General features: G+C 35.9%; 1 protein-coding gene across 1 annotated transcript; it reads right to left on the bottom strand.

The window, feature by feature from the left end:
* Nucleotides 1–17,563: 17,563 nt before the first annotated feature.
* Nucleotides 17,564–44,191, bottom strand: LOC139892830 (uncharacterized protein At5g43822-like). Its single transcript, XM_071875960.1, has 6 exons — nucleotides 44,060–44,191; nucleotides 43,859–43,977; nucleotides 43,167–43,346; nucleotides 18,101–18,157; nucleotides 17,861–17,925; nucleotides 17,564–17,737 (listed from the first exon to the last, which is right to left on the bottom strand). Exons 1-6 carry the CDS (start codon nucleotides 44,189–44,191, stop codon nucleotides 17,694–17,696), a joined length of 597 nt encoding a protein of 198 aa, XP_071732061.1. The 3' UTR covers nucleotides 17,564–17,693.
* Nucleotides 44,192–72,089: the final 27,898 nt, after the last annotated feature.

Raw genomic sequence — 72,089 nt, 5'->3', positions numbered from 1 at the left:
CACGAATAAAACCGGAGCGCCTCATGGCGAAGCACTCGGTCGAATGAAACCCTTTTCAAGCAACTCTTGGGTTTGATTTAACAACTCTTGCATTTCCATTGGTGCTAAACGATAAGGGGTTTTGGCAATGGGGGTAGCCCCCGGAACCAACTCAATGCGAAATTCAACTTGTCTTTCCGTCGGAACACCCGGTAACTCATCCGAAAAAACGTCTTCAAACTCATTTACCACCAGAATTTCACGAATAGGTGATGGCTCTTCACGAGTATCAACAACATGGGCAAGAAAAGCCATGCCCCCACTAACAAGGAAACGACGTGCCCGTACAAAAGTGCATATCGGCACAAGTCTTCTACGCTTATCACCATGAATAATTAACTCTCCCCCACTTGGGGTCTTCACACGAATAAATTTTTCATGGCATGCAATATCGGCTCTATTATGATCGAGCCAATCCATACCAACAACGATATCAAAATCACCCAAAGTCATCGGGATGAGATCAATTTTAAAGTTTTCGGCACCAAACACAACATCACAATTTTTACACACATCAACCACTAGCACCGTTTTGCCGTCCGCTATTTCGACTTCTACCGGACGACTTAACTTAGCTAACGGTCTATTAAGTTTAGGCACAAATTTTGGAGACACAAACGACAAATTTGCACCGCTATCAAATAGAATTCTTGCCGGATTAGAGTTAACCATAAAAATACCTGAGACAACTTCGTTGGATTGCTTGGCTTCATCATTCGTCATCAAATAGTTGCGACCCCTAGTCGTACCCGCCGCCTTCTCTAGACGCTTAACATTATGGTTTCGCAAATCGGGACACTCCGGCTTCTTATGCCCTTCTTTACCGTAATTAAAACAAGTGAGCTTGTTTCCGGAAGATGGTTTCGGACAATCACGAGCCATATGACCAGCTTGCCCACAATTGTAGCACGTAAAAGAAAAACCACTGAAAGCGCCCTTCTTCACGCTATTGACACTTTCGGAACCCTTCTTGTTCTTATTCTTCTTGTTTGAAAAGATAGAATGACTACAACCTTCAAACTTTCTTTTAGAAAAAGTGAAGTCACTTTTCCTTGGAACCTCCGGCTCAAAACCCCGAGCCAACTCAAATAACTCGTCAAAAGACTTAGCTGCTCCTCGACTAATCTTACCCTTGAACTCATCATTCATGGTACGGTAGAAATCTTTCATTAGCTTGTGATCGTCACCAACATATTCCAGAAAAAAACGAGTCTTTGCTAAGAAGGTAGACTTGAGAGTAACCAAGTCCATTGAACCTTGTTGCAAATTGTACAACTCATCCCGGATTCTATCAAGATCGGAAGAAGTTCGGTATTCTTTAAAAAATTCCTTCTTAAACTCTTCCCACGTCAAACTCATACATTGCTCCTCACCATATAAGTTGATTTTATCATACCACCACAACTTAGCTTCTTCCCGTAACATACTAGAACCATACCTCGCCTTCTTCTCGGGAGGACATTCCGCGGTACGGAAAGCTCCCTCGATATCGGAAATACAACATGTGCTTTTCAACGGATCTCGTACCCCATTAAACATCGGGGGTTGAGCATCCTTGAAATTTTTGTAATGGAAGTCCCGCCTTCCACTCCCACCGTTACCATCACCCCCTCACCACGAGGATGAATGTTTCTAGCTTCTAATGCCTCCTCGATCGCGGCATTCATTCGCTCATTTATCATTTCTGTTACTTGCCCATCAACCGACTCTTGGAAAACCTTTCGAACATCGTCAAGAAAATCCTTTTTAACCTTTTAAAGATGGCCTCAACCTTGGCCGTAAGTTCAACGTCCTCACTCGTACTTCCATCATTGGTGTCGTGTCCATTTCTCATCTTCATTCTTTAAAACGAAGTAAATTAAGCAACGAAACGAAAGGACTTAACACATATGTATATACATATACACCACACTACCCCATCTTGCTCAATAATCGTAGTACATCACTTGTTTGACACGATTTGAACCCGTAAAAATGGTAGCTAATCATTGTTACGCGATCACGTCGCATTAATTCGCTAGTACAATGTCTTTCTCGCTTGATGATTGCTAAAACAACACAAAATAGTTAGTGCAAGGTTAATTCACATAAACCTAAGCACTAATCAACTCCCGGTCCGACCCGTCTCCTACCAGTCCCGCATAAAGCTCATACACAAATAAGTCTAAGTCTAGGCACCTATCTCAAGTCGCCTAAATCCCTTAGACCATGCTCTGATACCACTTGTAACAACCCAAACCAATAACCAACCGAACACGCGAAAGAATTTTTTTTTTTATAACCGTGGAGTGTGCCACGCGCACCCCCTCAGGGTGCGCGACGCGCACAGGTCAATTTCAGTTCTGTCCGGTTTTGCAATTTTTCAAATAAAGATCTCCTACTTCCCGACATATTTAGACGAAGCGCTTTTCACAACATGATATAATAGTTAAAACTCACACGATTCAATAATAAAAATGAGTTTTACAAAACAGGGCCCACATCAGCCGTTTTACGAGTTTCGTACAAATCATGAGTTTCGACCACATTAGTTTAATTTCCAAACGACACTATGAGCATGGTGTTTGGGGTTAAACTACCCAAGTCTTGGTCAAACTCCAAAAGCTATCACATCCCAAAAGCGTCCCCTAAACAACAAGCGGGATCTCTAATCCAATCGAATTCCCTTACCCTTGTCAACGCCGGAGCCTATAAAAAGATAAACAACGAGAGGGTAAACAAAGCTTAGTGAATGCAATAATTATACACATACATATATAATATACCTACTTGCAAACACTCATACACATACCGCATACATGCTAGCAACACAATTTGCTTATCCTCAATACGAGGCTACCAACCTCCAATACCACAAGCTAGCATAACAATCTCATAAATATATATAACTCGAACAATATAATATGCTTTCGCTTACATCACAGTAACCATGGTTAACCAATCGTACAAGGGAATGGCGCTCGCGAAAGGCCATCGGAGTTCATAACGTCCATTAGTGTACTTAGCACCTCGTATCACTAAACCCTAGGGTGGCACCTTAACACCTCGGTACTTAACCCCGAGTGGCATCTTAACACCTCGATGCTTCACTCTTTACTTTACGGAGTGGCGTCTTAACGCCTCGAAACTTCACTCCTAGGTGGCATCTTAACACCTCGATGCTTCACCCCGAGTGGCATCTTAACACCTCGATGCTTCACTCGTCACGTGAAACATGGTGTCTTAACACTTTGACACTTCACCTCTCACGCTACAACAAATAAATACATTATATACCTACGCATATAATTATTCCACTCACCTTAACGATTCGGTGACGGTTTTATACTTCCGCAAGCTTCAAAGCAAAGTACCTAATATAATAAGTACTTCAATAAACACATAATCTAGTTGGACTAAATACCAACAATTCACTTATGTGCATTTAATGACTTAATGCATTAAATGCCCCATTTTTACCAAAACCGCCCTTAAGGGTCAAGACCACCATTAATCACTTAAAAGCTAGTGATTAAGGTCCAACAACACTAACTATAACATAATTAGGGTAATTCATACCCATAACCCCCAACTAGGTCAATCATTAACCCCTTTGACTCATTTAAAGTCAACACACCCATTTCGGGTCATCCACTAACCCAACTAACACCCATTTACCAATTAGCTAGGTGTGCTAGTAATTAACTAACCAATTAGGACTCATAAACATCAATTTACCACTTTGAAACCCTAGGTTAGTTACCATTTAGTCTTCATGACTCAATCTTACCCAAGAACACCCAAAATCATCAAATATGAGTTTTATGTTCATCACTATCCCAAACCCTAACCCTTACACAAATTTAAAACAAGAAAATCAAGATTAGAGCTTACCACTACAACCACAACGTAGCTAGTGAGTAGATGAACGACTTTAACACCCGCACTTTGGCCCGAGAACAACTTCTTCCTCTTGGATTTAAGCTTTCTCACTCAAGAAATCACACTCTCTCTCTAAGATTGAAGTGAAGGAGATAAGGTTTTTGAAAATGGAGTGAATGATAATCCACAAACTGACCTACTGGCCTTTAACTCGTCCACAGGTGAAATTACCAAAATATCCATCAAAATATCTGAATAAAACAAACAGAACCCGGCTACAGTGAGGAGTGCGCCACGCGCACCCCTATGTGTGCGCTGAGCGCACCCAGCCTAGATCACTCTCTGTCTTCTGTTTAACTGCACAATCATTCCCACACTTTATGTACTCTATTTATTATGCTGTACAATGAAGATTAGGGTCTTACAGAAATCTGGAGTACCGATTTGGTTTTAGAGACGAATAACAAGATTGAGATGATTCAGACTCGATTGAAGGCGGCGCAAGATAGACAAAAATCTTATGCCGACAAACGTAGGCGACCGATTGAGTTCTAAGAAGGTGACATGGTAATGCTTAAAGTTTCACCATGGAAGGGTATTATTTGGTTTGGAAAATGGGGAAAGTTAGATCCTCGGTTTATTGGGCAATTTAAAATTTTAGCTCGTGTTGGTGAAGTTGTGTAACGTTTAGAATTACCCGAAGAGCTTGCGGGGATCCATAACACATTTCATGTTTCCCATCTCCGTAAGTGTCTTGCGGATGATTTATCATGGGTACCATTAGACGAGATTGAGCTAAACAATAAGTTTGAGTATGTAGAATAGCTGATTGCTATACTCGATGAAAAGGTGAAAAGGTTGAGAAAAAAAGAAGTGAGAACTTTTAAAGTTCAATGGCGTCGTAGTAAAGGTTTCGAGTTTACTTGGGAGCCCGAAGAATTTGTGTTGGTATATCTTCCCGCTTGTCATGCGGCTTGGATCGCGAGGACGCGCTCCGATTCAAGTGGGGGAGAGTTGTAAGACTCGAATAATTATTGTACAGCAGTGTAAATAGTATACATTAAGTGTGGGAAGCGTTGTGTAATTAAACACAGGTCAGTGTCTTCCCAGACCTTTGTGCGCGCCGCGCAGGGGTAAGTGTGTAACACCCCAGCTTAACATGACCACAATATTGTCCGCTTTGCCCGCAGGCGCACGGCTTTTTCTTGGCGAACACACATGAGAAGCACTTTCCCAGGAGGTTACCCATCCTGGTAGTGCTCTCACCCGAGCACGCTTAACAGCAGCGTACTCACACATCTGCTCTAAATGTGGTTCCAAAACGCGTTGTGTCATTTAAGCGTGAGTATTACCTTATAATCCCATGATCACTCATGTCCATGAGTGATGTGGGATTTGCCTAGGGTGTTACATTCACCCCCTCAGGGACTCATCGTCCTCGATGAGGTTTGCCCCACCACCCCCAACGGCACATGAGTGGCTCTGATACCATTTTGTAACACCCCAGCTTAACATGACCACAATATTGTCCGCTTTGCCCGCAGGCGCACGGCTTTTTCTTGGCGAACACACATGAGAAGCACTTTCCCAGGAGGTTACCCATCCTGGTAGTGCTCTCGCCCGAGCACGCTTAACAGCAGCGTACTCACACATCTGCTCTAACTGTGGTCCCAAAACGCGTTGCGTCATTTAAGCGTGAGTATTACCTTATAATTCCATGATCACTCATGTCCATGGGTGATGTGGGATTTGCCTAGGGTGTTACAAAGTGTGCGCGCCGCGCACTGCTTCTGTGCACAGATTCCTGTTTTAATTTAATTTAAACGTGGGGCATTTTGGTCTTTTCACTTGAGGTCAGATTTAAAGCTACTAAAAGGCTGGTTGGAGTCTTTAGTTCACATCCACCAACATCATCTTCTCTCCCATTCAATTATAGAGTGAGAAACCCATTGAGAGAGAGAAAGCTCAAATCAAGAAGGAAGAAGTTGATTTCGGGCCAAAACGCGAGTATTAAAGTTGTTCATCTAGTCACTAACTACGTTGTGATTGTGGTGGTAAGTCCTAATCTTAATTTCCTTATTTTAATTTGTTTAAGGGTTAGGGTTTTGGGTTAGTGATGAACATAAAACCCATTATTGGTGATTTTGGGGGTTTTTGGGTAAGATTGAGTCATGAAGACTCAGGAATGACTAACCTAGGGTTTCAAAATGATAATTGGTGTTTATGAGTCTTAAATGGTTAGTTAACCACTAGCACACTTTAATATTAAGTAAGTGGGTGTTATTTGGGTGTGTTGATGACCCAAAATGGGTGTGTTAACCTTGAGATGGGTCAATGGAGTCTTTGGTGACCTAAGTGGTCTAATGAGTGTGAAAATGCGATAACCTTATGTTAAAAAGTGTATTAAGACCATAATCGAATTAATGTTAGGGGTTTGGCGTAATCCCGACCTAGTGTTAGAGTTAATGGTGCAAATGGGTCACATTGCACTATGGGTCAAAATGACACTTGAGTGGTGAGTAAGTTGGTTCACCAACTTGAATGTATGATTAATATTGTGCATAATGTAATAGGTGCGTTACGTTGAAGGTTGCGAGCTCGATTTATCATTCACCAAAAGGCGATAATGTGAGTGGAATAATTATACATGTGTGTATGTAATGTATTTACTTGTGCGAAATGCGATGTGGGTTTTAAGTTCAGGTATGCGATACCACATTGTGTTGGCATGGGATGAGGGTTTAAAGTTCGGGCGTTCAATACCTCATCTTCATGTGTGGCATATGATATGTGTTAAAGTTCGGGCGTTCGATACCATAACATATGTATGTGTGCGGGCGTGAAGTGTGGGTTTAAAGTTCGGGCGTTCGATACCACATTTCACGTGACGGGTGGGTTTAAAGTTCGGGCGTCGATACCACCTAAGGGACTAGTGATGCATACTAGTGGCGTCTGCGTGGCTAACGGTTCATTCGCGAGAATCGTTCCCTTTGTATTTTGGTTAACCATGGTTGTGTAGTTGTAGTGCAGCATATTATATTGTTCGTGTTATATGCTATTTTTGTGCTAGCTTGTGTTATCTGATTTAGCGTTATACTTTGCGATGATATGCTAATTTAAATGCTAGCGTGTATGAGGTAATTATGTAAGTGATTGCAAGTAAGTAGATTATATATGTACGTGTATAATTATTGCATTCACTAAGCGTTTTGCTTACCCTCTTTTTGTTTACCTTTTTATAGGCTCTGGCGTGGATAAGGGAAAGGGTATTCGTTTGGACTAGTGATCCCTCTTCGTAATGTTAGGAGAAGCTTTTGGGAGTTTAGCTTTTGAAGTTTGACCAAGAGTTGGGTATTTTAACTGAAATGTCCCGTTCTTATTGATTAAAAACGTTCCATATTAATTGATTTCGTTGCGAGGTTTTGACCTCTATATGAGATGTTTTTCAAAGACTGCATTCATTTTAAAACAAACCATAACCTTTATTTCATCAATAAAGGTTTTAAAAAGCTTTACGTAGATTATCAAATAATGATAATCTAAAATATCCTGTTTACACACGACTATTGCATAATGGTTTACAATACAAATATGTTACAATGAAATAAGTTTCTTGAATGCAGTTTTTACACAATATCATACAAGCATGGACTCCAAATCTTGTCCTTATTTAAGTATGCGACAGCGGAAGCTCTTAATAATCACCTGAGAATAAACATGCTTAAAACGTCAACAAAAATGTTGGTGAGTTATAGGTTTAACCTATATATATCAAATCGTAACAATAGACCACAAGATTTCATATTTCAATATACATCCCATACATAGAGATAAAAATCATTCATATGGTGAACACCTGGTAACCGACATTAACAAGATGCATATATAAGAATATCCCCATCATTCTGGGACACCCTTCGGATATGATATAAATTTCGAAGTACTAAAGCATCCGGTACTTTGGATGGGGTTTGTTAGGCTCAATAGATCTATCTTTAGGATTCACGTCAATTAGGGTGTCTGTTCCCTAATTCTTAGATTACCAGACTTAATAAAAAGGGGCATATTCGATTTCGATAATTCAACCATAGAATGTAGTTTCACGTACTTGTGTCTATTTTGTAAATCATTTATAAAACCTGCATGTATTCTCATCCCAAAAATATTAGATTTTAAAAGTGGGACTATAACTCACTTTCACAGATTTTTACTTCGTCGGGAAGTAAGACTTGGCCACTGGTCGATTCACGAACCTATAACAAATATGTACATATATATCAAAGTATGTTCAAAATATATTTACAACACTTTTAATACATTTTGATGTTTTAAGTTCATTAAGTCAGCTGTCCTCGTTAGTAACCTACAACTAGTTGTCCAAAGTTAGATGTACAGAAAAAAAAAATTTATATATATTATCTTGAATCAATCCACGACCCAGTGTATACACGTCTCAGGCTAGATCACAACTCAAAGTATATATATTTTTGGAATCAACATCAACCCTGTATAGCTAACTCTCACATTACTGCATATAGAGTGTCTATGGTTATTCCAAATAATATATACACATGGGTCGATATGATATGTCAAAATATTTGCATACGTGTCTATGGTATCCCAAGATTACATAATATATTATAATACATGTATAATACAATATAAGTTAGCTAGGATATGATTAATATAGATTTGTTACCAATTTTAACGTAGCTACAACAAGAAAAATTATCCAATCTTGTTTTACCCATAACTTCTTCGTTTTAAATCCGTTTTGAGTGAATCAAATTGCTATGGTTTCATATTGAACTCTATTTTATGAATCTAAACAGAAAAATTATAGGTTTATAGTCGGAAATATAAGTTACAAGTCGTTTTTGTAAGAGGTAGTCATTTCAGTCAAAAGAACGACGTCTTGATGACCATTTTGAAAAACATACTTCCACTTTGAGTTTAACCATGATTTTTGGATATAGTTTCATGTTCATAAGAAAAATAATTTTCCCAGAAGAACAACTTTTAAATCAAAGTTTATCATAGTTTTTAATTAACTAACCCAAAACAGCCCGCGGTGTTACTACGACGGCGTAAATCCGATTTTATGGTGTTTTTCGTGTTTTCAGGTTTTAAATCATTAAGTTAGCATATCATATAGATATAGAACATGTGTTTAGTTGATTTTAAAAGTCAAGTTAGAAGGATTAACTTTTGTTTGCGAACAAGTTTAGAATTAACTAAACTATGTTCTAGTGATTACAAATTTAAACCTTCGAATAAGATAGCTTTATATGTATGAATCGATTGATGTTATGAACATCATTACTACCTAAAGTTTTCTGAATAAAGCTACTGAAAATGAGAAAAATGGATCTAGCTTCAAAGTATCCTTGGATGGCTTGAAAGTTCTTGAAGCAGAATCATGACACGAAAACAGTTCAAGTAAGATTTTTACTCGAAATAAGATTGTTATAGTTATAGAAATTGAATCAAAGTTTGAATATGAGTATTACCTTGTATTAGAAAGATATCTTACTATAAATAAGAAAGATTTCTTGAGGTTGGATGATCACTCTATAAGATTGGAAGTAAGCTAGCAAACTTGGAAGTATTCTTGATTTTATGAAACTAGAACTTGTAGAATTTATGAAGAACACTTAGAACTTGAAGATAGAACTTGAGAGTGATCAATTAGATGAAGAAAATTGAAGAATGAAAGTGTTTGTAGGTGTTTTTGGTCGTTGGTGTATGGATTAGATATAAAAGATATGTAATTTTGTTTTCATGTAAATAAGTCATGAATGATTACTCATATTTTTATAATTTTATGAGATATTTAATGCTAGTTGCCAAATGATGGTTCCCACATGTGTTAGGTGACTCACATGGACTGCTAAGAGCTGATCATTGGAGTGTATATACCAATAGTACATACATCTAAAAGCTGTGTATTGTACGAGTACGAATACGGGTGCATACGAGTAGAATTGTTGATGAAACTGAACGAGGATGTAATTGTATTCATTTTTATTAAGTAGAAGTATTTTGATAAGTGTCTTGAAGTCTTTCAAAAGTGTATGAATACATATTAAAACACTACATGTATATACATTTTAACTGAGTCGTTAAGTCATCGTTAGTCGTTACATGTAAGTGTTGTTTTGAAACCTTTAGGTTAACGATCTTGTTAAATGTTGTTAACCCAATGTTTATAATATCAAATGAGATTTTAAATTATTATATTATCATGATATTATGATGTACAAATATCTCTTAATATGATATATATACATTAAATGTCGTTACAACGATAATCGTTACATATATGTCTCGTTTCAAAATCATTAAGTTAGTAGTCTTGTTTTTACAAATGAAGTTCATTGTTAATATACTTAATGATATGCTTACTTATCATAATATCATGTTAACTATATATATAACCATATATATATCATCATATAGTTTTTACAAGTTTTAACGTTCGTGAATCACCGGTCAACTTGGGTGGTCAATTGTCTATATGAAACCTATTTCAATTAATCAAGTATTAACAAGTTTGATTGCTTAACATGTTGGAAACACTTAATCATGTAAATAACAATTTCATTTAATATATATATAAACATGGAAAAGTTCGGGTCACTACATTAACCCCCAAACATCATGCTCTAGTGTCGTTTGAAATTTAAACTAATTTGGTCGAAACTTATATTTTGTACGAAACTCGTAATTCGAGACGATGTGGGCCCGGTTTCGTAAAACTTGTTTTATTATTGAAACGTGTTAGTTTTACTTATTATAATGTGTTGTGAAAAGCGTTTCGTCTAAAAGTGTCGGGAAATGAGAGATCTTTAAGCGAAAATTGGAAAATTTGGACAGCGGGCTGTCAGGCAACCTGCGCGCCGCGCACCTAAGGGGCTGCGTGCCGCGCACCCCTCCTGTGTAAAAAAAAAATTCTGTTTGCGGTTAGATAACGGGTTGGGTCGTTACATCACAACACACTACCCACACCACTAGATTCCTCACAAAATTCCACCCATACCCTGAAAATTAATTTGATCTTCGATCACCGAACGACTGTCACGCACCGCCTTCAGAAAACTATTATTTTGCCAGAATGTCTGTTTTTCAGAGATTCAACTATCACCTCCACCTATCATCGTTTAGAGGAATTCCGTGCAAAACCTCAGTTTGATTTTTATTATCGCTAAGCAGTGGTAATTCTAAAGATTTTCGGGTTGGGGTGGGGGTGGGGAAATAGAGATGTATCCTACGTTACCCATAATATGTAGAAGTATCAACGTAATTTCATAGAGTCATTCGGTCTGAATGCTACATGAAGAACATAAGCCAAATGATGGAACGATATCAAGTTGGAACAACTTATTGTTCCTGAATACCTTGATTCAAGGCTAAAGAATTTCCTGCCGCTACCATATAATATTCATCTCTCCCCGGTGATAAATAAAACATCCGCGCCCCTTTTGACCGTTCATCTATCCGAACACCAATGTTGTTGACACCTGAGTCTGAGTTATTTCTCCAAATGGAAAACACCAAAAAAAGAGTTGCTTTAAAAATCTCCAGTTTCTATGTTATATATTTTCTATTTGTTTTAATTAAATGAAAATAAAGAAAAAGTCTAGCCCATATTGTTAGAATCTAACAATTTGGATAGTTGCACAACACATACTCTTTTTCTCTTTTATATACTAACTAGTCCGGGTCCGGCCCGCGCGATGCGGCGAGGGCTTTCGGCCGGCGTATTCATATTTAATGCAGTTTTATTTACAGAAGGGAAAACGGCCCATGCGTTATGCATCGTTGTTGGTGTCGTCTTCTTTAGTGTTTTTTAAAATCTTTCCGGGTCAAACTTACTTAGTTTCATTTTGTTGATAAAATTATTTCAAGCTTAATGGTGCTGGCGAAAAAATTTAACTCGCGGCGAGCAGGAAGTTACGGGTTGTCGCTGTGTTTAGCGTTTTTTAAAAGTGTCCGTTTCGAACGTAGTCAGTATCGTTTTGTTCATAAAATTATTTCGAGTCTGACGGTGCTGTCGGAAAAGTTTAACTCACGTCGAGCGGGAAGATACGGGCTATCGTTGTGTTTAGCGTTTTTTAAAAAGTGTCCGTTTCGAACGTAGTTAGTTTCGTTTTGTTCGTAAAAATATTTCGAGTTTAACGGAGTACTTGGTGAAATTTAACTCGGAGTGAGGCGGAAGATAAGGGTTGTCGAAGGGTTATGGTGGAGGTTTTTATTTTAATTTAAAGAATTTACATTTTACCCCCTGAAGTCTGGTGTAATTTTTGCAAGTTGGGTATAGGTTGGGGGGGGGGGAAGGAAAATCAAGTGTGAAAAGGGTGGATCACTATTGTCGTTTTGGCATAGAGGGACGACCAAAAGTCCCACCACATTTAGTATGTAAATGTAAATGTAAATGTAAATGTAAATGTAAATGTAAATGTAAATAAATTTCTTTTTCTTTTAAATTCAGATTAATTTTTTTTTAAAATGATTATATATATATATATATATATATATATATATATATATATATATATATATATATATATATATATATATATATATATATATATATATATATATATATATAATCAAGATGGAAGCATTTTTTGGGGGGGAAGTGGGGAAACTAAATTTTATTCCTTTTTTTTTTTGATTTTTTTAAGACATCAAGATCACATGAATATATGAATGTTATTATTTTTGCAGGAAAACGCTCGAAGAGAAAAATGAAAACATGCATCATGTGTAATATTATGCTTCTGAGCTTTTTTTTAGGGTTTAAAAATTAGGGTTTAGTAATTAGGGTTTAGAAATTAGGGGGTTAAAAATTAGGGTTTAGCTATTATGATTTAGAAATTAGGGTTTAGGATTTAGAAATTAGGGTTTAGATTGAATTTTTAATAGGAACGGTTTAGAGTTTAGGGTTTAGCCCTAAACCCAAAACCCAAAACCCTAAACTCTAAATCGGGCTAAATTTAAAAAAAAAACTTCATATAAGAAGAAAGAAAAAAACGTTCCAAAAATATTATTAGGAATAACATTACTCATGATGAATGTTATCAATTATTTCTTCGATCGTTTTCCCGCCTAAATAATAACATTTATCACAAAGTGTCATTTTTAAATGTTCATATTTTCACCTAAATTTGATGTCTGAAAAAATTTTCGAAAAAGTTGAAAAATATTTACTTCTCCCCACTTTCCTTCAAAAAAGTGTTTCCCTCTTGATTATGACCCATATATATATATATATATATATATATATATATATATATATATATATATATATATATATATATATATATATATATATATATATATATATATATATATATATATATATATGAAACATTTGCTATACGATAATCAAAACTAATGAAATATGTTAACGACTAATTAAAATTAATGTTTAAGGTTTAGAAATTAAGGTTTAGAGTTAGTGTTTAGATTTTAGAGTTCAAGGTTTAGATTTAGGCTTTAAAATTAGCGTTTAATATGAACGGTTTAGAGTTTAGGGTTTTAGGTTTAGGCATCCAAACCCAAAACACTAAACATTAAACTCTAAACTCTAAATCGGGCAAAATTTAAAAAAACCCCCTCATATTTGTTTATCCTACATGAAATATATGACAACCTGCTGCGAAAAATATATTTACGTTTTTTTTGTATTAAAAAATTACATTTTCAGAATATAAACTTTAAATACTAACCCTAGAAAACCTAAAACATACACTCCAAATTCTAAATCGGACTAAATATATGTATGATGCAGTAACATTTTTCGTCCATTGACATTCATTTTAACATTATTTGTACATGTTAACCTTTATTTTAGTTATTATCATACATTATACCGAGTAACATTTATTTGTACACGTTAATATTCATTTTAAATATAGATGTATGTTAACGGACTAAAACTGTGTGGCGCGCGCGCGCACACACACACACACACACACACATATATATATATATATATATATACTCTCATTTGTCACGCACGCTCGCGCTTTTGGACGAAAACCCGAACCGCATTACAGATATCCGAACATTAAACCATCCCGAGGAGCAGGCGGGTCGGACCTCGATTCTGAATACGGGTCGGTAAAACCTTTCCGGGGAAATCCGGCTTTCAGGAAATAAATTTCACGGATATTTTTAAGGGGAGTGACTCGAACTTGAGACCTTCCCACCTCATCCCAATGGGAAGTGATACTCACACACCAAGAATTGATCCATACACAGTAACTTACTATTATACCCTTAATTTATAATTATAGAGGTTCAACTCTCTAGATAAACTTAGGGTTATAGCTGTCAATTGTGTGCCAAAAAGTGTGTATGGATCAATTCTTTTGAGTGTGTGAGTATCACCTCCCCATCCCAATACACAAGTGTAAAGGGATGAGCTATTGGACCACTAGGGTGGGTTCACCCTCCAATTAACATATATGAAGTGTTTATTCTTTTCTTTTATCTAGTTTCCATTCTTTCAATATTAGTTAATTTGTAGTAAAAAAAAGTAAATTTGTAGTAAGATTAGGCCACTAAAAGTTGTTAACGACAACTTAATCTTAACAGGATCATAATTGTTGAGACAGTGGAAGATGGATATTCATGGAGGAAATATGGACAGAAGGAGCGTTTTGATTCTAAATATCCAAGGTCCATCCATTATATATATTACCACATAATTTATTAATTTCTATTGTGTTTTATCTTTTAAAATAAAATAATCACTATTTTAGTGTCTACTATGAAATTGCACAAATTTTTACTCCGTAAAAAAATTCTACTAACTTGATTTCCACCTATAAAATATCTTCTCTCCACTATAATCTCTTTTGATTTGTTGAAATACAAATGGACAACAGAAATGTAACATTCCACAATAATATCGATGGAGTAAGTGAGTTAAAGTTAAATGGTTGGGCTCTGGTATTCTTATAAAATGTTTTAGGTTCAAACCTCACAACATCATAACCTGGGGTTGGTTGGTGAAATGGTTGAAAATGTTACAAGATGACATGGTTAACTCGAATACATTTGACTATTTGAGTAAAGATATTTATCTTACTCAAATGAACTGAAAAAAAAAACCTTATTCAATTCATTAACCCGTTTAATATTTCTTTAACATCATATAATTCTAAAAAAGTTTTATACGCAGGTGTTATTTTAGATGCACACACAAACACAACGAGGGGTGCAAAGCATTAAAACAAGTCCAAAAACTGAATGATGGGTCAGAAATGTTTCATATCACGTATTTTGGGTCTCACACATGCGGAGGTATGCACAGAAACACACAGATGTTCTCAATCACAGGGGCACAAAATTCGTTTCTACTTAATTTCGAGGACTCCAGAATTAAAGAATCATCAAGTAGCCTCTCAGTATGTGAACACAAGGTCCACACCGTAAAACACCCAAGCGTTTACTTTTCTAGTTAGAGACCAACGTCTTGAAGCCAGGGGTGGAACTAGCATAGGGCAGAGGGGGGCAGATGCCCCCAGTGGAATTTTTGATATTTTTGTGAAATTTTATGTATTTTTTATGGATAACAATGAAGGAAGATGTAGTTGCTTGAAGGTTTGGAGAGGATGACCAAGGTAGAAGATAAAAGATGAAGTACATGATGAAAGAGAAATATATGAGTGTCGGACCCATTACTAATTTTCAGTAAAAGTTTTTATTTTTATTTCTCATATACAATACGTAGTATATAATTACGGAGCATACAATTTACAATAGAGACTAGAATGACATGACCCCACTTCTCTCTATTTTTCAAAAAAATAAACATTAGTACACTACGGACCAATATTAGACTGTGATTTGTTTCATATTTCATCACTCCGTATCATAGAAAAACCAGTAATGATATACGTAGTATTTTTTACGTATATAAATAAATATTTTTATTCGAGTAATTTGATTTCAATAACATGTAATTTGAACTCAAGTTAATAAGTGTATACTCTGTACCTTCTAATCCATTTACAAGTGTAGACTAAATCCATCAATTACATTAAATTTCAAGTAAAAACTATCATTTTCTCTTTATTTCTCTTCAAAAAATTTGCCCCCAGTGATTTGAATTCCTGGATCTGCCACTGCTTGAAGCTAATGTGGGATCCGCTCAAGGTCCAACTAGTTTAAGTAAATATTTAATATGTTCTCCGAGTAGAGAAGTCATTATTGAAAGAAAAAAAAAACTAAGTGTTTTTGAAATTTGCATGCTCCTTAGTTAGAAACTTTAAAAGCACTGATATTTGTGACTGTCATAATTTTGGTTTTCGGCTCAAAGTTATGGGGAACCTTATAGTGATTAGCAAGGAAGTGGTTTAATCTTCAGAAATAATATATAGTAATTTTTTTATTAGTTAATTCGTTTTAAACTAGCCCGGTTCGGCCCACGCGATGCGGCTGAGCTTTCGGCATGCATATTATATTTGACGTAACGTTGTGTAGGTACAAAAGGAGAAACGATCAATGTGTGAATACCCGTTTTAGATGTATGTGCACATACGGGTTTTTAAAAAATTGTCCGTTTCGAACGTACTTAGTCTCGTTTTGTTAGGAAAATTGTTTCAAGTTTAATGGTGGTGGCGGTGAAAATTAACTCGCGACGGGTAGGAGATAAGGCCCGTTGAAGTTAATGGTGAAGTTTTTTTTTTTGAATTAAATAAAATAAATAAATTTACATTTTAAACCCTGGAAAACTGTGTTTCTTGAAATATTGTTTTGGGGGGGGGGGAGGGGGGAGGGTGGTAAAGTGAAAAATGCTAGTGTGAACATAAGGGATGAAATGGCAATTTTTTTTTGCTTGTGAAGGCATGAAATCCCACGTGTTTTAGTCTGTAAAGGGATTAATTTTCTAAATGATTCAAAAGAATAAATGAAATCATATAAATACACTTTCAGCCCAAAACTTTTTTAAACATCCAACCCATAGATAATTAATATTTAGTCATAAACTACTAAGCCTGTAGACATTTTATGACTCGTGAAAACACAAGTTCTTTAAAAAAAGCTTTTAAAGAGGACTATTTATGTAAATTATATAAGTAATAGTTTGTATGTTCCGCTATCAAAATACATTAAACAACAATGAATTAAATAAGGGTGTTAGCAAAGGGTTTTAGGTCGAGCGGTATCAACGAGTCTCATTAACCTTGAGGTTATGAGTTCGAGTCCTGTTGTGGACAAAATGAATGTGTTTGCCGTTCCAAAAAAATAAAATAAAAAATAAGGGTGTTAGTGCATTGGTGATGACCTGACTTTCTATAAGGGATGTAAGAGGTTCAACTCTCACGTGCTGCAAATATATTTTCCTTGTAGTTACCCACACATTTCATGGAGGTTTCGGATGTTTATGTGTTTGAGTCTCACCCGATGAGGTTTTATCACACGATACCCGTATGGATTCGTAGTGTGGATTTCCTCCTGAGGGCCGGTAGGACTGTAATGTTTCATCTAGAAAATATCGCGTTCGGGTCCCTCAGTGACTCTTAACCGCCGTTAAAAAAAAGATAGTTCACATTTAACCAAACATATTAACAAAAATATAGTATAATGAAAAGCAGAGGATCAGTCAACCATATATCTAATTAGTTTATCATTAGAATTAGTTCATTACTGCAAACTGTTAACATTTTGCAAAACTATGGGTCATTACAAATGCTTCATCATTGACAAGTTACAATCTGCGGTTCGAGTTATTCTTTTTCCGAGGGGCGGCAGAGTCTGCGTGAACCTTTGAGCCATTAACAAATTTCTTCTGCAAATATGATGTCGTATATAGTTTGCACTGCACAAACATCAACATAAGTTGTGCTAGATGGGCTTCCAAAAAATAGACAAATGGTAATAAAACGAACAAGAAGCTCAGTAGTTTCAACTTAACATTATTCTCCAAAAAAACTATTTTTACCTTCTTCTTTGCGGATGTTTGGTTGATCTACCAAGAGCTGCTCGAGATCATTTAAATCCTTAACACTGCAATGAATAAAAAGAATTAAAAAATAAAAATACTCCGTATATTTCAAAAAATGAAAAAAAGAAATTTTATAAACTGATTAAAAGAGTACTCACTTCAATAGTACTATTAGTGTTTGCATTAAACATATAACCTAGTTAACAATCAGATCAATCAGGTGTTCTAGAGGTGTACCTAGGCTTCAAGGCAAGGGTAGAAAGTGCAGAAATGACCGATGATTTAAGCAGGTACCTGCACCACTAGATGGTAAGAATTAAAGATGCACGATAATGCGAATCATATATGTTATATGGTATAGGCTTCACAACCTTAGATACAAGTTAACTTTAGTAAGTAGTTAAGAAAGAATATGAATAACACCTTGAGGTGGAAAAATGAGTGGCTCAGGAGAGTTTGGTAGCATATAAAAATTAGTCATTTATGTTATGGGTCAAAATAGGTGAGTCGTGTTTGCTTTGATATAAAAAACCTTACTGTCCAAGAATTTCAAATTTTGTAATATATATATATATATATATATATATATATATATATATATATATATATATATATATATATATATATATATATATATATATATATATATTTTTTTTTTTTTTTTTGGAAAGGCAAGTATATTAAAGAACGAAGAAACAAAACTAGCAAGAAGCTAGCAAACACACTGGGTCACGCCCAAACACACAAACAACCAAAGCACGAAAAAACCTAAACACCACGACTCAAGCCCTAACCAAAGCTACGAAGGACCCAAACGAAACCCATACACGAAATACTACAAACATAAACAAACCCGAAACCACAGACACCACAATAAACAAAGAAGACTGTGTTTCCGAATCCGAGGCAGAGCACGATGAGGAACACGAGCAGCAGCAGGAGCAGCAATCAACTTCACCATCAACGTCCTCCGAATTTTCCATCACATCATTAATAAAATACCTATCTTGCCATCGATATTTATCCCGACATCTACTACGCTTCAACTTTGTTCTTCCCCAAATATGTTTGAGGAAATGACTTTTAATTAACGGTTGGAATTTCCTCATCTTACCACGAAAACGAGAGACCGCAATAGGTGTTGAAATATTATCCGAGTTATCCCCGAGAACAGAAGAAGTGTCAACCCCGCTCCCATCGTACAAATCAGTCCCATAACCAGGTCCATCGTTAGATGCAGATGGGCTAATTATATTAGTATATGAACTACAAGTTGAGATGTTAGACTCGAGCCCATCTTCCAGTAATTGCCCATCACCATTTTTATTTGGGTTCAATGGCCCATCCTCATTTACTGAATTAAAACAACCTATATCAGTATCCTTGATAGATGAATTCTCGGAACTAACACCCTCATCAATAGACTTTTCTTGAGACTCACACTCATCTTCACATGAGTTTTCTTGAAAATCAAACTCATCTACACAAACCTTTTCACGCGTGCGTTCATTGCCATCGGGAGTAGCACAATCGATCTTGGGGTTCTCAAGATTAGCACGTGCACCTGAGTCACTCGACCAATCACCATCCGCCGACTTCATGCCATCATCGGACGCGACTGCCGGCGTAGAAGCCGGAAAAAACTCGCCTTCTTCAACCTCATATGCCGACGAAAGGTTCATCGAACCCTCCAGAGATTTATTCATGCTCGCATAATCACTAATATCGTTCTCATCGCTCAAATTAGAAGAATCATTATCCAACGAAACAGTGGCTTTTGAATTTTTTAAAAAACAATCGGACACGACATCACCGGAGGTGTCCTGTGAACCTTCAGAGGTGAAAGATTGAGATGAGGTATCCTTAGCTTTCGATTCAGTCTCGATCATGCCCTTTATCTTCATCAACGACACCAAAACACTTGTTATCAATTTCGATCAAAGTCCAAGATACCCGATCCTTGTTATAGCTAAACACGAGGTTGTGATTGTTCATCGATTTGGGGTAATTAAATTCGAGCCATTTACCGCCAATCTTAATGTAACAACCCAACCCGTTAACCAACCAAAAACGCGGAATAATTTTTTTTTTAAAACTGGACAGAAGGGTGCGCGGCGCGCACCACTGCCTGTGCGCGGCGCGCACAAGGCCTGTGACAGTTCTGATCAAAATGTCCATTTTTCGCGAAAAGATCTTCGACTTCCCGACACTTTTAGACCAAACGCTTTTCACAACAATTTATATTAGTTAAAACTAACACGTTCCAATAATAAAATGAGTTTTACGAGACCGGGCCCACATCGGCCGTTTTACGACTTTCGTACAAAATACAAGTTTCGACCACATGATTTTTAACACAAAATAAAGACCGAACATGGCGATTGGGGATACGCTACCCAATTCTAATCAATCCAAAAGCAAGATCTTCTAAAGCAACTATGCAAGTTCTCTAATCCTCGCGCTTACCCGAGCCACCATCCGCATGCAATATATAAAAAGAGTCAACAACGAGAGGGTAAGCTAACGCTTAGTGAATGATAATATACTACATACATATATATGCATAAAATGGACACGCCACGAAATAACAAATACCGCATACCGAAGCATCCATATATAAGGCACTACATTAAGCATACCGTACGATCTCTAAGCAACGAGCTAAAGATCCAACAACAATTATAAGTTCACCAACGACGATGTGAACAACGCCAAGAAGCTACACCCGGAGGGTTAGCTACACTACAACAATACATTAATATATAACAATATAAACGAACATGGTTAACACCTTAACCCAATACCGAGAACCAAATACCACAATGAAGATTGGCCGAACTACACGAGCCTTAGTAATCCGAAACCACACGAGATTACTATCTTCACAACATCGAGGTTGGCCGAACTACACGAGCCTTAGTAATCCGAAACCACACGAGATTACTACCTCAATAAGATGACCGAACTACACGAGTCACCATGAATCCGAACTACACGAGATTCATTTTGATAAGATGACCGAACTACACGCGTCATCGTGAATCCGAACTACACGCGATTTGAAATGTCCCGTTCTTATTGATTAAAAACGTTCCATATTAATTGATTTCGTTGCGAGGTTTTGACCTCTATATGAGACGTTTTTCAAAGGCTGCATTCATTTTTAAAACAAACCATAACCTTTATTTCATAAATAAAGGTTTAAAAAGCTTTACGAAGATTATCAAATAATGATAATCTAAAATATCCTGTTTACACACGACCATTACATAATGGTTTACAATACAAATATGTTACATCGAAATCAGTTTCTTGAATGCAATTTTTACACAATATCATACAAACATGGACTCCAAATCTTGTCCTTATTTTAGTATGCAACAGCGGAAGCTCTTAATATTCACCTGAGAATAAACATGCTTTAAACGTCAACAAAAATGTTGGTGAGTTATAGGTTTAACCTATATATATCAAATCGTAACAATAGACCACAAGATTTCATATTTCAATACACATCCCATACATAGAGATAAAAATCATTCATATGGTGAACACCTGGTAACCGACATTAACAAGATGCATATATAAGAATATCCCCATCATTCCGGGACACCCTTCGGATATGATATAAATTTCGAAGTACTAAAGCATCCGGTACTTTGGATGGAGTTTGTTAGGCCCAATAGATCTATCTTTAGGATTCGCGTCAATTAGGGTGTCTGTTCCCTAATTCTTAGATTACCAGACTTAATACAAAGGGGCATATTTGATTTCGATAATTCAACCATAGAATGTAGTTTCACGTACTTGTGTCTATTTTGTAAATCATTTATAAAACCTGCATGTATTCTCATCCCAAAAATATTAGATTTTAAAAGTGGAACTATAACTCACTTTCACAGATTTTTACTTCGTCGGGAAGTAAGACTTGGCCACTGGTTGATTCACGGACCTATAACAATATATACATATATATCAAAGTATGTTCAAAATATATTTACAACACTTTTAATATATTTTGATGTTTTAATTTTATTAAGTCAGCTGTCCTCGTTAGTAACCTACAACTAGTTGTCCACAGTTAGATGTACAGAAATAAATCGATAAATATTATCTTGAATCAATCCACGACCCAGTGTATACGTATCTCAGTATTGATCACAACTCAAACTATATATATTTTGGAATCAACCTCAACCCTGTATAGCTAACTCCAACATTCACATATAGAGTGTCTATGGTTGTTCCGAAATATATATAGATGTGTCGACATGATAGGTCGAAACATTGTATACGTGTCTATGGTATCTCAAGATTACATAATATACAATACAAGTTGATTAAGTTATGGTTGGAATAGATTTATTACCAATTTTCACGTAGCTAAAATGAGAAAAATTATCCAATCTTGTTTTACCCATAACTTCTTCATTTTAAATCCGTTTTGAGTGAATCAAATTGCTATGGTTTCATATTGAACTCTATTTTATGAATCTAAACAGAAAAGTATAGGTTTATAGTCGGAAAAATAAGTTACAAGTCGTTTTTGTATAGGTAGTCATTTCAGTCGAAAGAACGACGTCTAGATGACCATTTTAGAAAACATACTTTCACTTTGAGTTTAATCATAATTTTTGGATATAGTTTCATGTTCATAATAAAAATCATTTTCTCAGAATAACAACTTTAAAATCAAAGTTTATCATAGTTTTTAATTAACTAACCCAAAACAGCCCGCGGTGTTACTACGACGGCGTAAATCCGGTTTTACGGTGTTTTTCGTGTTTCCAGGTTTTAAATCATTAAGTTAGCATATCATATAGATATAGAACATGTGTTTAGTTGATTTTAAAAGTCAAGTTAGAAGGATTAACTTTTGTTTGCGAACAAGTTTAGAATTAACTAAACTATGTTCTAGTGATTACAAATTTAAACCTTCGAATAAGATAGCTTTATATGTATGAATCGAATGATGTTATGAACATCATTACTACCTTAAGTTCCTTGGATAAACCTACTGGAAAAGAGAAAAATGGATCTAGCTTCAATGGATCCTTGGATGGCTCGAAGTTCTTGAAGCAGAATCATGACACGAAAACAAGTTCAAGTAAGATCATCACTTGAAATAAGATTGTTATAGTTATAGAAATTGAACCAAAGTTTGAATATGATTATTACCTTGTATTAGAATGATAACCTACTGTAAGAAACAAAGATTTCTTGAGGTTGGATGATCACCTTACAAGATTGGAAGTGAGCTAGCAAACTTGAAAGTATTCTTGATTTTATGAAACTAGAACTTTTGGAATTTATGAAGAACACTTAGAACTTGAAGATAGAACTTGAGAGAGATCAATTAGATGAAGAAAATTGAAGAATGAAAGTGTTTGTAGGTGTTTTTGGTCGTTGGTGTATGGATTAGATATAAAGGATATGTAATTTTGTTTTCATGTAAATAAGTCATGAATGATTACTCATATTTTTGTAATTTTATGAGATATTTCATGCTAGTTGCCAAATGATGGTTCCCACATGTGTTAGGTGACTCACATGGGCTGCTAAGAGCTGATCATTGGAGTGTATATACCAATAGTACATACATCTAAAAGCTGTGTATTGTACGAGTACGAATACGGGTGCATACGAGTAGAATTGTTGATGAAACTGAACGAGGATGTAATTGTAAGCATTTTTGTTAAGTAGAAGTATTTTGATAAGTGTATTGAAGTCTTTCAAAAGTGTATAAATACATATTAAAACACTACATGTATATACATTTTAACTGAGTCGTTAAGTCATCGTTAGTCGTTACATGTAAGTGTTGTTTTGAAACCTTTAGGTTAACGATCTTGTTAAATGTTGTTAACCCAATGTTTATAATATCAAATGAGATTTTAAATTATTATATTATCATGATATTATCATGTATGAATATCTCTTAATATGATATATATACATTAAATGTCTTTACAACGATAATCGTTACATATATGTCTCGTTTAAAAATCATTAAGTTAGTAGTCTTGTTTTTACATATGTAGTTCATTGTTAATATACTTAATGATATGTTTACTTATCATAGTATCATGTTAACTATATATATATCCATATATATGTCATCATATAGTTTTTACAAGTTTTAACGTTCGTGAATCACCGGTCAACTTGGGTGGTCAATTGTCTATATGAAACATATTTCAATTAATCAAGTCTTAACAAGTTTGATTGCTTAACATGTTGGAAACATTTAATCATGTAAATATCAATCTCAATTAATATATATAAACATGGAAAAGTTCGGGTCACTACAGTACCTACCCGTTAAATAAATTTCGTCCCGAAATTTTAAGTTGTTGAAGGTGTTGACGAATCTTCTGGAAATAGATGCGGGTATTTCTTCTTCATCTGATCTTCACGCTCCCAGGTGAACTCGGGTCCTCTACGAGCATTCCATCGAACCTTAACAATTGGTATCTTGTTTTGCTTAAGTCTTTTAACCTCACGATCCATTATTTCGACGGGTTCTTCGATGAATTGAAGTTTTTCGTTGATTTGGATTTCATCTAACGGAATAGTGAGATCTTCTTTAGCAAAACATTTCTTTAAATTCGAGACGTGGAAAGTGTTATGTACAGCCGCGAGTTGTTGAGGTAACTCAAGTCGGTAAGCTACTGGTCCGACACGATCAATAATCTTGAATGGTCCAATATACCTTGGATTTAATTTCCCTCGTTTACCAAATCGAACAACGCCTTTCCAAGGTGCAACTTTAAGCATGACCATCTCTCCAATTTCAAATTCTATATCTTTTCTTTTAATGTCAGCATAGCTCTTTTGTCGACTTTGGGCGGTTTTCAACCGTTGTTGAATTTGGATGATCTTCTCGGTAGTTTCTTGTATAATCTCCGGACCCGTAATCTGTCTATCCCCCACTTCACTCCAACAAATTGGAGACCTGCACTTTCTACCATAAAGTGCTTCAAACGGCGCCATCTCAATGCTTGAATGGTAGCTGTTGTTGTAGGAAAATTCTGCTAACGGTAGATGTCGATCCCAACTGTTTCCGAAATCAATAACACATGCTCGTAGCATGTCTTCAAGTGTTTGTATCGTCCTTTCGCTCTGCCCATCAGTTTGTGGATGATAGGCAGTACTCATGTCTAGACGAGTTCCTAATGCTTGCTGTAATGTCTGCCAGAATCTTGAAATAAATCTGCCATCCCTATCAGAGATAATAGAGATTGGTATTCCATGTCTGGAGACGACTTCCTTCAAATACAGTCGTGCTAACTTCTCCATCTTGTCATCTTCTCTTATTGGTAGGAAGTGTGCTGATTTGGTGAGATGATCAACTATTACCCAAATAGTATCAAAACCACTTGCAGTCCTTGGCAATTTAGTGATGAAATCCATGGTAATGTTTTCCCATTTCCATTCCGGGATTTCGGGTTGTTGAAGTAGACCTGATGGTTTCTGATGCTCAGCTTTGACCTTAGAACACGTCAAACATTCTCCTACGTATTTAGCAACATTGGCTTTCATACCCGGCCACCAAAAATGTTTCTTGAGATCTTTGTACATCTTCCCCGTTCTAGGATGTATTGAGTATCTGGTTTTATGAGCTTCTCTAAGTACCATTTCTCTCATATCTCCAAATTTTGGTACCCAAATCCTTTCAGCCCTATACCGGGTTCCGTCTTCCCGAATATTAAGATGCTTCTCCGATCCTTTGGGTATTTCATCCTTTAAATTTTCCTCCTTTAAAACTCCTTGTTGCGCCTCCTTTATTTGAGTAGTAATGTTATTATGAATCATTATATTCATAGATTTTACTCGAATGGGTTCTCTGTCCTTCCTGCTCAAGGCATCGGCTACCACATTTGCCTTCCCCGGGTGGTAACGAATCTCAAAGTCGTAATCATTCAATAATTCAATCCACCTACGCTGCCTCATATTCAGTTGTTTCTGATTAAATATGTGTTGAAGACTTTTGTGGTCGGTATATATAATACTTTTGACCCCATATAAGTAGTGCCTCCAAGTCTTTAATGCAAAAACAACCGCGCCTAATTCCAAATCATGCGTCGTATAATTTTGTTCGTGAATCTTCAATTGTCTAGACGCATAAGCAATCACCTTCGTTCGTTGCATTAATACACAACCGAGACCTTGCTTTGATGCATCACAATAAATCACAAAATCATCATTCCCTTCAGGCAATGACAATATAGGTGCCGTAGTTAGCTTTTTCTTCAATAACTGAAACGCTTTCTCTTGTTCATCATTCCATTCAAATTTCTTCCCTTTATGCGTTAATGCAGTCAAGGGTTTTGCTATTCTGGAAAAGTCTTAGATGAACCTTCTGTAGTAACCAGCTAGTCCTAAAAACTGGCGTATGTGTTTCGGAGTTTTCGGGGTTTCCCACTTTTCAACAGTTTCTATCTTTGCCGGATCCACCTTAATACCTTTTTTGTTCACTATGTGACCGAGGAATTGAACTTCTTCCAACCAAAATGCGCACTTTGAAAACTTAGCGTACAATTCTTCCTTCCTCAATACTTCTAACACCTTTCTCAAATGTTCACCGTGTTCTTGGTCATTCTTTGAGTAAATAAGTATGTCATCAATGAAAACAATGACAAACTTGTCAAGGTATGGTCCACACACTCGGTTCATAAGGTCCATGAACACAGCTGGTGCATTAGTTAAACCAAACGGCATGACCATAAACTCGTAATGACCGTAACGTGTTCTGAAAGCAGTCTTTGGAATATCATCTTCTTTCACCCGCATTTGATGATACCCGGAACGTAAGTCAATCTTTGAATAAACAGACGAGCCTTGTAGTTGATCAAATAAGTCATCGATTCTCGGTAGTGGGTAGCGGTTCTTGATGGTAAGTTTGTTCAACTCTCGGTAGTTGATACACAACCTGAATGTACCATCTTTCTTCTTGACAAACAAAACAGGAGCTCCCCACGGTGATGTGCTTGGTCGAATGAAACCACGCTCTAAAAGTTCTTGTAATTGGCTTTGCAGTTCTTTCATCTCGCTGGGTGCGAGTCTGTAAGGAGCACGAGCTATTGGTGCAGCTCCTGGTACAAGATCTATTTGAAATTCAACGGATCGATGTGGGGGTAATCCCGGTAATTCTTTCGGAAATACATCGGGAAATTCTTTTGCAATGGGAACATCATTGATGCTCTTTTCTTCAGTTTGTACTTTCTCGACGTGTGCTAGAACAGCAGAGCAACCTTTTCTTATTAGTTTTTGTGCCTTCAAATTACTAATAAGATGTAGCTTCGTGTTGCCCTTTTCTCCGTACACCATTAAGGGTTTTCCTTTTTCTCGTATAATGCGAATTGCATTTTTGTAACAAACGATCTCGGCTTTCACTTCTTTCAACCAGTCCATACCGATTATCACATCAAAACTCCCTAACTCTACTGGTATCAAATCAATCTTAAATGTTTCGCTAACCAGTTTAATTTCTCGATTCCGACATATATTATCTGCTGAAATTAATTTACCATTTGCTAATTCGAGTAAAAATTTACTATCCAAAGGCGTCAATGGACAACTTAATTTTGCATAAAAATCTCTACTCATATAGCTTCTATCCGCACCCGAATCAAATAAAACGTAAGCAGATTTATTGTCAATAAGAAACGTACCCGTAACAAGCTCCGGGTCTTCCTGTGCCTCTGCCGCATTAATATTGAAAACTCTTCCACGGCCTTGTCCATTCGTGTTCTCCTGGTTCGGGCAATTTCTAATAATGTGGCCCGGTTTTCCACATTTATAACAAACTACATTGGCATAACTTGCTCCGACACTACTTGCTCCGCCATTACTCGTTCCGACACCATTTGTTCCTTTCGTTCTATTAACCCCTGGTCCGTAGACCTCACACTTCGCCGCGCTATGACCATTTCTTTTACACTTGTTGCAAAATTTGGTGCAGAACCCCGAGTGATTCTTTTCACACCTTTGGCATAGCTGCTTCTGATTGTTGTTGTTGTTGCGGTTATTATTGTTGTTGGGATGATTGTTGTAGTTGCTGTTGTTGTTGTTGTTGTTGTTGTTGTTGTTGTTGTTGGGCCGTTTGTTGTAGTTGCGATTGATGTTGCGATTGTTGGGATAATTGTTGCGATTATTGTTGTAATTGCTGTTGTTGTTGTATTGGTGATTCTTATCACCGTTTTCCTCCCACTTTCTTTTGACTTGCTTCACATTGGCCTCTTCAGCAGTCTGTTCTTTAATTCTTTCTTCAATTTGGTTCACGAGTTTGTGAGCCATTCTACATGCCTGTTGTATGGAGGCGGGCTCGTGTGAACTTATATCTTCTTGGATTCTTTCCGGTAATCCTTTCACAAACGCGTCGATCTTCTCTTCCTCATCTTCGAATGCTCCCGGACACAATAGGCACAATTCTGTGAATCGTCTTTCGTACGTGGTAATATCAAATCCTTGGGTTCGTAACCCTCTAAGTTCTGTCTTGAGCTTATTGACCTCGGTTCTGGGACGGTACTTCTCGTTCATCAAGTGCTTGAATGCTGACCACGGTAGTGCGTACGCATCGTCTTGTCCCACTTGCTCTAGATAGGTATTCCACCATGTTAACGCAGAACCTGTGAAGGTATGCGTAGCGTACTTTACTTTGTCCTCTTCAGTACACTTACTTATGGCAAACACCGATTCGACCTTCTCGGTCCATACCGTTTCAATCCGATCGGTCCTTCGGTTCCATCAAATTCCAAAGGTTTGCAGGCAGTGAATTCTTTGTAGGTGCATCCTACACGATTTCCTGTACTGCTAGATCCAAGGTTATTGTTGGTATGTAGTGCAGCCTGTACTGCGGCTATGTTTGAAGCTAGAAAAGTACGGAATTCCTCTTCATTCATATTCACGGTGTGTCGAGTAGTCGGTGCCATTTCCTTCAAAATAGTTAAATGGAACAAGTTAATCATACAGAATATTAAGAGTAGTTAATAGTATTTCGTAGCATAATATGAACTCATTTATAAAAGCTTTTTCTTCATATTAGCATTTTATAAGTTTAAATTCGGGTAGTACCTACCCGTTAAGTTCATACTTAGTAGCTAATATACAATTCAACTACTACAATTCTATATGAAAAACTGATTATAATAATATTTCGCGTTCAAACTTTTATACAATATTTTACAAACTTACAATACCGCTTATTTTACATAAAGCATGAAATATAGCACACAATAACTTTGATACAAGATAGTTGTGAAGATAATTCTAGCTAGTAGACAAGTCGTTCAGCAAAGGCAATAAAGACACGTAATTCATACGTCCAGAAACAAGTCATGCATTCTGGTTTTACTAGGACTACTTCCCATCCTTGGTCTTGTGCAACATAACCGTTATGGCCGTTGATAAGACAGCGTGTTGTAACGTCGTCAAAGGGACGAGGGTTACGTAATGTCCAACAGTCCCGTAATAATCTAAAAACCTCATTTCTTACCCCAATTACCGACTCCGTCACTTGTGGAAACGTTTTGTTTAATAGTTGTAGCCCGATGTTCTTGTTCTCACTTTGGTGAGAAGCGAACATTACTAATCCGTAAGCATAACATGCTTCTTTATGTTGCATGTTAGCCGCTTTTTCTAAATCACGAAGTCCAATATTCGGATATATTGAGTCAAAATAATTTATTAACCCGTTGCGTAAAATAGCATTTGGGTTCCCCGCAATATATGCGTCAAAGTAAACACATCGTAACTTATGGGTTTCCCAATGTGATATCCCCCATCTTTCAAACGAAAGTCTCTTATAAACCAAGACATTCTTGGAACGTTCTTCGAATGTCTTACAAACTGATCTCGCCTTAAATAGTTGTGCCGAGGAATTCTGGCCGACTCTAGACAAGATTTCATCAATCATGTCTCCGGGTAGGTCTCTTAAAATATTGGGTTGTCTATCCATTTTGTGTTTTTAAACTGTAAAATAGACAAGAGTTAGATTCATAAAAAAATACTTATTAATACAAGCAATTTTTACATATATCATAAAGCATAAGAACACTATATTACATATATTACACCACACGAATACAACTATCTTATTCCGACTCGCTCGTTTCTTCTTCTTCGGTTTTGGTTCGTTTTGCCAAGTTTCTAGGGATATATGATGTTCCCCTAATACGAGCCGTCGTTGTCCACATTGGTTTAGAAAAACCTGGTGGTTTAGAGGTTCCCGGGTCATTGTTACAACTTAAGGACTTTGGGCGTTGACGATACATATAAAGTTCATCGGGGTTGGAATTAGATTTCTCTATTTTTATGCCCTTTCCCTTATTATTTTCTTTTGCCTTTTTAAATTCAGTTGGGGTAATTTCTATAACATCATCGGAATTCTCGTCGGAATCCGATTCATCGGAGAATTGGTAATCCTCCCAATATTTTGCTTCCTTGGCGGAAACACCATTGACCATAATTAACCTTGGTCGGTTGGTTGAGGATTTTCTTTTACTTAACCGTTTTATTATTTCCCCCACCGGTTCTATTTCTTCATCCGGTTCTGATTCTTCTTCCGGTTCCGATTCTTCTTCCGGTTCCGACTCTTCTTCCGGTTCCTCTTCGGGAACTTGTGAATCAGTCCACGAATCATTCCAATTTATATTTGACTCTTCATTATTACTAGGTGAGTCAATGGGACTTGTTCTAGAGGTAGACATCTATCACATAATATCAAACGCGTTAAGAGATTAATATATCACATAATATTCACATGTTAAAAATATATAGTTTCCAACAAAATTTGTTAAGCAATCATTTTTCAAGTAAACACGGTCGAAGTCCAGACTCACTAATGCATCCTAACAAACTCGATAAGACACACTAATGAAAAATTCTGGTTCTCTAAGACCAACGCTCTGATACCAACTGAAATGTCCCGTTCTTATTGATTAAAAACGTTCCATATTAATTGATTTCGTTGCGAGGTTTTGACCTCTATATGAGACGTTTTTCAAAGGCTGCATTCATTTTTAAAACAAACCATAACCTTTATTTCATAAATAAAGGTTTAAAAAGCTTTACGTAGATTATCAAATAATGATAATCTAAAATATCCTGTTTACACACGACCATTACATAATGATTTACAATACAAATATGTTACATCGAAATCAGTTTCTTGAATGCAATTTTTACACAATATCATACAAACATGGACTCCAAATCTTGTCCTTATTTTAGTATGCAACAGCGGAAGCTCCTAATATTCACCTGAGAATAAACATGCTTTAAACGTCAACAAAAATGTTGGTGAGTTATAGGTTTAACCTATATATATCAAATCGTAACAATAGACCACAAGATTTCATATTTCAATACACATCCCATACATAGAGATAAAAATCATTCATATGGTGAACACCTGGTAACCGACATTAACAAGATGCATATATAAGAATATCCCCATCATTCCGGGACACCCTTCGGATATGATATAAATTTCGAAGTACTAAAGCATCCGGTACTTTGGATGGGGTTTGTTAGGCCCAATAGATCTATCTTTAGGATTCGCGTCAATTAGGGTGTCTGTTCCCTAATTCTTAGATTACCAGACTTAATACAAAGGGGCATATTCGATTTCGATAATTCAACCATAGAATGTAGTTTCACGTACTTGTGTCTATTTTGTAAATCATTTATAAAACCTGCATGTATTCTCATCCCAAAAATATTAGATTTTAAAAGTGGGACTATAACTCACTTTCACAGATTTTTACTTCGTCGGGAAGTAAGACTTGGCCACTGGTTGATTCACGGACCTATAACAATATATACATATATATCAAAGTATGTTCAAAATATATTTACAACACTTTTAATATATTTTGATGTTTTAATTTTATTAAGTCAGCTGTCCTCGTTAGTAACCTACAACTAGTTGTCCACAGTTAGATGTACAGAAATAAATCGATAAATATTATCTTGAATCAATCCACGACCCAGTGTATACGTATCTCAGTATTGATCACAACTCAAACTATATATATTTTGGAATCAACCTCAACCCTGTATAGCTAACTCCAACATTCACATATAGAGTGTCTATGGTTGTTCCGAAATATATATAGATGTGTCGACATGATAGGTCGAAACATTGTATACGTGTCTATGGTATCTCAAGATTACATAATATACAATACAAGTTGATTAAGTTATGGTTGGAATAGATTTGTTACCAATTTTCACGTAGCTAAAATGAGAAAAATTATCCAATCTTGTTTTACCCATAACTTCTTCATTTTAAATCCGTTTTGAGTGAATCAAATTGCTATGGTTTCATATTGAACTCTATTTTATGAATCTAAACAGAAAAGTATAGGTTTATAGTCGGAAAAATAAGTTACAAGTCGTTTTTGTAAAGGTAGTCATTTCAGTCGAAAGAACGACGTCTAGATGACCATTTTAGAAAACATACTTCCACTTTGAGTTTAATCATAATTTTTGGATATAGTTTCATGTTCATAATAAAAATCATTTTCTAAAAATAACAACTTTAAAATCAAAGTTTATCATAGTTTTTAATTAACTAACCCAAAACAGCCCGCGGTGTTACTACGACGGCGTAAATCCGGTTTTACGGTGTTTTTCGTGTTTCCAGGTTTTAAATAATTAAGTTAGCATATCATATAGATATAGAACATGTGTTTAGTTGATTTTAAAAGTCAAGTTAGAAGGATTAACTTTTGTTTGCGAACAAGTTTAGAATTAACTAAACTATGTTCTAGTGATTACAAATTTAAACCTTCGAATAAGATAGCTTTATATGTATGAATCGAATGATGTTATGAACATCATTACTACCTTAAGTTCCTTGGATAAACCTACTGGAAAAGAGAAAAATGGATCTAGCTTCAATGGATCCTTGGATGGCTCGAAGTTCTTGAAGCAGAATCATGACACGAAAACAAGTTCAAGTAAGATCATCACTTGAAATAAGATTGTTATAGTTATAGAAATTGAACCAAAGTTTGAATATGATTATTACCTTGTATTAGAATGATAACCTACTGTAAGAAACAAAGATTTCTTGAGGTTGGATGATCACCTTACAAGATTGGAAGTGAGCTAGCAAACTTGAAAGTATTCTTGATTTTATGAAACTAGAACTTTTGGAATTTATGAAGAACACTTAGAACTTGAAGATAGAACTTGAGAGAGATCAATTAGATGAAGAAAATTGAAGAATGAAAGTGTTTGTAGGTGTTTTTGGTCGTTGGTGTATGGATTAGATATAAAGGATATGTAATTTTGTTTTCATGTAAATAAGTCATGAATGATTACTCATATTTTTGTAATTTTATGAGATATTTCATGCTAGTTGCCAAATGATGGTTCCCACATGTGTTAGGTGACTCACATGGGCTGCTAAGAGCTGATCATTGGAGTGTATATACCAATAGTACATACATCTAAAAGCTGTGTATTGTACGAGTACGAATACGGGTGCATACGAGTAGAATTGTTGATGAAACTGAACGAGGATGTAATTGTAAGCATTTTTGTTAAGTAGAAGTATTTTGATAAGTGTATTGAAGTCTTTCAAAAGTGTATAAATACATATTAAAACACAACATGTATATACATTTTAACTGAGTCGTTAAGTCATCGTTAGTCGTTACATGTAAGTGTTGTTTTGAAACCTTTAGGTTAACGATCTTGTTAAATGTTGTTAACCCAATGTTTATAATATCAAATGAGATTTTAAATTATTATATTATCATGATATTATCATGTATGAATATCTCTTAATATGATATATATACATTAAATGTCTTTACAACGATAATCGTTACATATATGTCTCGTTTAAAAATCATTAAGTTAGTAGTCTTGTTTTTACATATGTAGTTCATTGTTAATATACTTAATGATATGTTTACTTATCATAGTATCATGTTAACTATATATATATATCCATATATATGTCATCATATAGTTTTTACAAGTTTTAACGTTCGTGAATCACCGGTCAACTTGGGTGGTCAATTGTCTATATGAAACATATTTCAATTAATCAAGTCTTAACAAGTTTGATTGCTTAACATGTTGGAAACATTTAATCATGTAAATATCAATCTCAATTAATATATATAAACATGGAAAAGTTCGGGTCACTACACGATTCACTTCTCCAACTCAAAACCCTTCGCCATTGGGGTTATATCATCCACATCACAACCACGTGTGATAGTGTACACACAAAACGTGTACCTCGCCAAAGGTGGTCAACCAAAACGCACAACCGTGCCAATTGGATCTAAACACAAGTCTATCAAATCCACCTATATGTGAAGTGAGCTCTATAACCGAGAACCACTTCACCCGACCCGCACCCATCCTACACATACATATGCACATAGGATATTAACACTCACCTTGTCGCCTTGATGAATGCTTTCAAGTAAACCGCAACTCGCCAATGGAAAGTACCTATTCCATTATCACAAATTCAACAACACACTTAGATTGGATTTACAAACCAACCCAATTTGACACTTAGTGCAAATTCGACCCAAATGCACTTCCAAGTACAAACCGCGCCCAAAATTAACCAATAATCACTAACACAAGTGAGAATGGTCCTAACACGCCAATTAAACCCGAACACAAGTGTTAAACACTTACAAATCTCCAAATTGCCCATAAACCCTAATTTTGACCCAAAGTCAAAACTAGTCAACCAAATAACCCTAAATGGGTTTCAATACTTCCATAATCACTAACTTAAGTGATTAAACCCAATTTCAATTCCTAATCATGGTCAATTTGTTCACCAACCCATAATCCACCAACAATAGCAATAAACCCGATTACTAGCATCACTAAACTCACTCTAAGAGTTTAAATGGGTTTCTCATCAATTTAAGTTCAAACCCTAACTTGATTATCAAAATCAAACAATGAAATTCGGAGTTAGAACTTACCACAACCACCGAAACGTAGCTAGGAACGAGGTGAACAACTTTAAAACCCGAGACTTTGATCAATTCAAGCTCCTTCTTCTTTAAAACCCCAAATCTCTCTCTAGAAATCTCCCTCTCTCTCTAAGATGATTTGAGAGTGTTAATGGATGTGAAATGTGATCCAAAATTGAATCTAACCAGCTGATATGGCTTCATATCCGGCCTCAAGTGAAAAGACCAAAAAATCCCTCATTAAACCCAAAATAAAAAAAATAGAATTCTGTCGCTGGGCTCGTGCGCGGCGCGCACCCATGTCTGGGCAGAATCTGAGCTTTGTTTAATTACACAATGCTTCATGCACTTTATGTAGCATAATTACACTTCCGTATAATAAATATTAGGGTCTTACAACTCTCCCCCACTTAGAATCGATCACGTCCTCGTGATCCTCGTCACTTAACCAAACGGACCACACTCCACGGTCCTCAAACATAAGTCCCAACCGACCTTCCTAGGCAATTCTTCCCAATGAATCGCCTTTAAAAACTAAATCGTCACCCGCGATTTATCAAATCCACCAATCCGAGCACTAAAACCATGCCCATTCCCTAACATCGGGAAAAATCAACCAATCTCGTACCGATATATCAATCCCTTAGCGTACCCTTACCGAGTACAACACTAAAAGCAACCAAGTCTCAACCTAAGGTCAACAACCCGAACGATGAAGACCGAACCAAACGAATCCTTACGGATAACACCAATCATTAGACATCCCTGGTAGTGCGCAATACGACCAAAACGCAACTACTGTAACATCATAAAGCAAACGGCTAAAACCGATAGCGCCCAAAATGACTATGGAAACGCAAATCCCAAGGTGTACCAAATCAACTATCGTCACACCCGTAGCAACATGTGAGCGAAACACGGCTAACGCATCACTAAACATACAACATGGTCCTCACGACCCCACCATCAGTGTATCAAACAATCGATAGATCAAACAACACGGTCCTTACGACCCCACCATTGGTGTATAAAACAACAAATATAACAAACATCCCAGTCCTTACTACCCCACCATCGGTGTATAAAACAACCGACGGATCACGCTGAAATGTCCCGTTCTTATTGATTAAAAACGTTCCATATTAATTGATTTCGTTGCGAGGTTTTGACCTCTATATGAGACGTTTTTCAAAGACTGCATTCATTTTAAAACAAACCATAACCTTTATTTCATCAATAAAGGTTTAAAAAGCTTTACGTAGATTATCAAATAATGATAATCTAAAATATCCTGTTTACACACGACCATTACATAATGGTTTACGATACAAATATGTTACAACAAAATAAGTTTCTTGAATGCAGTTTTTACACAATACCATACAAGCATGGACTCCAAATCTCGTCCTTATTTAAGTATGCGACAGCGGAAGCTCTTAATAATCACCTGAGAATAAACATGCTTAAAACGTCAACAAAAATGTTGGTGAGTTATAGGTTTAACCTATATATATCAAATCATAATAATAGACCACAAGATTTCATATTTCAATACACATCCCATACATAGAGAAAAAAATCATTCATATGGCGAACACCTGGTAACCGACATTAACAAGATGCATATATAAGAATATCCCCATCATTCCGGGACACCCTTCGGATATGATATAAATTTCGAAGTACTAAAGCATCCGGTACTTTGGATGGGGTTTGTTAGGCCCAATAGATCTATCTTTAGGATTCGCGTCAATTAGGGTGTCTGTTCCCTAATTCTTAGATTACCAGACTTAATAAAAAGAGGCATATTCGATTTCGATAATTCAACCATAGATTGTAGTTTCACGTACTTGTGTCTATTTTGTAAATCATTTATAAAACCTGCATGTATTCTCATCCCAAAAATATTAGATTTTAAAAGTGGGACTATAACTCACTTTCACAGATTTTTACTTCGTCGGGAAGTAAGACTTGGCCACTGGTTGATTCACGAACCTATAACAATATATACATATATATCAAAGTATGTTCAAAATATATTTACAACACTTTTAATATATTTTGATGTTTTAAGTTTATTAAGTCAGCTGTCCTCGTTAGTAACCTACAACTAGTTGTCCACAGTTAGATGTACAGAAATAAATCGATAAATATTATCTTGAATCAATCCACGACCCAGTGTATACGTATCTCAGTATTGATCACAACTCAAACTATATATATTTTGGAATCAACCTCAACCCTGTATAGCTAACTCCAACATTCACATATAGAGTGTCTATGGTTGTTCTGAAATATATATAGATGTGTCGACATGATAGGTCGAAACATTGTATACGTGTCTATGGTATCTCAAGATTACATAATATACAATACAAGTTGATTAAGTTATGGTTGGAATAGATTTGTTACCAATTTTCACGTAGCTAAAATGAGAAAAATTATCCAATCTTGTTTTACCCATAACTTCTTCATTTTAAATCCGTTTTGAGTGAATCAAATTGCTATGGTTTCATATTGAACTCTATTTTATGAATCTAAACATAAAAAGTATAGGTTTATAGTCGGAAAAATAAGTTACAAGTCATTTTTGTAAAGGTAGTCATTTCAGTCGAAAGAACGACGTCTAGATGACCATTTTAGAAAACATACTTCCACTTTGAGTTTAACCATAATTTTTGGATATAGTTTCATGTTCATAATAAAAATCATTTTCTCAGAATAGCAACTTTTAAATCAAAGTTTATCATAGTTTTTAATTAACTAACCCAAAACAGCCCGCGGTGTTACTACGACGGCGTAAATCCGGTTTTACGGTGTTTTTCGTGTTTCCAGGTTTTAAATCATTAAGTTAGCATATCATATAGATATAGAACATGTGTTTAGTTGATTTTAAAAGTCAAGTTAGAAGGATTAACTTTTGTTTGCGAACAAGTTTAGAATTAACTAAACTATGTTCTAGTGATTACAAGTTTAAACCTTCGAATAAGATAGCTTTATATGTATGAATTGAATGATGTTATGAACATCATTACTACCTTAAGTTCCTTGGATAAACCTACTGGAAAAGAGAAAAATGGATCTAGCTTCAACGGATCCTTGGATGGCTCGAAGTTCTTGAAGCAGAATCATGACACGAAAACAAGTTCAAGTAAGATCATCACTTGAAATAAGATTGTTATAGTTATAGAAATTGAACCAAAGTTTGAATATGATTATTACCTTGTATTAGAATGATAACCTACTGTAAGAACCAAAGATTTCTTGAGGTTGGATGATCACCTTACAAGATTGGAAGTGAGCTAGCAAACTTGAAAGTATTCTTGATTTTATGTAACTAGAACTTGTAGAATATATGAAGAACACTTAGAACTTGAAGATAGAACTTGAGAGAGATCAATTAGATGAAGAAAATTGAAGAATGAAAGTGTTTGTAGGTTTTTTTGGTCGTTGGTGTATGGATTAGATATAAAGGATATGTAATTTTGTTTTCATGTAAATAAGTCATGAATGATTACTCATATTTTTGTAATTTTATGAGATTTTTCATGCTAGTTGCCAAATAATGGTTCCCACATGTGTTAGGTGACTCACATGGGCTGCTAAGAGCTGATCATTGGAGTGTATATACCAATAGTACATACATCTAAAAGCTGTGTATTATACGAGTACGAATACGGGTGCATACGAGTAGAATTGTTGATGAAACTGAACGAGGATGTAATTGTAAGCATTTTTGTTAAGTAGAAGTATTTTGATAAGTGTATTGAAGTCCGGAACTCCTCGAAGAATTCCTCCTTAAAGTCGTCCCACGATAAAGCCATAAACGTCTCGCCACCGACAAGATCAATCTTACCATCCAACCAATCCCTTGCCCTACCCCGCAACAAACTCGTAGCGAGTCTCGTCTTTCTCTCAGGAGGGCAATCAATAGTACAGAAACACCCTTCGACGTCCGAAATCCAAGTTGTGCTTATCAAAGGATCCGGTTTCCCGTCATACATCGGGGGTTTAGTCCTCATGAAGCTCTTAAGATAACGCTCCATTTCACTACTACCCCGAAATTCGGAATACTTCATATCCATTCTTTCTTCCAACGCACCCATTTGCTCCGCAACGGCGGCCGCAACTCTAGTATTAAACTCCTCGTCATTCGTCTCGATCCCACTTCCCGTCACCATTCTAAGGAATGCAAAGCGATTAGATCACGAACGTATAAAACCACACACACAACACCGGCCCATCTTGCTAAACACTCGTCGTACATCACTTGTTAGACACGATTAGCACCCGTAATAAGGTTTGCAAGTCCTTATTACGCACACGCGCCGCATCAACTCGTTAGTACAACAACCGCCTCGTTCGATGATATAAACAAACACAAACAGAATTCTACGCGATATAAACACACGCGAGAATTACACCACAACACAAATAATATATTAATAATATCCGCATTACTAATATAAACGTTAGTCCACCTACAATCAAGGCACTAACTATAACTCATTCTGACCCGTAATCCTACAAGTCCCGCAACAATTAAGCACACACACAAGTCTAAGTCTAGGCACCTATCTCAAGTCACCTAAATCCCTTAGACCATGCTCTGATACCACTTGTAACAACCCAACCCGTTAACCAACCAAAAACGCGGAATAATTTTTTTTTTAAACTGGACAGAAGGGTGCGCGGCGCGCACCACTGCCTGTGCGCGGCGCGCACAAGGCCTGTGACAGTTCTGATCAAAATGTCCATTTTTCGCGAAAAGATCTTCGACTTCCCGACACTTTTAGACCAAACGCTTTTCACAACAATTTATATTAGTTAAAACTAACACGTTCCAATAATAAAATGAGTTTTACGAGACCGGGCCCACATCGGCTGTTTTACGACTTTCGTACAAAATACAAGTTTCGACCACATGATTTTTAACACAAAATAAAGACCGAGCATGGCGATTGGGGATACGTTACCCAATCCCAATCAATCCAAAAGCAAGATCTTCTAAAGCAACTATGCAAGTCCTCTAATCCTCGCGCTTACCCGAGCCACCATCCGCATGCAATCTATAAAAAGAGTCAACAACGAGAGGGTAAGCTAACGCTTAGTGAATGATAATATACTACATACATATATATGCATAAAATGGACACGCCACGAAATAACAAATACCACATACCGAAGCATCCATATATAAGGCACTACATTAAGCATACCGTACGATCTCTAAGCAACGAGCTAAAGATACAACAACAATTATAAGTTCACCAACGACGATGTGAACAACGCCAAGAAGCTACACCCGGAGGGTTAGCTACACTACAACAATACATTAATATATAACAATATAAACGAACAAGGTTAACACCTTAACCCAATACCGAGAACCAAATACCACAATGAAGATTGGCCGAACTACACGAGCCTTAGTAATCCGAAACCACACGAGATTACTATCTTCACAACATCGAGGTTGGCCGAACTACACGAGCCTTAGTAATCCGAAACCACACGAGATTACTACCTCAATAAGATGACCGAACTACACGAGTCACCATGAATCCGAACTACACGAGATTCATTTTGACAAGATGACCGAACTACACGCGTCATCGTGAATCCGAACTACACGCGATTCACTTCTCCAACTCAAAACCCTTCGCCATTGGGGTTATATCATCCACATCACAACCACGTGTGATAGTGTACACACAAAACGTGTACCTCGCCAAAGGTGGTCAACTAAAATGCACAACCGTGCCAATTGGATCTAAACACAAGTCTATCAAATCCACCTATATGTGAAGTGAGCTCTATAACCGAGAACCACTTCACCCGACCCGCACCCATCCTACACATACATATGCACATAGGATATTAACACTCACCTTGTCGCCTTGATGAATGCTTCCATGTAAACCGCAACTCGCCAATGGAAAGTACCTATTCCATTATCACAAATTCAACAACACACTTAGATTGGATTTACAAACCAACCCAATTTGACACTTAGTGCAAATTCGACCCAAATGCACTTCCAAGTACAAACCGCGCCCAAAATTAACCAATAATCACTAACACAAGTGAGAATGGTCCTAACACGCCAATTAAACCCGAACACAAGTGTTAAACACTTACAAATATCCAAATTGCCCATAAACCCTAATTTTGACCCAAAGTCAAAACTAGTCAACCAAATAACCCTAAATGGGTTTCAATACTTCCATAATCACTAACTTAAGTGATTAAACCCAATTTCAAGTCCTAATCATGGTCAATTTGTTCGCCAACCCATAATCCACCAACAATAGCAATAAACCCGATTACTAGCATCACTAAACTCACTCCAAGAGTTTAAATGGGTTTCTCATTAATTTAAGTTCAAACCCTAACTTGATTATCAAAATCAAACAATGAAATTCGGAGTTAGAACTTACCACAACCACCAAAACGTAGCTAGGAACGAGGTGAACAACTTTAAAACCCGAGACTTTGACCAATTCAAGCTCCTTCTTCTCCAAAACCCCAAATCTCTCTCTAGAAATCTCCCTCTCTCTCTAAGATGATTTGAGAGTGTTAATGGATGTGAAATGTGATCCAAAATTGAATCTAACCAGCTGATATGGCTTCACATCCGGCCTCAAGTGAAAAGACCAAAAAGCCCCTCATTAAACCCAAAATAGAAAAAACAGAATTCTGTCGCTATGTGTGCGCGGCGCGCACCCATGTCTGGGCAGAATCTGAGCTTTGTTTAATTACACAATGCTTCCTGCACTTTATGTAGCATAATTACACTTCCGTATAATAAATATTAGGGTCTTACACTTAATTTCAATGCGATTACTTGTCGGGCTTTGAAACTCTATGGGGTCACGGTTTTTTCCTGCAAGTGTTTAAATAAAAGATGTTCCTTCCCATTTTAACGGGTTAGAACGAGAATGGTTCCAAGGAGCATTCGGAAATTCCCCCTTGTCATCAACGTTTAGGTGACTTTTAGCATCCGTATTCACTGAGATTTTAGTAGCATCACGTTTCCTTTCCAGAGCTTTAAAAGCTCGAATCCACCTCCCACATATTTGGATGGAGTTTAGGGTTTTAGAGAAGCATTCAACATCACTGATGTCTTCAAATCGTACATAACCAAAACGTTGTCCACTCGATAGTCTCTTTCGAGCTATATACACGTCTGTAAGAGTATCGTAATTCTCGAATACTTTCCAACAATCGTCACGAGACCACGTATCTGGAAAATTGAAGATCATAAACGATGTTACCCGATTGTCACCCGACTTAGCACACGAATAATCATTTGACTTCGACATGGAAAATACCTTTTCGTCCCTCCACACGACCATTGGAACCTCACATTGTCTGAAGGTTTGAGTCTGACGAGAAGGAGAAAAAGATGGGTGAGTTGTTGAAAACCAGTTGAGTGATATTGAAGATTCAAAATGCAGATTGGGTATATTTGTGAGAAAGGTTTTTTGTAAAAGGAGAAAAAGATGGGTAGTGGCGCGTTTGCTTTTAACTGATTACCTATAATTCAACCAACAAGCTCATCATATTCTTTGAGACAAATGATCGAGCAGTTGGTGTGCAAGTAAATAAAAAACCAGTGTAAACCAAAAAAGGTAGAGAAGATCCGTTGGTTAACAATCAGAGGCAGACGAAAATGAATGAAAAGAAGTTACAAGCAGGAAAAAAGATGATATTAAGAGCTGAAATTAGGATTCATCGGAAGAGGCCGATTGTATATAATCTTCATCTTATTCTTGCCACCCACTATTTATGTTACTCACATCTTTAAATATAAGACTTTAATCACACTTGGGTAAAGATCGCGTACATTAGCGGAGATCATTGAAGGAGTTGGGTTGGTAGACGGAGGTGCGTCGAAGTCGGAGTTAGTTGGTAGAAGGAGGCGGCCAGAGTTGGGGAATTTTGTAATATAATTTGATAAGTCATATAAGTACAAGTTGTAAGGTTTTCCCTGTTCGGGTTACCAGGGAAGGGCGAGTAATCAGACCCCATACTTTACTGTACGCAGCCAATCAGGAATACTCCATGGCTGTTTCCAACCCTTCCCTAGCCACCCCAAGATTCAAACCCGAGACCTTTTGCAAGAATGTCAGGAGCCCCGACCACTAGGCTACATTGGGATGGTTATATAACTACATAATGTTTATTCTTTTGACAACTACTTAGCTTTCTAAATTAAATGATTTGGAAGGATTTATGTATTATAAATACAATTTGACCCGCTAAAAACCAAATGGGCCAAAATTCCCACCTCTAAATTCTTATAACGTTATTCAAAGTGTATGCATACATACTCTGATTGATACATCTCATGAAGAAGCCGAAGCCCTTCTAAACAGTCTGCAAGACTTGGTTTTATGCCAATTCTGTTTGTTAGTTGCTTCACTGACGCTTGAATAGAACCACCTTTCACTTGCTGCTTAGCATCACGATGCGTTTTTGAAAGAGAGAAAACAACACTACTTAATTCCTCCCTAACAACATCAAACACTAATCAGGCTAGAGTTGTATAAAAATAAAAAGTTTATGATACAAATCTAGAAAATATAAAAACCGAAACGAAATCTCTTAAACTATTAGTGACATTTATAATTGCAACTTAAAAGGTTCCACAATACAACAATAACTTATGCATCACTAATCATAAGCATTTATGACATAATTCTTCATCTTAAGAATATGTAGCAATATATAGCTTGTCATGTGGTTGTCTTTGACTAATCACATCGTTCAAATATGTTCCTCAATGATGGTGGCAAAATGGGCGGGTCGACATACAATCCAAAACAGGTCATTATTTAGTACGCTCCAATGAGTAAGGCCACTCGTGAACACTTGCTTGCCCTGTTTAACCAGTGTGCTAAGTAGCATTATATCAACGAACAGATAATAGAATTTGGGCAACTTTCAACCTGTTTAACTCATTTTCTTTACACCTATGTAGTGTTTATTTAACCCGTTTGAGAAAAAGTATACCCTAACTTACAAGGTTCTATTCATTGATAGCATGATTGTCTGCAAGGATTCCATCTGCTTTGTCAAGATACCATCTTTAATGTTATCAACATTCTTCAACGAACCGTAGTTTTTAGGTTCTTCAAGCAACTAATCACAAAATAAATAAAAACGACTTAAAAATCAAGTCTCGAAACGTACATAGTATCAGTTTTTGCATAATGTGAAGAACCTGTAATCTTCCAATGATGGAAGAAGCATTTCTAAATTGTGAAATCAATCGGGCTTGGATATCGTCCCATCGATCCATTTCTTCTTTTACTCTTTTAAATTTCAGCTGATACTTTTTCACCATTGCCTCCATTATCAACAAATTATGAGTAACAAGATGTCACTAATATTCCTGCAACATTTTTTCCTTAATTCTAAAATTCATCAAATGTTGAAACGTTCTACAAATTATGAATTTAAACAATAAGAACCAGATAATTATCTAATTAAGGTTAAACCAAGTATCAATTTATTAGTAATTACCATTACCATTACCATTACCATTACCATTACTATTACCACTATATACTAATACTCACCAAAAAATTTGTAGTTTCAATACTTTAGCATTGTAGTTTTGGACTAATACTCACCAAAAACTAATACTCACCAAAAAAATTGTAGTTTCAATACTTTAGCATTGTAGTTTTGGACTAATACTCACCAAAAAAATTCTAGTTTCAATACTTTAGCATTGTAATTTTTGGTTTGCGTTCACACTGCAATCGGCCCCTCACCTTTGCCTCAATTTACACAACGACCCCTCAACTTTACCTCTTTTCAGGGTAAAAAGTTTAGATATACAATTTTAATAAAATAAAATAAACTACTTTCACCCGAATTTTTAGCGGGTCCTATCTTCTCGCTCGGCGCGAGTTAAATTTTTCCGAGCCCACCGTTCAACTCAAAAAAATCTCGCGAACACAACGGGACTAAGTATGCGCGAAACGGACACTTCAAAAAAAAAACGCTCAATACCTCGGACTATATTCAATACATATACACACCTATAACACGCTCCGTTAACTATGAATACGCAACTCAAAGGCCCGCGGCATCGCGCGGGCTCATTTTTCTAGTAATATACTATAAGAACCAGATAATCAAAATTACCTAGAGAATCAATAATATAAAGACATTAAGACAATCAGTAGTATATGACCACGACAAAAATTTACAAAATACCTGAATTGCCACCCCGGAAAAAGTGAAATCGCACGACCGATAAAGGTGTCTAGAAAAAGAAAATGGGACCGGCAGGTAAAAATCGGATTTAATTGGAGTAATTGGTACAGTATGTGATGATTTACAGAATGGTATGCGAATGAGAAATCATTATTTTAGTAAACATACATCGGATCGATACTGGGGTTATTTTAGCCACAGTTGTATATGAACACGTTTTGTATCATTATGCATCTGTAATACTTCGTTATATAAATAAAAAAATGCTATTGGCCTTTTAAAAAAACTAGAAAAGTGGCCCGCGATGTTGCGGTGCTTTTCGGGTTACATAATCATAGTTAACGTAGCGTTATGTATTTGCGGTAATAAAAACGCTTTGCTACGGGTGTTTTTGGATACACGTAGTTAGTACCTAGTATACCTAATGGCATATGCATTTTTAACCTCACGAAAATTGTGTAAAAAATGGAAACATAACCATCGATATGATGTAGGTAGTTTGAGTTGTTTATCATAAGTGTATGTATATGTTTTGTAGATAGCCCGAGGTGTTTAGCGTTTCTTGAGAAATGTCCGTTTCGCGTATAGTTCGTCCCGTTGGGCTCGTAAGATTTTTTCGAGTTGAACGGTGCTCTCGGAAAAATTTAACTCGAACCGAACGAGAAGATAGGGCCCGTTATAAATTCGGTTGGAATTAGTTTCTTTTATTTTAATAAAATTATATATTTACACTTTTTACCCCTGAAAAAGTGTAAACTTGAGGGGCCGTTGTGTAAATATAGCCGAAGTTGAGGGACCGTTTGTAGTGTGAACGCAAACTCAAAACGACAATTCGAAACAACTGAAATGACGAAAATCGCCGCGGCGTGAGAATTTATTATGTTAATACGATGTATTACGTTAGTCATCGTATGTAATTATTACAAGACTTTATTACAAATTTACAACTATAATATTTAGCAATAAATGTGACTTTCAGTTTCTTGTGTAGAATGGGGGTGTTCTAGTTATAGCTAACCAATTTCTTTTTAGTTTTGGGCATTCCTAGAATGTTATTGGACTTTAAATTATTTTTTTATGGAGCATTTGATTGTTGTTTTTTGGCCTATTGTACTACGTCGTTGATGCTTTAGTTGTGTATATTTAGTTCCATTGTTTTTCAAATCTCCAATTGTGTCTGTGTATAAAAAAATTGCCGTAGAAAATATTGTGCCTCGAGCGATCGATCGGCTTTCTCCTTTCAGCCTATGAAGCAAGTTAAGTATATAAGCATAAATATATACGCATCATCATTCTTCCACCGACTCCACTAGCTAGGTTCTTAGGAACAACGACTTCATATTTAGTAAACATCAATGACTTCAATTTTCTAAAGCACAAAGCCACAAACAATATGTTTTAGGGACTTAAAGTCATCAACATATACAGTAGTTGACTACTATTCCACCAAGAGATTTTTGGTCGGGATCCACTTATACGCATAATTTACATTTGTACATCTATATATATGAAGCAAGCATATATTACACTAATGCATATATGATCAACTTAACACACACACTTACACAAAATGATATCCAATTTTTTTGCTGTGTTATTGATTGTTTTGTTGGCTCTTGGTCTCGTTTCTTCTGCGGGACGAACCAACACGACCACAGTTCAGTCCCAAACCCACAAATCAAAAGGTATATATAATCAGCACTTTAGTTATGTGTATTAAGTGTAATTCCTAGATAAACTTCAATCTACGTTTATTCTTTTGATTGATAATCACAGGGAGTTTGTATATATGCATGTTGTATATGTATAAATGAATCTGTATATGAACGATGAAGATGCAGTGAATAAGATGAACATATGAATCTGATTATATCACAACTTAGTGCCAAGATTCAATAGCTGAAAGGTTACAGGTTGCTAGGGATTGGGTTAGTTGGTTACAAGTGTGTGTTAGCTAAGGTGTGTGACAATGTGAGTTGGTGTAATTGTGATAGAAAGAGTTCAACAATTCTAAATTACACCTTACATCATTTAATTAGTACGTACAATGCAATATGTATTTTGGACCTTACATGAGATTTATATATATATATATATATATATATATATATATATATATATATATATATATATATATATATATATATATATATATATATATATATATATATATATATATAGTGGTAGGATCAAGAGGGAAGTAACCATTCGGGGGGAAGCGGGGGAAGCAAAAATTTTATTTTTTTTCGTTTTTTGAAAAAACTTTGTTCACGAACATTATAGATGAGATGAAAATATGAACATTTAGTAGAGACACTTTGTGATAAATGTTTTTATTTTGGCGGAAAAACGCTCGAAGAAGTAATATATAACAATTATCGTGTTTTTCGAGCGTATTTTGAGGTTTTAGCTATTGGGGTTTAGATATTAGGGTTTATAGGGTTTAGATATTAGAGTTTAGAAATTTAGGGTTTAGGGTTTAGATTTAGGATTTAGATTGAATTTTTAACACGAACGGTTTAGAGTTTAGGGTTTAGGGTTTAGGGTTTGGTGTTTTGGGTTTATGGAAAAACACCAAACCCAAAACCCTAAACCCTAAACTCTAAATCGGGCTAAATTTTACTTCACAAAACATGAAGAAAAAAAAACGTTCATATTCGTCACGAACAATATTATCTTGAATGTTATTTTTGTCGATCGTTTTCCCGCCTAAATAATAACATTCATCACGAAGTGTCTCTTCTAAATGTTCATATTTTCGTTTGATCTTGATGCCGGAAAAAAAAAATTCAAAAAAAACGAAAAAAAAAAAATTTGCTTCCCCCCGCTTTCCCCCGATTGGTTACTTCCCCATTGATCCTGCCCCTATATATATATATATATATATATATATATATATATATATATATATATATATATATATATATATATAGTAGAGGAATTAAATGAGAACTTTTTTGGTGTGAGAACCCTGAGAACTCAAAAATACACTGAAATTCGAACACAAAAAAGGGAAATTCGAGCAAAAAAAGTGGCGGACGAGCAAAAAAGGGGAATTCGAGCAAAAAACAACAAAGTCGAACAAAAAAAACAGGCGGGCGAACAAAAACACGAAATTCGAACAAAAATTGCGAAAGTCGAACAAAAATGTGTTCTACATTTTTGAAATTCAAACAAAAAAATGTAGCACACATTGATAGTCGAACAAAAAAAAAAGAAATTCGAACAAAAATGTGTTCTGCATTTTTGTAATTCGAACAAAAAAAAAATTGTTCGACCATGAAGTTTTTGTTCGTCCGTGTTTTTAATTTTTGCTCGAATTTCCTTTTCTTGCTCGCCCGCCACTTTTTTTGCTCGAATTTCAGTGTATTTTGGAGTGTATTTGGAGTTCCTAGAGTTCTCACACTAAAAAGTTCTCACTAGATCCTCTCCATATATATATATATATATATATATATATATACATATATATACATATATATATACATATATATATATATACATATATATATATATATGGTCATAATCAACATGGAAGCAATTTTTTGGGGGGAAAATAATTTTTTTTCGAATTTTTTTTCAGACATAAGTTTAGGTGAAAATATGAACATTTAAAAAAGACACTTTGTGATAAATGTTATTATTTAGGCGGGAAAACGATCGAAGAAATAATTGATAACATTCATCATGAGTAATGTTATTCCTAATAATATTTTTAGAACGTTATTTTCTTTCATATTATATGAAGTTTTTTTCAAAATTTAGCCTGATTTATAGTTTAGGGTTTAGTGTTTTGGATTTAGTCCCTAAACCCAAAACCCAAAACTCAAAACCCTAAACCTTTAACTTTAAACCGTTCTTGTTAAAAATTCAATCTAAACCTTAATTTCTAAACCCTAAACCCTAATTTCTAAACCCTAATAGCTAAACCATAATTTTGAACCATAATTTCTAAACCCTAATTACTAAATCCTAATTACTAAACCCTATTTTTTTAAACCCTAAAAAAAAACTCAGAAGCATAATATTACTCATGATGCATGTTTCCATTTTTTTTCTTCGAGCGTTTTCCCGACAAAATAATAACATTCATCACAAAGTGTCTTTTTTAAATGTTCATATTTTCATGTGATCTTGATGTCTGAAAAAAAATTTCGAAAAAACGAAAAAAATTTACTTCCTCCACTCCCCCACAACTTTTATATATATATATATATATATATATATATATATATATATATATATATATATATATATATATATATATATATATATATATATATATATATATATATATATATATAAGTTGTGGGTATTACCCAGATATGCCACGCATACACGCGCTTTCGGAGGAAACCCGAATCGCACTACAGGAACCCAATCTTTAAACCATCCATAGGGTCAGGTGGATCGGGTTTAAATCCTGAATGAATCGGGTAGAAAACCCCTGGAGTCAATATGGAGCTCCATATTTCAGGCAGATTGATTATTAGGAAGGGCAGAGCGATGCTCGAACCCATGATCTAAACTCAAACCCCACACACAAGGTGTGGGGATATCACTGAGGCAAGCCTGCAATGGTCATACATATATACTTATCTCTTTGTGTTATTTTTGTGTTCAGGAGTTGTAGTCGTTGAAGCAGAAAAATTAGCTCAAGATCCCAGGAAAAAGGTATATCATGGGGCGGTTCTTATGGTTCTTGGCAGTATAAAAAAAATCGTCATCTCTGATGGACTTGATTGTATCAATGGTCACATTGATTATGTTTTGATGGTGTGATAATAATATGAATAACTTGAATACCAAAGTTCGATCAGGCTTTAAGTTGTTGGTAATTGATTACTGTATTCAAACGTACAGCTTTCAGATTTGTATGGAGTATATTAATTTCGTATAACTAGGGATGGCAATGGATTGGATATGGATCGGGTGAGGCCGTATCCATATCCATATCCATTTATTTTTTTAATTTTCATCCATCCATATCCATATCCGTCGGGTAAAATGGGTTAATGGATAATTATCCATATCCGTTTAAATTTATTTTATTTTTAACAATTATAAGCGGTGGTTCACTATATACGATTAAAAGTAATATTTTTAATAGTTTATGCGATCGAAAGTCACATTTTACTAATCTGTATAGCAAATATTCAATAGATAACCTATTAAACGTGTAAAGATATCGACATGTAAGTTGCTTACTTTTAGTTACATGGAATCACATTTGAACCACCAAAGTACGATAAATAAATTTGATTATTTAAACAAAACAAAATATAAGAAAAAAGTTATATTTTTTAGAAAAAATATAAAGAAAGATGAATACGAATATAATTAATGAAATATCACTACATAAATGATACTAATTTGAGTGATAAATTTATATATTTAGTTATTTCGGGTGAAAGCGGGTTCATCCATAGATGAAATTTTTTCATCCACATCCATATCCATATCCATTTAGATCGTCCATATCCACGAATAATCGGGTGGATCGGATGGATATCCACTGGATCGGGTATCCATTGCCATCCCTAGGTATAATCGGTAGTCCGGTAGTTATTTCCTTCCAATTCAAATAGTTGTTATAATTAATTATATAGAGTATTAGCACTGGTGTCGTTCGGTGTCTGTTTTAGTATTTTTTAGTATTTTTCTAAATACTGGACGCTAACTGGACTGAAACGAAAAAACTGACATTGCTGAGAAAGTGGAAAGGTCGTTGAGTGTCAGTTTCAAGTGTCTTGGTGAGTGAAAATATTAATTTTTATTATTTAATTTTTTCTTTTTAATTAATTAAATAAATAAAATACAATTAAACAAAATAAATAGCATGAAACTTGCATTGCTAGAAAAAAAATTATAATTCATAATTAAAAATGAAACTACAATTCAAAAAAACATCAAAGTAAATTAAATCAAAACATTCAGTAAAAACTTAAATAACTACCCGTCTTCGCGTATAGCCTAAGGATGTTCAACCAAATCGGATCGTAAGCCTTCATACACCTCCCTGTCGCATAATTCCTTCGTCACACCTTTCGATTTAAGTAGTTTGCATGTTCTCAACGGCTACTTGTTTTTGGCTTACAATAGGAACGGCTACCTCAAGTTCCCTAACACAACCAGTTTGTAACACCCCAGCTTAACATGACCACAATATTGTTCGCTTTGCCCGCAGGCGCACGGCTTTTTCTTGGCGACCACACACGAGAAGCACTTTCCCAGGAGGTCACCCATCCTGGTAGTGCTCTCGTCCGAGCACGCTTAACCACAACGTACTCGCACTTCTACTCAGCCTGTGATCCCAAAACGCGTTGTGTCATTTAAGCGTGAGTATTACCTTATAATTCCATGATCACTCATGTTCGTGGGCGATGTGGGATTTGCCTAGGGTGTTACATTCACCCCCCCCTTAGGGACTCATCGTCCTCGATGAGGTTTGCCCCACCACCCCCAACGGCACATGAGTGGCTCTGATACCATTCTTTCTTCTAACGCACCCATTTGCTCCGCAACGGCGGCCACAACCCTAGTGTTAAACTCCGCGTCATTCGCCTCGGTCTCGTTTCGCGTCGTCATTCTAAAGAATGCAAAACGATTAGTCCACGAACGTGTAAAACCGTACGCACGACACAGCCACATCTTGCTAAACACTCATCGTACATCACTTGTTAGACACGATTTGCACCCGTAATAAGGTTTGCAAGTCCTTATTACGCACACATGCCGCATCGACTCGTTAGTACAACGACCGTCTCGCTCGATGATATACACAAACACAGCCAAAATTCTACGCGGTACAAACACACGCGAGAATTATTATCACAACACAACAACATATTAATAATATCCGCATTACTAATATAAACGTTAGTCAACCTATAGCCAAGGCACTAACCAAACCCATTCCGACCCGTAATCCTACAAGTCCCGCAACAATTTAAGCACACACAAGTCTAAGTCTAGGCACCTATCTCAAGTCACCTAAATCCCTTAGACCATGCTCTGATACCATTCTGTAACACCCCAGCTTAACATGACCACAATATTGTCCGCTTTGCCCGTAGACGCACGGCTTTTTCTTGGTGACCACATACTAGAAGCACTTTCCCAGGAGGTCACCCATCCTGGTAGTGCTCTCGCCCGAGCACGCTTAACTTCAACGTACTCACACTTCTGCTCAACCTGTGGTCCCAAAACGCGTTGTGTCATTTAAGCGTGGGTATTACCTTATAATCCCATGATCACTCATGTCCGTGGGCGATGTGGGATTTGCCTAGGGTGTTACACAGTTCCATTAAACTAAGCACTCTCAGTCACTGTTGTAAACGGCATCTGTTGCGTCCGTTGCGACATCCGTTGCAGCGTTTTGGTGACTAAACCATTTCGACCCTGTCCTGTTTTCTTATAAGACGGTCAACTGTCAAAAGTCAGGTCAAATGCACGAAAAATTGGGTCAACGCCGGTCAAAAGTCAGAAATTCTTTTAAAATCGGTCATAAGTCGGTCAAATCAATCAAAATTGACTTAGTTTAGTATTCAATTTTATATTATATTAACGCTAATAGCAATTATAGGTACAAACTTGTCAACGAAGGTTTTTTTAGCTCTAAAATATGCGTAAATATATATTTATATATATAAAAGTTAACAGTAGTCAACATTCGTTTCGACCCCGTCTCGACCCCATTTTTCCGTTGCGATGTTATGAGGTCGCTACCGTTTCGGCCCCGTCTCGTGTCTTTTTCAACCTTGCTCTCAATAATGTTATACCCATTATCCTCAACAATCATGTTGTGCAGAATGATACAACAATACATGATTCTTTGAATAGTTGTCACCTTGTAAGCTTGATATTACTAGATTTAGACACGTTTATCGTCACAATATCGGGTATGTTTTGCTTAGTTTGTTGCTTTATTGAAGACTGCTTATATCTGTTACGAAAATCCTAGATTTTGAGGTTTTATTTGAAGATTTAAAGTTTTTGTCACTGATTGTTCTACAGCGCGCCTCACAATTCATTGACGCGCTGCCCCATTTAACGTGAATTATGTTCAGAAATTGAAGGATTTCAAAATGTTAGAGTACTTTATACGGCGCACCGCGCAAATCCTTGGCGCGACGAGCCATAAACGGGAAATTGAAGTCAGAAGATGGAACATTATATGACCTGCATGGTAGCTATACGGCACACTGTAACACCCCCGTCAGAATCCTCTAACGGTGTATTAACCTCCGGTCCCACAGTTAACGGTCAAACCCTTTATATGAGACGTTTTACGAAAAGCATTCGCATTAATTTCAATAAACGTTGTCATTAAATGTAAAGTAGTTCAAAAACAGTTAACATTAATGACAAAAGTAAATAATTTCAAAACATTATTTAAAGTAAATAGTTTTCAAAATGCGAATGTAATTGTCTTTGAAACAAGATATGATGGACGCCAATCCATAGCATGCAACCAAGCACGTAGTCATCAAAGTAACGGAAGCTTATACCTCTAAAAACCTTAGATAAAACATGAAAACAGATCAACAAAATTATTAAGTGAATCTACAGGTTTAGTAAATCGTTTATCCGTTGTTAGACCACGAGATTTCGTTCAAAGCATAGTAAAAATTATACATCTGTTATGAGCACTTGAATATAAAGCTTTAACCCGCTAATAGCTAAAGCGCTACGCGACTTCCTTTACCCTATATAGCATACACTGATCAAGTGTACAAGTTATGAAGTAATAAGCACCCGTTAGTTGGGCGAGGCTGTCAGACCTAACGGATTCGTTCCTATGATTCGAGCTTACGTATGTAATTAGGATATTCAAGCTAAGGGCTTTTTGATCAAACTCATATGTATATTCGTTTTAGTACTTGTGTCTAATTTGTTAAGTAGTTTAAAAAAACATATTATCTCATCTCAAAAAGAAAAGTATATGGGACTGTAGACTCACCTTGAGTGCACTTGAAGTTTTGCACAAGCAACGACTTGTCGGTTAATTAAGTTCGAGTAATGTAACTTAAATATATCAATATATAGTTACATAAGTATATTTCAAAATAGAATTTGATCCACAGTACAATTGTCCTAATTGCTCAGATCGACGCACTTGTAAAGTAAAAGTCAACACAAAGTCAACTAGTTCATGCAAGTAAAACAAAAGTCAAACTTGGTCAAGTTGGTCAACCTAAGTCAACTACATCAGTAGGTCATGTCGTTTATTAGTGAAAGACCACCAAAGTTTAATATTAAAAGTTTACAAGCAACGTTTGTCCTGTTTCAAAAGTTTATTGACACTATCATGTCAAGTTACAAATATTTGTAGACAATACCATGTCAAGTTTCAAATATTTGTTCGTAAACCACGATTTTAAATAACGTTGTATAATATTTGAAAACATCATTCAGAAAAATAGTTTAATCACATTTGACCACAAGATTTCAAAAATGTTTACATAATTCCTAAACACATGAATACTAACAATGACCTGAGTATAGAAACCACTACACTCCCTTTACCCCATAAAAATGTTATACACTTGTTCGAATGTATTTAATGTTCAAAGTAAATGCGTCACGGTTAATATTGTTTGGGCGAGGCTTGTCTAACCTAACGGATCTGTCCATCTAAATTGTGCTTACCCGAAGGTAATAAAAGTATTCAAGCTAGGGGATTTTTGAACAATAACTCAATATGTAAAATAAGTACTTGTGTCAAACATAAAAACATTTGTAAAATGTAAGTAATAAGCGTGCATTCTCATCCCAAAATAGTAAGTAAAAAGTAGGATTGTAGACTCACCTTTGGATAGCTCTTGAACAAACGTAAGCAAATAACTTGTATAGTTTATATCCGAGTAAAGCAACCTAAGTATACGTATATAGGTTGGTCATTATTTATGTCTTATAATATAGTAGTTTCATAGTGTAAGTTGTCTTATTGCTCGACTCGACTCGTTTCAAGGTAAAAGTCAACTAATTCGTCAACAAAAGTCAACCCAAGTCAAACTGTAACGACCCGTCCATATTACTATAAACGCAGTACGTTCTCATTGGTCCCATAGCGAGGTATTTGACCTTTATATGATACGTTTTAGAAAATATTTCATTCGTTTCATAAAAAGCACATCATTATTATACATAATGCATGTTTTAAACAAGTGTGCGATTATTTAAGAAACAATCCCCAAAATACATCGGTTTCCAAATACTACACACGTGACGTAAAAGTCGAATATAATACATGACAAAGGTTTTATTGAATGCAACACTTTATTTAAATAAAAGTATGAGACTCCATGCACAACTTGCTCAGATAATGCAACAGCGGAAGACTTTCTTAAGGACCTGAGAATAAACATGCGTAAACAGTCAACATAAAGGTTGGTGAGATATATAGGTTTATCATCGATATAAATATAGACCACAAGATTTCATATTTATAAATAGATCTACACTCGCAAGTGTATAAAAGTATTCTATAAGTTGTTGAGCGCTTCGGTAACCATACTTAACCATTAATGTGGCATATTCCCTTTATTATGAAATCTCCCTACACTGTACCAAGTGTAGTAAAAACGAAGTACTATGAAACCGTTTACGATACTAGAGCGACTAGCCAGGTTGGGGTTGTCAAACCCGATAGATCTATCAATAGGATTCTCGCTTACATGTTCTTACAACATGTAAATATTAGTTACCAAGCTATTAGGGAAGATATGCAAGGTGGTACAACTCAACGTAGAATATATTTTAAGTACTTGTGTCTATTAAAACATAAAATGCATGTATTCTCATCCCAAAATATTTGTAGAGTTTAAAAATGGGACTATATACTTACGATAGTAAAAGTATATTAATAATAAGTTTTCAACTTATTAAAAATATGGCCGTCGTCCTTGGATTCACGAACCTATAACAATAATAACGATTCAGATAATAATACGACATATGAATAAAGCAAGTTCATAGAATACTTATATAATAATTTTTAACATTTTATGTTAGTAGTCCTTTGTTAGTAGTCCAAAATAGTCCGAAAAGTCCAACAGTCCAATAATCGGTATATATATATATATATATATATATATATATAATCTTAGAATTACCTCCAAGACGTATTGTATACGTATTGTCTTTGCATCAACCCAGAGACGTATTGTATACGTATTGTCTTAGAATTAACTAAGACGTATTGTGTACGTATTGTCTTAGGATTTATCAAAACGTATTGTATATTTATTGTGTTAGGACGTACCAAGAATATTATTATACACATATACAATCACAGAATTAACCAAGATTATAATATTTTGTTATACTACTGATAACATGTCCAAATATATATAGGATATAGGAAAAGTTAACAAGGATATGGTTAATATAGTTTTTATAATATAAATTTCGTCCATACAACGTTAATTTTAGCAGATTTTGTTTTGCTCGCTAAATATTCATTACAACTCCGTTTAAAGTGAATCAAATTGCTATGGATTCATTAAGAAGTAAATTTTACAAAACCAATTCTAAAATTTCATCCCAAGTAGTAATTTTTAGAGCTTTACCCTCTTTTTGTGTCGGTGGACAGATTTAAAAAAATCCCGGCATCCACCCAATATATGATTTTTGATAAAATACTTCCACTTTGTCTAAAATCATGAAAAAAATACTGGAAGTCTTATTTACATATTTTAACATATTTTCAAAGTCTTAGCCTCGAACTCAAAGTCTAAGATTGGTTTTTAATTCCCAACCCAAAACAACCCGCTTTTTACCAAATGGAGATTAAAGGATATATGTTAAGTTTCAAGGTGTTCTTCATATGTACAAGTTATAAGTTCTTATATTAACTTAATATAACATCATAATACATATACATAAGTGTTATTAGAGTTAAGTTAGAAAGATTAGATTAGTTTTTCAAACAATCTTGGTGTTCACCAAAACAAGTTCTAGTTTTTACAAGTTTTATAAGTATAATAAAATAGCAACTATACAAGGAATTGAACAAGGATTTTGAGAAGTATTTTACCTTGATTATGAAGAGGAAAGTTACTGAGATTAAAGTATGATATGAGAGCATTCAAGTGTGTGTTTTTAGTTTAAGAAAATGTGGAGTAAAAATGAGTTAAAATGGTCCTTATTTATAAGCTTATAATTTTAGCTTTTAGTGAAAATATCTAAGATAAGTTAAATTGTATTAAGTCATGTATGATATATTAAATTGATTAGGTCATGGATGACATATTACACAAATAATTGCAGAATTCTATTGGTATATACCAATAGTAAATACTTCTAGAAGCTGTGTATAATACGGGTAAAAATACTGTATGAATGCGAGTAGAATTCTTGAGGAAATTGAACGGAAATACGAGTGTAGCTATCCTTTATATGTATTGGTATATTATAAAGTGTATTCAATACTTGTAAGGATGTATTTACACTCGTAATACATTTACTTCGGATGAAATATATTTTTGAGAAACAGTGTATGTTCTAACACTATTGTGATTGGGTTCTATGGAAGGATTGATAATTGGGTGCTCGTGATAACAATTTTTGGAATGGTTTACTATTATTGAAATGTTATAAATCTTGTGGTTCATTTGTACTTACTTACTTAAACCTATGATTTCACCAACGTTTTCGTTGACATATTTCTATGTTTTTCTCAGGTTCTTGAACGTTTTATGATACATGCTTCCGCTCATTATTTTGATACTTGCATTGGATGTCGAGTATATATATGCATACATGGAGCGTCTTTTGGCTACTTTTAAATTGTGTCGCATAGGTTTCACTTGTACTTATAACATTGTAACACAACTTGTGGTTGAACTATTCTTGTAAACTTGAAACAATCTTTACATTTGAAATGAATGCGACATATTTTTGGTCAAACGTCATTTTAAAGACTTATGACCACGTAACGGGACCTAAGTAGACGGCGTCGTCAATGACGATTTTGTCGGGTCGCTACAGATGGTATCAGAGCGTTGGTTGTAGGGATTTAGAGTTCATTGGTGTCAACCCCGAGTCATATGGTACATTAGTGAGTCTAGACTACAACCGGCATTTAGACTTGAAGTAGGAATTATTTGACTACTTGTACATTTATACTCGAACTCTTCTATTCATATCTAACTTTTATTCCATCTTAATATCATGTTGTTTAATTTGATTGACACGCCACCTTGACTTAGTGAAATAATGTCGAATGCACATATGAATTAGGGTAATATAATTTCCGGGATTATATTACGGTGACTCATATAAACGTTCCGACATTATGACATAAAGAATTTAAGGCGATTCAAGGAAAATTTTCTCTTTATCCTTATTCCATATCACGGTTAGTATTATTGAGAATACTAATCAATGATATTCTTATGTTTTGAAGGAACAATGCCTCCTCGCCGTGTACCACGCAACGAAACTCCCGAACAAGCTCTTCAACGCATGATAACCACCGCCGTGGATGTGGCCATGGCCGGTCACTCATCCAACAACAATAACAATAACAACAACCACAACCACAACAACAACAACAACAACAACAATGGAGCCGGTAACTCAAATGAGGGATGCTCCTATAAAGCTTTCATGGGGTGCAAACCTCACACTTTTGATGGAACCGGGGGACCAGTTGTGCTCACCGGATGGTTTGAGAAAACGGAAGCCGTCTTTAGCATAAGCGGTTGTCGGGACCAAGACAAGGTCAAGTACTCCACTCACACTTTCGCCGGCGTCGCTCTCACTTGGTGGAACACCTATGTACAATCGGTGGGTACCGATGAAGCCCACGCCCTCACTTGGGCCGATTTAAGGGAAAAGATGATCATCTAATATTTCCCTCGTGAAGAAACCCGAAGGCTCGAACAAGAGCTAAGAACTTTAAAAGCAGTCGAAAACGATCTCAAGGCCTATAATCAACGATTTTCCGAACTAGCCTTGATGTGCCCAAACATTGTGAACCCCGAGTCTTTAAGAGTTGAACTTTACATGAATGGTCTTCCAAAGAGCATCAAACACGGAGTAATGTCATCCAAATCCACTAATCATCAAGAAGCTTTGAATATGGCCCGCAAATTAATCGAAACGGTGGACGAAATCGTAGTACCGGCACCTAAAGCAGAGGATAAGTCGGCTAACAACAAAAGAAAATGCGAAGCCCCCCAACCAAGCAACAACAACTTCGCCAAGAAATCTTTCACCTCCGACGGCAAGAAGGGTTATGCCGGAAACCTACCTCTTTGCAACAAATGCAACAAGCATCACTTTGGTGAATGTGGCAAGCTAATTTGCCATCGGTACCAAGGAATTGGTCATAAGGCCAACGATTGTAAAAGTGTTGCCCCCGTCGCTCGAAAGGGGCCCAACGCACCAAAGACGGTCACTTGTTACGAATGTGGACAAATGGGTCATTATAGAAATGCATGCCCAAAGGAGAAAGATAACCGCAATACGCGCGGCCGAGCTTTCAACATTAACACCGAGGAAGCCCGAGATGACAATGAACTAGTCACGGGTAAGTTTCTTCTAAACAATTCTTATGTCTCTTGTTTATTCGATTCGTGTGCCGATAAGAGTTTTGTATCCGGAAACTTTGACTCATTCTTTTAGCACTCCACCACTCCCACTAGATACTACTTATACCATTGAAGTGGCCAACGGGAAACTATTGAGTGCCGAAAAATTTTATCGGGGGTGTACGTTGAACTTAATGGGTAAAGAGTTTGAAATTGACTTGATACCTATAGAACTAGGGAGCTTTGATGTAATCATTGGTATGGATTGGCTAGCCAAAATGAAATCCCACATTCTTTGCGATCTTAAAGCGATTCAAATTCTTATCGAGAATGGTGAACCCTTGATTGTCTATGGCGATAAGAGTTGCACCGAACTCAACCTCGTCTCGTGCCTTAAAGTTGAAAAATACCTTCGTAAAGGTTGTTTCGCGATTCTAGCCCATGTTAAGAAAGTTGAGACCGATGAGAAGCTCATCGACGATGTGCCGATTGTTAGTGAATATTCTGATGTATTTCCCGACGAATTGCCGAGTCTTCCGCCTCATCGACCGGTTGAATTTCAAATCGATCTTATTCCGGGAGCCGCACCTGTGGCACGTGCACCGTATAGACTTGCTCCATTCGAAATGCAAAAATTGCAAAGTTAAATCCAAGAACTACTTGACCGTGGTTTTATCCAACCTAGCCATTCACCATGGGCGCTCCGATTTTATTCATTAAGAAGAAAGATGGATCCCTACGAATGTGTATCGACTATCGTGAACTAAAAAAATTGACGGTTAAGAACCGATATCCTCTTCCATGCATCGATAACCTCTTTGATCAACTACAAGGATCTCGTGTATATTCGAAAATCGATCTCCACTCGGGTTATCATCAATTCAGGGTTAAGGGGGAAGATGTCTCCAAAACCGCTTTCCGGACTCGTTATGGTAGTTATGAGTTTCTTGTAATGCCATTTGGTCTCACTAACGCACCGGCGGTTCATGGATCTTATGAACCGCGTGTGCAAACCATACCTCGACAAATTCGTTATCATGTTCATCGATGATATTTTGGTCTATTCTAAAAGTGAAGAAGAGCACGAACAACATCTCCGACTTGTGCTTGAACTCTTGAGACAAGAACGACTCTATGCCAAATTCTCCAAGTGTGAATTTTGGTTGAAGGAAGTTCAATTTCTTGGTCATGTTGTAAGTGATCAAGGTATTAAATTCGATCCCGCAAAAATCGAAGCCATTAGTAAATGGGAGACTCCTACTACTCCTACTCACATTCGTTAATTCTTGGGTCTCGTCGGGTACTATCGTAGATTCATCAAAAACTTCTCTTTGGTTGCACGTCCTCTAACCGCATTAACTCACAAGGGAAAGAAATTCATTTGGGCGACCGAGCAAGAATCCACATTTCAAATCTTGAAGACAAAGCTAACCACCGCTCCTATCTTGTCACTTCCCGAAGGCAATGATGATTTTGTTGTATATTGCGATGCCTCGAAACATGGTTTTGGGTGTGTATTGATGCAACGAGAGAAAGTCATTGCTTATGCCTCTCGACACTTGAAAATTCATGAACGGAACTATACGATACATGATCTCGAACTCGGAGCCGTTGTCTTTGCACTTAAAATGTGGAGACACTATCTTTATGGAACCAAGAGTACTATCTTCACCGATCACAAAAGCCTTCAATACATCTTCGATCAAAAACAACTAAACATGAGACAATGACGGTGGATTGAAACTTTGAACGATTACGATTGTGAGCTTCGTTACCATCCCGGGAAGGCAAATGTAGTAGCCGATGCCTTAAGTCGAAAAGAAAGAGCGGTGCCTCTTCGTGTCCGAGCTTAAAACATCACCATCCACACCAATCTTAATATTTAAATTCGTGTAGCCCAAGATGAGGCTCTTAAGGATGAAAACATCTCTCTCGAACACTTGAACGTCCTCACCTCTCGATTCGAAGTTAAGGAGGCTGGACTCCGATATTTAGCCGGAAGAATTTGGGTGCCTAGTTATGGGGACTTGCAAAGCCTTATTCTAGATGAAGATCATAAGTTAAGGTATTCGATTCACCCCGGTGCTAATAAGATGTACCACGACCTTAAGGAACAATATTGATGGCCAAACATTAAAAAGGACGTCTTTACTTATGTTGGAAAGTGCCTAACTTGCTCCAAACTCAAAGCCGAACATCAAAGACTGTCTGGACTACTTCAACAACCTGAAATCCCGCAATGGAAGTGAGAAAGGATAACGATGGATTTTATCACCAAGCTACCAAAGACGGTGGGCGGTTATGATACTATTTGGGTTATTGTTGACCGTCTCACCAAATCTGCGCACTTCCTAGCCATGAAGGAAACCGACAACATGGAAAAACTTGCACAACTTTACATTAAAGAGATCGTAGCCCGTCATGGTGTGCCTTTATCGATTATTTCCGACCGAGATGGCCGTTTTGTTTCTAGATTTTGGCGTACTTTACAAGAAGCGTTGGGAACTCGTTTAGACATGAGCACTGCATATCATCCACAAACCGACGGACAAAGCGAACGAACAATTCAAACCTTAGAAGACATGCTACGAGCTTGTGTTATCGATTTCGGAAAAGCTTGGGACAAGCACTTGCCTCTCGCCGAATTCTCTTACAACAATAGTTACCACGCGAGTATCAACGCCGCACCTTTCGAAGCTTTGTATGGCCGAAAATGTCGTTCTCCTCTTTGTTGGGCCAAAGTAGGCGACACACAAATCACCGGACCCAAACTCATTCATGAAACAACCGAGAAGATCGTTCAAATCCGATAGAGGCTCAGGACGACCCGTAGTCGTCAAAAGAGCTATATCGACAAAAGACGCAACGACCTCGAATTTCAAGTCGGTAACCGCGTAATGTTAAAAGTCGCACCTTGGAAGGGTGTAATCTGTTTCCGAAAATGCGGGAAGCTAAATCCACGGTATATTGGTCCTTTCGAAATCTTGGAGCGTGTTGGAACCGTTGCTTATCGTTTAGATCTCCCGCCTCAACTGAGCTCCGTTCATCCTACTTTCCATGTGTCAAATTTAAAAGAGTGTCTTGCCGAACCCGAACTCATCGTTCCTCTCGAAGAGCTTACTATTGATGACAAACTTCATTTTGTGGAGGAACCAGTGGAAATTGTGGACACCTCCGTCAAGACGCTAAAACAAAGTAGAATCCCGATCGTTAAGGTCCGTTGGAATGCCAAAAGGGGACTCGAGTTTACTTGGGAAAGGCAAGATCAAATGCAAAGGAAATACCCTCATATATTCGTCGATTCGGAAACGCAAGATCTCGAGGAAGAAACAACGACTACTATGCCTACTTAAATTTCGGGACGAAATTTCTTTTAAGGAGTAGGTAATGTAACATCCCGTCTTTTTCCGTTATACTGTTTTAAAATCTGTTATATAATTATAACATCTTCCGTTAATATGCGTTTTAAAATATTTCGTTTAGGTAATTCACGCGCCCGCTTTTAAACTTGAGGGACTAAACTTGCCAAGAGACCAAAGATTTGACTAGGTCAACTAGTCAAACCTTTCTCCTCCACTAACTCATTCATCTTCTCTTTCTCTTTTTGATGCTTCCAAATCCTCTCAACATTCAATCAAAGATTCATCATCTATTCAAGATCTAGCAAGCATCAATTCAAACAAATTACATATTTGGAATCCTTGCATCTTCCTCTTCGAATCCATACCAACTTTATTGCATTTGGGTAATTTTCTAAAAACACTAGATTTTGTGTTCTTGATGTTTTTAACTTATAAAAGTGTTAATTAGTGTCTATGGCTCAAGTCTAACATGAATATATGATTTGTATGCTTGTTCTTGTCATTTTGATGTAACTAGCTTAAACTTGAAATGGGTGTGCTTAATCTTGAGTTTTGGTTGATCATATGTTGTTAAATGTTAAAAGTGCATGTATTAAATGTGTTACTAGCATCACTAGCTTCAATTTGGTATGTAAGTTGACTTGGAAAAGCCTCATTAACATGATTAAGGATTTTATGATTTTTAGTTAGGGTTTGGTAGCCTTAAAAGTGATCTTTGATGCATTAAAAGCCTTGTGATGTTGTTTGTAAGTGTTTAGTAGTATTGTATGCGTAATTACCTACGAAATGGCGTATTATATGTGTGTAGTAAGTTTCCGAATCATCTTATGCGTTTTACGAACTTGAAACCTTGATAACGAGCTTTAAATGATCAATCGACGAGAATTCGATTATTGTAAATGATGTTTTTGTTTGATGAAAAGTGTTTAGTTGTATTCCTTATTAAATTACCTTTCCAACGATATAAGATACGTGTTTTGAATGTTTACGGTTCCATAGTTATGGTTGTTTGAAGTTGGATTCGTGCATTAAGTGTTAAAACTGCCCAGAATTGCTGAACAGATACATGGAGCAGCGCTCCATAACCTTGAGCGGCGCTCCAAACCTTGCTGTCCAAAAGTGCACTTTTTCGTTTACTTCTAACTATGCTACGCACCTCCGATTAACATGAAACTTGTTCTAACATGCTCATATATGATTAAAAACCTCAGAAAAATAGTTCGGGACCCGACCCGAACGTGTTGACTTTTTCGTTGACTTTGACTTGACCAAATTTGACTTTTGTCCAAACTTAACCAAATACTTATGCAATCATTCTAACATGCTTTTATACTTGTACCTTGCACGAAATTTGACAATTTGATTCACATGCTATAATAATCGAGTCGTAACGAGCCATAGGACTAATTGAACACTTTGACCAACCGTGTTTACCGTTATTCATACAACCTACTTGTTTAGGTCAAGACTAGCAATTTTCCTTGCACACATTTACTTGTGAAGTACTTTATTACTCGTGCACTCAAGGTGAGATCATAGTCCCACTTTTACTCTTTTAAACTTACATTTGGGATGAGAAAACATAAACGTTTCATTTTACAAAGTGAACACAAGTATGAAAACAAACATTCTACATACGAGTTAGAACAAAATCCTCAATTCGATTATCATTAGTTACACTTGCCGGGTGTAAGCGAGAACTTATGTTGTATGGCCATATGGGTTTGACAAACCCTCATTCGGACGGTTCGCTACCGTTACTTCGGATGAAATATATTTTCGAGAAACAATGTATGTTCTAACACTATTGTGATGGGGTTCTATGGAAGAAAAGTTAAGCCTTGATAATTGGGTGCTCGTGATAACAATTTTTGGAATGGTTTACTATTATTGAAATGTTATAAATCTTGTGGTTCATTTGTACTTACTTACTTACTTAAACCTATGATTTCACCAACGTTTTCGTTGACAGATTTCTATGTTTTTCTCAGGTTCTTGAACGTTTTGTGATACATGCTTCCGCTCATTATTTTGATACTTGCATTGGATGTCGAGTATATATATGCATACATGGAGTGTCTTTTGGCTACTTTTAAATTGTGTCGCATAGGTTTCACTTGTACTTATAATATTGTAACACAACTTGTGGTTGAACTATTCTTGTAAACTTGAAACAATCTTTACATTTGAAATGAATGCTACATATTTTTGGTCAAACATTATTTTAAAGACTTATAATGTTTATACATATATCGTATAAGTAATGTATTTACTCACTTTTAAGACTTAAATACATAAAATCATATAAGTGTATTCACAAAAGATAGCTATATTTGAATCCTCATTCCATTTTTCACAAAATTTCTATACGTATATCTAGAGTATTTGTACTCGTATCATACCTAGCTTCTATACGTATTTACTATTGGTATATACACATCAAATCACCACCTAACCAGCCCTTGTTACTACCCTAGGTATAAGGTAATTGCTTTTGTATTATTGTTTGACAAATACATAAGATTACAAACTAAAATTTTGTCATGTTATCCTTAAAGATCACATTTTTAGGAGTATATATGTATCATCATTTTGATTCATTTACTACTTCAATCTCCTAGCTAAAACACACACACTTATAACCCTTAAACACCTTCAACAATTCAGTAAAGTTCTAAGAAGATCTAGCTTCAAAAACCTTACATAAACACCATAAGAAAACCATACAAAAACACTTCAAGAAAACCTTCCAAGAACACCAACTTACTTCCAATCTTTCATCCACTTCTATCACCCTTTTGATTCTAGCTTCTTACTCCTCTTTTACAGCAAACTTATCCAAGGAACTTGAGGTAGAATCTATGTTCATAACCTTGTTCGATTCATATATATATAGCTATCTTATTTTGTGGTACAAAAGTTTAACAACAAGAACATAGTTTGAATGTTTTCAAACTTGTTTGCAAACTAAATAGATCCTTCTAACTTAACTTTTAAAATACTTCAAGACCTGTAATATAACTTAAATATATGCTAATTTAATAAGGTAAAACTTGGTTTTTCAAAGTATAAGTATTTTTAGAAAAATGGTCATTAAATGATTTTTTTTTTGTAACAAAATGTTTAACTTCATATGTTTCACTAATGTTTCACTTATGCCGTATGATTTTGAATACAAACCAAGGTATTTACAGTTCATAGTCTTAAAGAAGAACTCGATCCAAGAAGATGGCAATTTGAATCAACGAAAACGGACTTGTAACGAAGAAACTATGACCGAAACAAAATTGGTTATCCTAGATCATTTCAACTACGGGATCAATTGGAAAAAAAAGATATAAATCACATATTTCTAAGATAACATGATATTTTATATATATGTACTCATAATTCAATTTCATATGGTTCAGGATCACCCGTAAACAACACGAGAAGATTAATCATAAGATCCCATGATTGTACGCAACACGTCATTTGACAACACCGGTACTTTATGTACGCAACACGTCATTTGACAACACCGGTACCATGGGTCAAGATTAATCTCGACCAACACATATACGATGGGGTTTTATGGGAGTTTTATTTATTTCGTTGGGGGTTTATTTATTGCGGGTATATTAAACATCTAAAAATGAACCATTAAAATTGAATTACTAACATCGAAACGCTAACTACGGACTAAGGAATTATTCAAAGTATTAAAAGTATTATAAATATATATACGAGATGTTTGTTTAAAATGAAAATATATTGATATATTATATATGGATAGGTTCGTGATATCAACCGGAAGACCAAGTCAAAAATATATATATCTTCGAGACAACAGTGAGTATATAGTCCCACTTTTAAACTCTAAATATTTCGGGATGAGAATACATGTATTTTATGTTTTACGTTATGGACACAAGTAACTGAAAAATATATTCTACGTTGAGTTGTACCACTGGCATACTTCCCTGTAGCTTGGTAACTGTTATTTACAGCGGTATTGTAAACGCGAATCCTGTTGATAGATCTATCGGGCCTGACAACCCCAACCGGACTGGACGACCAGTATTCAACGGTTGCACAGTACTTCGTTTTGCGACTACACCTTGGTACGGTGTAGTAAGATTTCATATTAAAGGGAATATGCGACGTGATTAAATGTTAAGTATGGTTACCAAGTGCTCAACCACTTAGAATATTTTTATTGAAATGATTATATACGAAATCTTGTGGTCCATTGTTATAACGCTGCTAGCATCAAACCTATATATCTCACCAACTTTATGTTGACGTTTTAAAGCATGTTGTTCTCAGGTACGAATTAAGTCTTCCGCTGTGCATTAGCTCATGTTAAGGATACTACTTGGGACCGTTTAAGCTATGATACAAGGACGTTGCATTCGAGTCATTGAAGTTCATTAAAGACTATTGTTATGAAAATGGCAGATTAGATCATTTGGTTGTTATAAAATATTAGGCTAATATGTCAACTCTCGATGTAATAATAGATTGCCTTTAAGAAATAAATGCAACGTTTGTAAAATGTATCATATAGAGGTCAAGTACCTCGCGATGTTATCAACTATTGTAATTCGTTTTTAATCTATATGGACGATGTCCGGATGATTAGTTTCGGATCCTTTCAGTTGGTATCAGAGCGTTGGTCTTAGCGAACCAGGCCTTGCATTAGTGTGTCTAACTAGTAGTTGTTAGGATACATTAAGTGAGTCTGGACTTTGACCGTGTCTGCCTGTCAAAAGTTTTGCTTATCAATCCTAGTCGGAAATCATCTGCTTATCATCCTTAGGGAACTGCCTGCTTATCATTCTTAAGTCTAGACACGTCTTACTGCATTTAGTGCATCGATAGTGTATAGACAAAATTCATATCTTAGCGTATCTGTTACTATAGACATTGCCTGACGTATTTCAAAGATTCTCCGTAATTCATGGGATTTTGATATTATATATACATATGTAAATTATGTATTGAAGAGTACCAAACCCAACTCCTATAATCTATTCCAAACCAAAAATTCACTTCTCCGACTATACAAGATGGATTCTTCATCCAGTTCGAATTCCTCCGACTTCGATAGCTACGCCGATATGGATTTCCATTCGAGCTCCGAGAACAGCGTCACCGGAATGGATCAACCAATTTCCCATCATCTATTTTGGATGAATTGGGGATGGGTTCGTAATATACTAAATCTCTGGAGGCAAGAAGAAGGTGATCCATTCCATCCACCAAATTGTCCTCTTAACGATGAACCTGAAGCACTTACCGGTGAACCTATTCGAAACACCATTTTCTCGCTCATTTCTAGAGTATCTCGTCATGATTACATACTATCCCATATTTCGAATCTTGTTCATTCGCTCGTTCCAACCGTCAATCATCCCGGTATAATAGAAGAAGTCAACGAGCTTCGCGCTCGGGTAGTGGCTTTAGAAAATACGGTGCGAAGGTTACAAACACCAGCAGCAGCACCAGCAGCATAATCTATACCACCATCATCAACGCCGACAGTACTCACCCCCAAAATCTCAACATCACAATCTGTATCTCGAATATCAACATCACACGACTCAATATCTGTACTTCGAGTATGATCTTCGTTCTATATATCGTTCTACATCGATTATCTTCGCTTTACGTATCGTATGACGATTATGTAATTTCTAAAGTCTTAGAGATTATGTAATCTAGAATTAACGATAAATCAAATGAGTTTATTATCTTATTGACTCATTAAATCTATGATTATCTCTGAAGAAAATATATATGCAAGTATATTTTCATAAAGATAGTAATTAAAAATTTCTTTCGTACAAACGGTTAATGATGAAAATATTTTAACGGGTGGGTAGTACCCAAGGAATATTTAGAATTCACATTAACAAGTTACACTGTACATTCTTCGAATCTGATTCAACGATCATTTATTATCCTACTTACAATTACCGATATACGTATCCGTTCACCCCAGATTAACCATTTCCATTTAAATTTCATATTTGGATTTTTACCTATCCGAATCTAACAAGTGGCATAATGAAGAAACATTGGCAAAATAAAAATTGTTAGAAACAGATGAATTAATTAATTGAAATTGTGATAGGATTACACGCTAACTGTTCCGGCTAACTGTTCCCAGCTAACTGATTAATATTTAATTTATCGCAATTTACATTCTTGCAATTTTAATTTCTGTACTTTACATACCGTCGGGACACATGTACAACAACACGTCGGATTAATTCTGAGACAACACGTTGTATAATGGGTCATGATATATATTTATTTATTTTACGCATTTTAAATAACGGGACACGTATACAAGGTTTCGACTTATCATATTGACCCATCTATATATATATTTCGGAACAACCATAGACACTCTATATGTGAAGGTGGGAGTTGTCTATACAGGGTCGGAGTTGATTCCAAAATATATATATACTTTGAGTTGTGATCGACACCGAGACCGGTACACGGGTCACGATACGTATTAAGTAATTCGAATATTATATATTTAGTTCATATATGAATTTATTGAACCATTGGACAATCGGACTATTGGACTGCTAACTTTGGACAATTAAAAATGAGTTAAAATGATGATTATTACATATGAAACTAAACAATCCTTCAAGTTTGCCACTTGATTCTATTTTAAACCTCATTTGTATCTTGACGATTACAATTCACATTCACAACTTTTCATGATTCTTGAAAACATCTCGATCGAGAAGTTGAACCAGTCGCACCTCGTCTACGGAAGATAGATTTATGCATACAATTATGCACCTGAAAATTTTCGAAACCGAAGTTATAGTTAAAACGTATCCGCGTCGAATTCCTTATCATTCATTATCAAAAACAATCATACGATTCCTTTTCAAGAAGCTAATTTTGTCACAGCTCCACTTCGACTTCTCAGTGAGACTACTCCTATTATAATCTCGATATTTATACTTTGTCCTTTCGACGTTGTTACCGGAGAACCTTTTTCACAACATCATCAGCAGACGTACCAGCAACTCGTTATCTCTTTGGCGAAACCCGCAATCAGTATTTTGAAAATCTCGTAGAAATTCTCCCAGTTATACCGAGAACGACTATCCCTAAGAATTACATTTTTCGAATGTGAAGTTCTGAAAAACATCCTGGACTATGAAGTAGTTCTTGAAATGCTGAAGAAGCAGAAAAAAAAAAAAAAAAAAAAAAAAAAAAAAAAAAAAAAAACTGTAAACGACTTTAACAGTCAAAAGTTTAATGATGAAGTACATTGTATTGGTAAAGCTTAGAAAAAGAGGAGAGTTGGAACTGGAAAACGGATTGAGCAAAGTATGAAGGAGGATGTAGATAAATCACAAGAACTGAATCTGCTTTCAAAGGATTCAAACGATTCAGTGCTTGCTGAAACCATTAGTAAAAAAAAAAAACCTACCCCTTATCCTAAACCTTTCCCGATGATATTCTTCATCATCATCTTATCTTAGATATTATAAGATATCTTCATATCTTTTGTTATACATATCCTCCATATTTCTGGAGATATTCTCACAACTGTTCTTATCCAAAATCATGTATTTCTCCGTAATATCTGCGTTACAATATAAAAGAAACTGTGTTAGTTTCTAAGTTCTAAAACCTTCAAGTTTAAAATAGGAATGTTTTGAAGTAGTGTTGGGAACTGATACATGAATTAGTATAATATAATGAAACTTGATCAACTTCATTATATTACAGTAAGTCATGTTAAGTTTCTAATGGAATGTGATGATTCACAGTACCGTCATCATGTGCCATGTTACACGGCTTTTACATTCTATCCAATTCCGAAACGTATTAAGAACAAATCATCTTGATAGTTCTATTTTCCTGGATATTCTGGTAATTTGACAAATCAAAATCGTGCCATTACCATTCCTTTCTTAGAGCATTAGATATGTTCATTTCGAATTTTATACCTACGAATTTCGAACTATTGATCGCTTGACTCAAGGACGGGAAGAAGAAACGAAGGGACAAAGTCCCAAAATAGAAAGTGGGGTATAGATCACAGCAAATAGAAGAGAGTATTAACTATGGATGACAATGATTTTGGAAAACAGAAGCAGGAGCATTGAAATATAAGGAAAGATATCAAACCCAACAACCACCCAGAAACTACAAACCATGTATATCAATACGTATGGCGACGTAAAGACACGGGAGAATTAGAAACATTATAATTCCAAGAAAATCATAAAAGTGAATAGATTCTTCTGGCGGTAGATGGAAGAGAAGAATGAAAGATATAAAAGTTAGAAGTATAACAAAAATCAGAACGGGATGAAGCATTTCAAAGGATACCTTAAAGTAGGAATTAAGGAGAAAGAGTAGAAGATGCGAGTTGTGAAAAATAAGGAAACGAAGGGGTGGATTTATAGTGAAATATCCGACAGAGAAATCGAAACAGATTACCGCATTAAATCAAAGAAGATTCTGATCGCCGAATAACCAAATCTTATTACGTAAGATTTTTCCTAAATCCCTTAAATCCCGGAAATCAATTCTAAACCACGTCATCGATTAAAAACGATTCCATATTTACTCATTTCATTTTTTTTTGTGATAGCTTCGCTCGTGCGTCTCACATAACCAAATCGTTTTATCTAAATCTTTCAATAATGATAAAATTTCATTATTACCTCATATTCGTCATGAAAACATTCCTATGGTTATTTATGACAACCTCTACCAAATTTCGAGGACGAAATTTCTTTAACGGATGGGTACTGTAACGACCCGGAAATTTCCGACCAAATTTAAACTCTAATCTCTATATGGTTCCGACACGATAAGCAAAAACCCTAAAGTTGACCCGCATTTTTTTTTCGATCGTTCTATACTTATAAGATTAATATTTACATAAATTAAAACTTACCAACATGATAAGTAATCCAAATTGTCGAGATTTATATTTCCGAAAAGAGTTTTACACAACGTTTGACCGTCTAGTTTGACCGACGATATCACGAACTATACAATATATGATAATTATACGTTTGCGTATATATATGTATATATACATATTTAACATGATTAATGAATGTTTTAATATCTTATTTTGTATCAA

Source organism: Rutidosis leptorrhynchoides, chromosome 2 (genome assembly GCF_046630445.1).
Source record: "Rutidosis leptorrhynchoides isolate AG116_Rl617_1_P2 chromosome 2, CSIRO_AGI_Rlap_v1, whole genome shotgun sequence".
NCBI lineage: Eukaryota > Viridiplantae > Streptophyta > Magnoliopsida > Asterales > Asteraceae > Rutidosis > Rutidosis leptorrhynchoides.
The sequence above is the reverse complement of the archived record's forward strand: the minus strand, read 5'-3'. Positions and strand labels throughout refer to the sequence as shown.

What these genes read in the sequence shown, in the direction of transcription:
- LOC139892830 (XM_071875960.1), bottom strand. Translation starts at nt 44,191, where the DNA reads ATGGAGGCAATGGTGAAAAAGTATCAGCTGAAATTTAAAAGAGTAAAA. An exon ending in CTATCAATGAATAGAACCTT is followed by an intron (nt 43,347 to 43,858) that starts GTAAGTTAGGGT and finishes TGATGTTGTTAG; the next exon opens with GGAGGAATTAAGTAGTGTTG. An exon ending in AAACATCCGCAAAGAAGAAG is followed by an intron (nt 17,738 to 17,860) that starts GTAAAAATAGTT and finishes ATGTTTGTGCAG; the next exon opens with TGCAAACTATATACGACATC.